Below are 72,089 nucleotides of genomic sequence, written 5' to 3' on the forward strand. Positions count from 1 at the left end.
ATCAGATGACAACAGTACAAGTTATCAGTTTGCTTTACTGGACCCATAATTCAACTTATGTTGGTTTATTTTTAATAATTTATTTAATTTTTCTAATCATAATTTATACTCATTCACACAGGGGTTATAAACACAAAAAGGGAGAACGTGGGGAAGGGGATGACACTGTAGCATAGGTGTTCAGGGGGAATACAGTTATCTTTAATAACAGGGTATCGGCTGGGTGAAGGTTCAAGGGACAGGTCACTATGACTCTGCCTATGAATCACTTGTCCTTATCTAAGTTGGTATTATCTGCCAAAGCTACCTATTTACAAGGTCTATGACTGCTCAGGCTGGTAATTTTCTACAAAAGCTGCCTGTTTACATTAGCTTATAGCCATCTGTTTTAATGTTTTTTTTTTCACAGAGACCCAAGACTTGGTGTTAGTATACATGTATGACAGGCCTATTGCTGATTTTAGGCCTATGGCTGATTTTAGGCCTACAGTGCGTAAGCAGGGCTGCCTTTACATCTCCTCCCTTCTCTAAGTATAGAAGGGCTGTGGCAATTCTAATCTTGTGAAGGCAGGGATAGAGGTCTGACCTCCAGTAATTGAAGGGGACCTTGTAATGGCTCCGGTCCACCTGTCATTGTCCAGTGAGGCATGAGGTCCATACCCGTCCCGATGTCTGATGTCTTTTTCTTGGAGAGGGGATACTTTTGACATCAACCCCTATGTAGTCAGGCTTGTCCCTAAGGGAACCCAGAGAGATATTTTTAACTTTTGTTTATTCCCTTGCAGTACTTAGCCTCGTAGCATAAGCAAGAATTCAGATTGCCAGTCAGAGGGGGTTCTGGGTGGCCCTTCTGTGCTTGGTCTAGGGGCAGAAGTCCCCTCTTCTAGGTTGGGTGGAGATGGGTTTTGGGAACACCCTGGATAAAGTAACAACCTCATCTTGAGTCTCGTGGTCCTCCATAGCTAACTTATGATAATGTATCTGAATAGGTTTTGATACCAAATTATTTATCTATTGTTTCACAGAATTAGTCAGCCTATTGAGGCCCAGGGACCAGAAGAAATAAGCAAAAATAACCCAAACAATGGTCCCAAGATGGGAGGAAGTAGGGTTGACAACCGTGGAGAGGCTTATAACTATAAAATGACTATTAGTTTATTTTTTCTGAAAAAGTATGTCTAATCTCTATGCAAAAAGAAAGACATTATCAAAAGCAATTTAATACAAGGCAGGAGAAAATCAAAACATATAAACCAAGTCTTGTTTAATTTATTAATTTATTAAAAAGCTGAAATAATGACAAATTATTAATAGAACAAAATGTGTAATTTTAAACAGAGATAACAGTCTTAAAATATATTAAAATTTTGCTAATATTTTTAAATGAAGCTTTATTTTTTAAGTTTTAGTTTGTTTTACTAAATGGTACTTACACAAGCATGTATTTGAAGTCCATTGAATAGCTTATTTAGATATCATATTTTGCTTTAATTTTAATATAACTTGTGTCCAAGAAATCTTTTAATAATGAAATAATGCACTGACCAACAATAAGACAAATGAACTAAACAATTATTTTCTCACAAGTGAATGTTTAATTATTCAAAATAAATTCACTTATACATCAATCATTTTAAGCTTTCTTCTAGAGAGAAACATTTATACCACTTCATTTGCTATTATTGCCAATATAATAGATTTTAAATTTCACCCTCTGATTACTTTATGATCAAATATTGTGATTTTCTGTTTGTTCTTGTGATTGAGTGTTTCACAATAGTTGTTAGAACAGAAGGACAGTCAAACTTTTAGCTATTTGTGAGATACAGCATTGCCATCGTAAACCATTCTATGTATTCATGATATTCATATTTCAATTAAGGTGTTGGAGGTTTTAATTGACTTCATTCTCTACATCAATCCTTAGGTATAAATTGGACTTCGTCCTAAATGTTCTATTTTACAATATCATAACCTTGAACTGAAATTTAATAGTGCTTTTAACATATCGGGGAATGTCTTCTAGTATTGATCTGAGAGTGAGCTCTGAGAATTTATAAAGTTCTGAACTGAAGCAATTTGCTACATAACACCAGTGTTTCCACCTGCTTTCATACAGAGCACAAGTTCTTCAACCTAATACAGGGTCATGACCTGATACAGAGTTGCATAACTGAATGTGGAATTGAGAAAATTTGGCAACAGTCACAGTGACTCCCCAGATAAAGTCAAGAACAAAAGTAATGAGTATAAGTTTCTGAGAGCATTCTCACTGTTGCCTGTATTCTAAATACAAAGCATGAGTCCGGCACTACACATGCTCACCTATTATGCAATACAGAAGAAGATGAGTATAGCCTGAAACATACCTGGCCAGATTCAAAATTATTGCTTTACTCAATGGATTCAGAGAGTCTTGTTCTTCTTATGTTCTTCATAGCCTTTGATTCTCATACTACTTTTGCTCTGTCTTCCGTGGGTTTCCTGAGATATAAGGAGTGGTATTTGACAGATACATTCCATTTAGAGCCGTCTGTTCCAAGTCCATTCTCTATCTCTTCCGCCTTACTCTCTCTCTCTCTCTCTCTCTCTCTCTCTATATATATCTATATATATATATATATATATATATATATATATATATCTTCTAGAAGAGGAAGCTTCTTTAATGATGATTGAATAAGTATAACAGACTATTAATAGGTTTCATTTCAATGTTATATTTTAAAGCAGTATTACTTAGGTTTGTGCGCATGTCTCTGAGGTAGCTAGTTTCTGGTTCTTGGTGACCCAAGCAGTGTCAGTTATGGTTTCATCTCATTGAGTAGGTCTTAAGTCAAATTAGGCATTTTTTGGTTACTTCAACATGATTTGTGCCACCGTTGATCCAGCACATTTTGAGGACTAGATGTAATGTTGATCAAAATGTTTAAGGCTTGGTTGCTGTTTATATTTCTCTTTTAGTAGTCTGCCGAGTACTTTCCTGTAACAAAGACACTACGTAATGTGAATGTAGGTTCGATGTAGTCACCAACTGAATCTTTTCCTGTTCAATGGTTGTGCGGATTTTATTTTCAGCAAATGGGACCTTGCTTTCAGTTTGTGGAGAGCAACTTGTCTTGGAAACAGACTGGGTTGTTGGACATTTCTATGGGATTAGTTGTCTTAAACCTCAATTGGTCATAAACTAGTCCAACTGCTGGAAGCTTGGTATGATGACAAGAGTCGGCCTTTTGAGACTTAACTTTCTTGTACCTTGGAGATTTTATTAGGATCATCTTTATATGATTTAGAAAGTTTCCACTGCACTAGGTTTTCATACTGCTCTCAGATGTCCTTTAATTCAGATGTCCCTCCATGCACTTCCTTCTCCTACCTCATCACCCCTTCCTCTCCTTTCCTGATGCTTCTATTCTCATTCCCCATACCAGTTCCAGTGAATCCATATAATGTATTCTAATTCTCTCTCCCAGGGAGACTCAGAGACCCTACTCTCTTATGTAGCTTCTGTCTTTAGGTTTACAGATTTTACAGATTTTTACATAGGTTATCATTTAATTTAATGGCTAATATTCACGTGTGAATAAATACATATCATATTTGTCTTACTTCTATTCTTATTATAAATACATAAGACATTACATTATAAATACTCCAGCCACCTAATTTGCTTGCACTTAGACTAATTATTGCTCATCCTTTGTATGAGTCAATGCCACTTTGGGTTCTAAATACGTTAAAGATATTTTCCTGTGTACATGGTTGCTGTCAACTTTCAGATATATGGGATTATACAACAAATGTCATGTATTTAATTTGCTAAGTCTAATTTTTTGCATGAATAATTAAGAAAATTCACAAACACCAATAATTAGTGGTGATATAATTGGAATAATATCCACAAATCTTATGATGAGAGAAAGTGGAAGCAAGTTTCTAGGACAACCCTTTGACTGTTAAAGGAATCAACACACAGAACTCTCTCTGATTATTTTCATGCAGATCTTTAAATTTTGAGCCACTAAGATAAACATTTTAAGCATATAATTAGTGGAACACTGAATATCTTTGATTAATTTTGTCTAGAAACTATAGATGCCATAATTATTTGATTTGTAGTGCCCTTAATTGGATGGGACACTAGCCTTTTAAAAATACTTTGCTTTACATGCATAAGACAGAAAAAAAGAGGTTAATGAGATTGATATTGAACTATTGAGTACCCAGTAGCCAATCTCTTTTATTTCTTAACTAAAACCTCAGTGTGAAGACACCAAGTGCCTCTTCTTACTAAGTGAAAACAATACTGGGTTAATATCTTAATGGCATATAACTCTGAAGCCTGGCATTTACATAGCCAAGATAATCTTATGGCTACAAAGAATGGAAGTGAGCCTTGATCCTTTTCAGCATATCTATCCTTTTAATGTTGCTTAGCTCATGGTTCTCTTGTTCCTTTTCCAATATTCTATTAACACTTCTTACATCATCTTTATCTGGTATTCCTTCCATTGTTAATTCTCTCCTTTTGAACAACCTGGTTACAGTTTTTTACTTTCATGGATTTCTTTTAAAAATGGAAGTCATCTCAGATATCCAAGTTAAACTTTCCATCCAAAGGCTTTTAACTTTAATCACACATGGTAAGACTCTTTTATGAGATAAGGTAACACATTCATATTTTCGTAATAATAAGACTGAGTGTATCAGAGGAACCATTATGTTTCCTCCTACACACAATCGCCATACTGATGTGATGATTTGGCTACATGGTACTCTGTAGTTTGTCTTTAAGAGAATTTTAGAAATAGATATATGTAATATACTTTGGATGTTCTTAAACTGAGAAAGACTCTGAACTTTCTTGAATACTTTCTGCTTATTCATTCACCGTCCAACTTTCTGAAATTTGAATGTCTCTGGACCACTAAACAGGAGTGACAAAGAGATAGCTTATTTCTGTGCAGTCTGGAGAGCTCAGAAGTTCTATGTAAACTCAAACATAACATGCACCATACAGATAACATTGTATTATGGGACATATTTTAGTAGCCTTCAGATAATTTCTAAGTAATTATTGTCACTGAAAAAAATTGATTTGGTCTTTATAACTGAGAAAGTTCTAAGTTGACTATACCATTGGCTTCTATTTGAAACATGAATGAGATTATCTATTCAGTAATCTTCCTTCCTGGTAGCAGACAATATTATCACCTTTTGAATTGATAAACAACAGAGACATCAACAAGTTATATAATTTGGGATGGCAATGCAGAGTTGATGTTCAGTTAAAAGCCGATCTATAACTAAGCCAATAACCACCCATCAAAATAAATGTCAGTATTATAAGAACACAGATTTCACTACTCTAATAACATGGTAATAATTTAATTAGTATTTTCATTGCATTTTGAAACAGAAAACTGTAAATGTAATATAAACATATTAGCATATTAAATTTATACAATTCATACAACATAAAGCTATAATTTAATGTAAAATATAATATTCCTACAAAATATGTTTGTAAAGGTAAAATACTTTTGAAGGGAATATTTAAAATAAAGTTCAGAAGTATCTCTTTTAGGTTAACATTATCATTAAGTATGCTCATACTATTCTTCATGATTTTTATAGGTTACATATAAAGCCTAAATTCTGAATGTATGCTTTATGGCACATTGCATCATATGTCAATAAAGAATCATATCTATGTACTCAATAATGAAACAACTACTTTCTAATACTTTATGGGAATCAAGACTATTGAATAGATGGATAAAAAATTAAGCTTATTTTGTATTTCTGAGAATATTCTCTTGCTGATTGAAGATACAATGTTAAGTTTTAAAAGTGTACACTCTGTGAACCAATTCTGATAAGTACAATACTATGTCAGTTTCATACCTCACATTATACTTTGTTACATTGCACAGACAATGAGTATTATCTGTTCTGGCATGCTTGGTTGAGTAATTCTTAGTTTTTCATGCTTTAGTGAGTATTTAATTCACATTTTTAGCTTAGTTTGTTCACTCATCCATACTCACTTCTTTAACAACTGAGATTTATAAGCATTAGAAAAATTACATATGCTAATTTCATAAAACAATGTAAGCAACTAACTGGAGTTTTAAAGTCCCAATCTCTTTATTTTTAACAAAAATACAAAGTTGAAGCAAATACATAAATTACTATATAACAATGATTTTTTGTACAATCAAATGATGGTGAACCATGGATGTGCTCAAATTTCTGGATGTTATTTCTTTTGGAAAATAGATTAAAAATAGACAGATAAAGGGAAAAATATAAAACAGAAGAAAAGGCACTGGTAGGATGGAGCAGAGACTAAATATAACTGATGGATAAGAACTGCTATGCTTTCCAGTCCTCCTCCAATTACAGAAACTAGCAGGAAGACATGGGAAAAAATTTTCCTCAAGATATGTACAGAGAGGATTTTATGCCAACACTTTCATTTTGAAGTACGTTATCTTGATCAAGAGGTTCACATTCTGTGGTATTTTAAGCTATATTTATCAAAGTAATGTGTTATACTCACAACTGGAAACTAATAAAGTTTCTCTAAATTTGAGGTCAACTTAGAATTTTCAGTTAGTCGGGGTTTTTTTTGACAAATTAATAACCTAAAAGTTATATTTACTCCATTTGTTCTGAAAAAAAAGTTTCATATAAAGAAGTTTGCTTTAAATTTACCTGAAGGTGGTAGCTTTAATCTATATGTTCAGTTTTGGCCCATTTGAACTTACCTAAAGGGAAGAATTTGGTGTCTACACAAAAGGATACAAGATTTCTTATAAAAGCAAGAGAAAACACATTTAATTAAAAACAAAGAGCATCATTGTAGATTGGCTGTAGAGATGTAGAAGGCTCCAGATTTAATTTAGGCCATAATGGGAAACAAAGAGAGGTACCTTAACTGCAACAGAAGGAAAAACTATTAATCAGACAAATGGGTGAAATGCCCATTCACATATCTGGTGTAATAATCCTACTATGTTCAGGATTCTTTTCTGTAGGCTTAGATTTTTAAAAGCATACATTAATAAGGGCTCTAAAATACCTCAACCTCCCTTCTACCCCACCTACCAAAGGTAGAGGAACAGAAAGGTTAATAGGAAACAAGGGATGTGGACTTGTTTAGAAGTAGTTCTTTGAGGTGATTCCAATCTTTATTGTCAGGATATCACCAGAAAAAAAAAGCAAAAATATGAATCAAAAAACACCAAACATGAATCAATAGCAGCTGCTTGATCTAGAAGAAACGGTGAGAATCCACTGGATCAGCAGGTGTCCACAGAAGTGGCAAAAATCAGCCAAAATACCAGGAGATTTTCTCTGGGACATTTTTCTCTTTAAAGTCATGCCATGTGAAGATCTGCAAAGCCCAGTAAAGTGTTGCAAGGCATACCAATGCAAGAGGGTCATTAGTGAAGACCTGCAAAGCATCACAAGGCAAACCCGTGTAAGAGTGTTGTCTGTGGGGTTATATTTATATCTTTCCAGACATCACAACCCCTTTCAAGCATCCTCTCCAGCAAAACCGCACATGTTCTTTCACAAGATAGCTTCCAGAAAAAAATAACATGACATATCTGTCTCCCAAAAACATCCTCTTACATTTCTGCTTTAGCAAAACATCCCCTCATAATACAGCTTCCAGAAAAAAACATCATATGACACATCTGAGTCTCTAAAGAAACCAATAATTTCATCTTCACTCTCTCTTTCCGTAGAAAATTTTTTCACCTTCAATTAGAAGTATTTTTTCTTAAAGGAAGACATAGACTCAATATCTGAAGGAAAATAATAGAGATTGGAGTTTCTTGTTGGTTAACATGAATAGACAATCTAAAATAAACAGTTATTTATACTTATAAAGAGTTAATTTAGCTATCAGTCTATTGGGTCTTGGGCCTCATTCTGTTCAGGAAGTTAAGCAAAATCATCTGAAGAAATTGGACCAAGGATTAAGAACGTTAGTTTTATTTATTCTCATCAAGACTCCAAAGAATTCATTCCAGAATGAAGCCGATTAACCAAAGGCCAGTATTTCCCATAGACACAGCTTCTGTTTTGCCTCTAACACTTCCTTCCTAAAAGTTATCAGATAACCAAGAAGGCATTGAATACGAGATTTTAATTTAAAAAAAAATACAGAAAACAGAGCTGATTGTTTGTGGTCAAAAGTAAGCAGATAACATAGAATGTAGATATCTCACCAGCACAAGTGTATTCTAAAACACATTAACAAGACATTCCTACTATTCAAAGCATTTGGGAAAAACAATTAAAACATAAGCAAAGGACTGCTGGAACAAAAATTGAGAAGAGCCTCAAGAAAAGGAGTCCCAGTGGCAGACTCAAGTTGGGATCCAGCTCAGGGCCAGTTCCCAAGGCCTGACACTATTACTGATGCTGTGGTGTGCTTACAGCCTATCATTACTGCCCTACAAGCAGCTGAAAGAGTCAGATGCAGATATTTACACCCAACCAATAAACAGAAGCTAGTGAGCCCTGTGATTAAGTTGAGGAGAAGTTGGAAGAGACTGAGGAGGAGAGTGACATTATGGCAAGACCTGTAGGCTTAACTAATAAGGACAAAGGGGATCCCTTGGACACTGAGCCACCAACCAGACAGCATATACCAGCTGGTATGGGGCCCTTGACACACATACAGCAGAAGACTGCCAGATCTGGACTAAGAAAGGGTGCTCTTAACCCTCAAGAGATTTGAGGGCCTCATGGTGTGGGGAGGTAGGGTAGGGTGGGGGTGAGATGTGGGTGGGGTCATCTTGCTGGAAACTGAAGGAGGAGGTGTGGGATGTGTAGCAGTCAGGGGTGGACCTGTATGGGGATGGAATCTGGACTATAAAAAAGGATTAAGGACAAATAAATAAATAAATAAATAAATAAATAAATAAATAAAAATAAAAAAACGACCAACAACAACAACAAAGCCAGCAGTAACCAGATTGATTGCCAGACAGGTTGTACCAGTTTGCAATCCCACAAGCAATGGAGGAGCGATCCTCTTCTTACACATCCTTGCCAGTATGTACTATCTCTTGAGTTTTTGTCTTAGCTATAGTGATTGGTATAAGGTGGAATCTCAGGGTCATTTTGATTAGTATTTCCCTGATGACTAAAAACTTTGAACATTTAAGTGCTTCTTGGCTATTGGAGATTCCTCTGTCATGAATTCTCTGTTTAGTTCCCCATTTTGTGATTGAGTTGTTTGGCTTTTATGGAGTTTAGCTTCTTGAGTTCTTTATATATATTTTGGATATTAACCCTCTAACGGATGTGGAGTTAGTGAAGATATTTTGCCAATCTATAGGTTAATGATTTGTCCTATTGACTATGTTCTTTGACTTACAGAAGCTTTCCAACTGAAGAAGTCCCATTTATCACTTCTTGACCTTAGAGCCTGAGCCATTAGAGTTATATTTAGAAAATTTCCCCTATGCCAATGAGTTCATGGTTCTATTTTACTTTCTCGTCTAATAGATTCAATGTATCTGGTTTTATGTTAAGGTCCTTGATCTACCTGGACTTGAACTACAGACCTTGAAGGTTTGAGTCTTTCAGGACTCATAGGGAGAGACCTTAGATAAAATGAACAACAGTGGGAAGAGGGAACTTGTGGAATCTACCTCCAGTAGAAAGACAAGAGCATCAAGTAGAGAGGTAGGGTTGCCATCACACAGCCAAAAACTCTGACCCAGAATTGTTCCTGTGTAAAAGAACTTCAGGTACAAAAAAGGAGAAGAGACTGTGGGAAAGAAGGTTAAGTGACTGGACCAAATTTGAATGCAGCTCAACGGGAGGCCCCAAGGCCTAACACTGTTGCTGATGCTATGATGTGTTTACAGACAGAAACATAGCATAGTGACCCTCTGAGAGGCCCACCAAGCAGCTGAAAAATCCAGATGCAAATACACCAGTCAATGGACAGAAGCTGGTGACCCCTCTTTTTGAATTAGGGAATAGCTGGAAGAAGTTGAGGAGGGCAATCCCAAAAGAAGAACAGAAGTCTAAACTAACCTGAACCCCCGAGATCACTCAGAAAATGAGCCACCAACCAGGAAGCATATGCTAGGTGATATGAGACCCCTGATTCATATACAACAGAGGACTGCCTGATCTGGCGTCAGTGAAAGAAATACCTAACCCTTGAGAGAATTAAGGTTCCAGGGAGGAGAGAGGTCTAGTGGAGTGGGGACATCCTCTTTGAGATAGGGGAGTTATAATTAGACAAGGAACTGTGGGAGGGTGGACCAGGTGGGGAATAATGACTGGACTGTAATATAAGATAAAAAATTAATAATAATAACAATAATAATAATAATAGAAAAAGAATGCCACAGGAACAAAATAAATAAATAAAGTAAAAAAAAAATAGAGCTGCCAAAACCAAAAAAAGAAAGAAGAAAAAGAAAGAAAGAAAGAAAGAAAGAAAAAAAGAAAGAAAGAAAGAAAGAAAGAAAGGAAGGAAGAAAGAAAGAGGAATAAAGATAAACAGCAGCAGCACTCTGGAGTCCTGATGATTTAGTAATCATATTTTCATGGCTGCTTTTTTCCCCCATTTTTAAAGAGCCATATGGAACTAGGGAAGTGCTTGATGAAGGAGCTGAAGGAGTTTGCATCCCAATAGGAAGAACAACAATATCAACCAACCAGAACCCCCAGAGCTCCCAAGGACTAAACAACAACCAAAGAGTACACATGGAATGAATGTGGCTTCAGCTGCATATGTAGCAGAGGATGATCTTGTCTGGCTTCAGTGGGAGGAGAGGCCCTTGGTTCTGTGAAGACTTGATGCCTCAGTGTAGAGTAATTCAAGGGGAAGGAGGCAGGATTGGTTGGTTGGTTGGTTGGGTAAACAACTTCATAGAGCAGGGGTAGGGAGTATGAGATAGGGAGTTTCTGGGGGAATGGGGAAACAGGAGACAGGATAATTTTTGAAATGTAATAAAGAAAATATCCAATAAAAATAGAAAAACTTGTGGATAGAGAGACTGTATTATGAAGTAAGTATCTACTTTTACCTAATTTCAGTAGTCTTTCAATCAGAATACATTTCTATTTTATTTATTTGTTTATTTTTTTTGAGGTAAGGTCTCTTTGTGTAGCATTGGCTGTCCTGGAATTTTCTCTGTAGACTAGAGCCTCAAACTTAGAGTGATCCACCTGCCTTTGCCTCCCAGTTCTGAGATCAAAGGCATGTGCCACTACTATCCTGCCATAAAATATTTTTAAATGATTAGAATCAGAATTAATTGGACTGCTGCAATTTCTGAAACTTTGGTGTTAAACTGTTGGTGCCATTCATTCATAGCTTTGTGTCACAGAGAAGTATTTTTAGTAAGAGCTTGCTACAGTTGCTTTGCCTTCAACTTTTGATATTCATGGATTGTGTGTTGCTTTGTGGATATTTATCTGTTTGTTGCTATGTGATTGTATGTCTGTTAGTAATCATACCTGGCTGTTGCCAGGTGACTGTGGAGGTGGAGTTTAACAGATTACTAACAATGTCTGTATATATTTGTGTGCTGCTATGTAGGACATGTAGGTTACCATGTGAACACACTTGTGTGTTTGCATATGAGTTGCATGTGCTAACCTGTTAGATGCGTGTAAATCAGTTGCCATACAGATGTATGCACTAGCTACTTTTCTAGTTGTGGTGATAACATCCCAGACAAAAGCAAGGAAGTAAGAGTTATGTCTGGAGACATAATGAGACAAGCTAATAATTAGCAAGTGATTATCCTGAAATGCTTGCCTCAGATTATTATATAAATATGCGACAAGTGTGCCCCATCCTACAAGGCTGTGGCGGATGTATTTTAGGAAAAATTCCTGCTATTAATATGCTTTTCCTATTTTATTATTATTATTATTATTATTATTAAACATATGTAACAATCACTAAGCAATAGCACACCCCTTTGGAGCAGATCTCTGCAGACCCACGAAGATGTACTGTCTTGTAGTGATGCTATATAGACAAATAGATGACTTCTTAAGTCTTAATGATGATGCTATAAGAATTCCTAAAATTATATCAATGATTATTAAGTCCTTTTATAGTGGGACTGGTATTAAGTCCTTTTCTGGTAGTCAAAACTGCTATGAAAACTCTGCCAGTCTCCCAAGTGTCATCAGTTAACAGCCCTTAGATAGTAACCAGACGTTCTCCTGCTCAGAGGACATTCCAACGTGGTTGTAAAACAATTAACCAAAGGTCACTAAAAGGGAGCTCAAGATGTATTATAGGTGCTAGGACAGAAGAGAAAATATTGCCTGGGTTTAGCTATACAAAACTTCACTAATTTCTTAGTTATAGTTTTAAACCTTTGGGGAACCTGTGGAGCTAGACAGGTGATGGATGTTTAGTCAGATAATTACTCCTAATGGATCTGCATGTAAACTTTCTCTGTTGTAAACTTCTATTTCAATTTATGATTTGAATTTTGGTGTGAACTTGTGATGAACTTTGTAACATGTGACCATGTACTCTGTAAGATGTATATGTACTGAGGACGAAGAGACAAGAGCTAGTTAGTTAGATATAGAATAGTTAGTTAGATATAGAATTAGAATAGAGGATAGAATAGAGATAGAATAGAGTTTTCCCTTTTCCCAGATAGAAGAGTTTTCCTCTCCTCCCCACCCCCCGTGCTTAGGACCTTTCTGCTTTTCCCCTTAGATAGCTTTCATAGGAAACATTTTACACTTAGTAATAAGGTATAATAACTTCTTTAAGTGTCTTTTCTTCCTGGGACCTCAAACAGACCTAAGTTAGAGCCTAGCAGCACCCACAGAGACAGAACAAATGCATTGCCTAATCCTCTGCTGTTAGGGTACAGGTGTTAATCACCTAAGCCTTCAGTCTTTTACTCTCAGAAGTTTTTAGGACTTTATAGAACTTATCACGGCATTTCAGTACAAGTCAGGGACCCAGATAACCCTGAGACCCTCAGACTTTAAAGCCATCACCAGAGTCTTACTCTGTGCCCCTGCCACTACCTCCCACCAAGCCGGGGCTGGCTCCCTGTAGAGTTATTTTGGTTTATAGTCTTAGTATAGTTCATTATAGTGTCAGGAGTTTGAGGTTTCTGTTTACTTTGTGTGCACAGTCAGGAAACAGAGAGAGATGATGAACTCTGTGGTGTTATGATTATAATTTCCTTTTTCTGAAACTGAGGAGAAGGAATAACTCACAGATTGATGTCAGCTACATCTAGAATAGATATTCCTACTTTAATTAACCTATTTGAGATAATCTCTCACAGACATGCCCAGAGACTTATTTTCACACAGACACACATGCATTCACAAAGCAACACAAAGATGTCCACAAACACAAAATAGCAACAAACAGGTACATATATACAAGCAGACAGACAGACAGACAGACACACACACACACACATACACACACACACCATTCAAACAGCAATTTATAGAAACAAAAAACATATAGCTGGGCATAGCTAGCATCACACTTTTTCAATCCTAATACTGAGAGACAGACAAATATGTGAGTTTACACACATATTCCACATGGACACACACAGGCTCATACACATACCTATATAGTGACATCCAGATGTACACACTCACCCACATGCAATATAGATGCACACACACACAGCAACACAGACACATACCTCAATACACACATACCTCAACAAAGATGCATGTACATACATGCTAACTACATAGCAACATGCACCCTACATAACAATAGAGACACAGTTTATTCACATAGTAATACAGACAAACACAATAACAAATATACTCCACACAAGAACACACAGATGTATCCACATGGCAATATACATATGAATATGGCAAAATAGATACACATACCCCACATATCAACAGAAAGATATACATACATGGCAATATACAAGAATACACATATACACACCAGAGCCGCACACAGGTGTACAATATAAAGGAGATTTAACTGTTCAAAATATATTTCTAACTCACAATCCATCTTTCTTTGTAACAAGAAATAATATTGGTTTCTTAAAGAATGATTTTGTAGTTAGATTTTTTTATTGTGCATTATTTTTATTCCTCTCTTTTATTTTTAAATGTTTGTGTGTAGGTAGGAGAAAATCTCTTCCCATATTTTAGGGATTGGTATCAAACACAGCAACTTTGCTCAGTAGTTCTGCCCTATTCTTCTTTACAAAGACCCTTTCTTTTCAGTGGTATTACCAGACTATTGGATTTGTGAGTGTTTTTCTCTAATGATAATTGGCATTAAAAAACAGCATAGAGAGTCAAGAAACTATTAAAAAATTGATAAACAGCAAAGAAATTTTAGCACCTAACATCTTATAAAATACTACAACTGCTAGAGATGAGAAATAGACTTGAAAAAATTTAACTTGAATCAATGAAATAAAGAAATGAAAATGAAAAAAAAAATTCTAAACATTTATTTTCTTTAGGTAACCTATATTTCTATATGTATCTCTGTGTGTGTGCGTGTCTGTCTGTCTGTCTCTGTGTGTCTGTGTGTGTATGTGTGTGTGTGCGTGCACACGCAATTGCACGCACATATACCAACACACACAGAAGTAGGTCTGAGGTCAATTTTCTGGCATTCATTCTCCCTGTAGACCGTGTTCAGGCATAGTCTTTCAGGTTTCCATACAGAGTCCTGCTCTTGATTCTCTGAGAATTTCTTCTTTAATCAGCTAATTTCCCTATAGAAATGCTATGATTACAAATGCTAAGTACTGCATCTAGCTTTTGATAATGGTTTTTTTGGGATTGATCCCAGTTCACCCAATTTGTATGCAAAGAATTTTACACAGTCATTATTTTTGCCCACAATTTTCTTGGCTTTGAGAAATTAAAGATTCAAGACTAAGTTCTCATATACAAATATTAGAGGTGCCAAAAGAAAGAAAAAGTGGAACAAAGGAGAAACTCATTAGTAAATAAGTTAACATATTCTTTAAAATGAATTTTATTTGGATTTCAAGAATGAAATAATTCAATGCAGTCCCAATACAATTAACAGCAGTTAGATTAAATGAATGGTTATTATCAAGAGCATTTACAAAGTGCCATGTATAAAATACTAATAGAGCAACTTAAGTCACCTAAAATAATAGTGTAGGGGGAGCTAATGTGGGAGGAGTTAGGAGAGGAAGAGGAAGAGGAGGAGTAAGGAGGAAAGAAGGAAAAGGAAGGGGAGGAGCTCAGAGAGGAGAGAGAAAGAGAGGAGGTGGAGGTGGATGTTCACCTGTCTGTAACAATCAAAGGTAGTTAGTATATCTAGGTTGGGTATTGGGTTACACTTCTGATTGTATGGGTATCTTGTTACTGATCTTTACTAAATATATAAGCCTTGATTAATCTTTAAGCTTTAGAGTCTCATCTTTCTACTGGGCCCGAGTGGATGGCTGGATGTTCTGGGCAATGCCCAGCCTTAAGGAGACAGCATGGAAGATTGGCAGAGCCATCTCTCATGCTAGCGTCTCATGGGTGGCAGGGCTGGTGTTTCTGGCTGGCTGGTTCTATCTGCTGTGTGGTGTGCACGTGGCCTCCTGCCGAGAAACATGGTGGCTGAGCTAGGCAGAGCCGCTGCAGCTTAGATAGTTGTCTTGAGCAGTGGCTGATTTTAAATAATTACTTCAACATAATAGGGCACACAAAATTCATGATGGTTTTAAGCACCTTATTTACAGCATTTTCTATAATTAGAAAGTAATTTTCTAACAAAAGTTTTTTTTAATCTAAGCAAAACATTGTCATTAAAGCAGAAAACAGGAACATGTGAGATTGCAAAATTTTTATCTTCATAAATCTTTTCTCAAGAATACATATTTGTCAATAATTAATCAAAAATTGGAAAGAGACATAGGTGAAAATACATGAAATAAGAAAATAATGGCAGTTAAACTTTTTTTTTTCTGGAAGCAAATTTAGAAAAAAGACTTTTGATAATAATGTATAACAAAAGTGGCTTACCTCTCCATAACAAGCATGGTAAACTGACATCAAGTTACTGAAACTGAGGAAAGTCTTCTTTATTTCAAAATACTAAAAGTATATTGAGTTTTTGATCTTAGCCATTCTGACTGATGTGAGGTAGAATCTCAGGGTTGTTTTGATTTGCATTTCCCTGACGACTAAGGATGCTGAACATTTCTTTAGGTGCTTCTCAGCCATTCGAGTTTTCTCAGTTGTGAATTCTTTGCTTAGCTCTGTACTCCATTTTTAATAGGGTTATTTGGTTGTCTGGAGTCTAATTTCTTGAGTTCTTTGTATATATTCAATATTAGCCCTCCATCAGACATGTGACTGGTATAGATCTTTTCCCAATCTTTTGGTTGTCATTTTGTCCTATTGACAGTGTTTTTTGCCTTACAGAAACATTGCAGTCTTATGAGGTCCCATTTGTCAATTCTTGATCTTAGAGCAAAAGCCATTGGTGTTCTGTTCTGGAACTTTTCCCCTGTGCCCAGATATTCGAGGATCTTCCCCACCTTTTCTTCTATTAGTTTCAGTGTATCTAGTTTTATGTGAAGGTCCTTTGTACACTTGGACTTGAGCTTTGTACAAGGAGAGATCAACAACTCTGGTAATAGCAGATCCTGGTGAGGATGAAAAGAAAGAGAAACATTCCTCCATTGTTGATGGTATTGTTTGCTGGTGAAACCACTCTGTAAATCAATCTTGTGGTTCCTCAGAAAATTGGACATAGCATTACCTGAGGACCCTGCTATACCACTCGTGGGCATATACCCAGAAGATGCTCCAACATACAACAAGGACATATGCTCTACTATGTTCATAGCAGACTTATTTATAATAGCCAGAAGCTGGAAAGAACCCTTCAATAGAGGTATGGATATAGAAGGAATAACAAAATATTCAAGAGAACAAATATGGAGATGAAGTGTGGGACAAAAACTGAAGGAGGGACCTTCTGGAGACTGTTCCACCTGAGTATCCATCCCATGTGCAGTCACCAAAAGTAAACACTGATGCAGATGTCAGGAAATGCATGCTGAGAGGAGCTTGATAAAGCTGTCTTCTTAGAGGTCTGTCATAGTCTGACATATTCAGAGGTAGATGCTCACAGCTAACCATTGAACTCATCATGGGGTTCCCAATGGAGGAGTGAGAGAGAAGACTGAAGGATCTGAAAGAGTTTGTGGCCCCATGGGGAGAGCAAGAATACCAACCAACTCGAGATCTCAGGGTCTAAATCACCAGTCTGGGACCACACAGGGAGGGACCCATGGCTCCAGCTGTATATGTATGGAAGAATAATTTTGTCAGCATAGGTGGGAGAGGAGATCCTTGGTCCCATGAAGGCTGGATGCCCAGTGTGGTGGAATTAAATGGTGAGGAGGTGGGAGTGGGTGAGGGTAGTTGAGGACGCATCCTCATAGAAGCAGGAGGACAGGGGTTAGGATAGGGAGTCCCTGGGAGGGGGAGATGGGGTAAGAGGATAACATCAGAAATGTAAATAAAATATCCAAAAAAAACCATAAAAAAGTATATTGAGGGGCTGGGGAGATAGATTTGTGGGTAAAGCTCCTTCCATGCATGTATGAGCCTTCAAGGTCAGATTCCATAGACCATGTAAATTTCTAGGGGAGGAAATAGGTGAAGAGGTTTATTGTAATTCTAACACAGTGAAAGCAGGAAAAATGTGCCCCTGAATCAAGCTGGCAAATAATTTTAGCTTTCAAATAGTAAAACAAGTAATCAGGGAAAGGATAAGACTATTCAATGTTCTGAGGATGGGCTGTAAAAATACTTAAGTAGTCCTCAATCAGGTAATGTGATATTTTTTAAATCATAAAAAGTAAATATTAATATGAAATAATAAATAATATGATACAGAGAAGCTTTTTAATCTATCAGCTGAACATACTACATGAGTATGTGAACATGTGAAGAAGTTGGAAAAATGGGATGGATATCGTGAACAAGCACAAAGGTTTCATGAATGAAAATGTTTGATACTTTCCTTATATTATAGGAAACAAAAACTTTCTAAAATTGATTTTAAGCAGGTAATATACTGAGATAAAGGCAACAATGAAAATTGACAACCTGAAAGAAGATTTTTTGATGAAGGTTCCCTGATATACTCATCTATGTTTGTAGCACTATGTCATTAGGGATCATCTTATTGCTATATTCCTTCAGGAGAGCAGTAGAAGTACAGTTTTTTGAGGTCCATGACCCATCTATTCTCATGCTTTGGTTCACTTTAGTAGTTTCAGGCAGAAGTTCAACTCAAGGAGTGAGGCTTGAATTAAAACAACAACGATAACAATGACAAAATCTGTGTTTGGTGACTTAAATAACATATATGCCATGATTATAACTGCATACGCTGTAGGTAGGTTACTATTGTAGGTAGTATGGTTTGTAGCTGGGTTAAGTTGATGGTTACCTTCCTTCTTTGGAAGCATGCAGAGTAGCTTCCAGCACTATGAATTCTAGTCACCAGGGGTGAAAATTCTAGTTGGTGATCCTGTTCAATATCAGTGTTCAATGGCATAAGTAGTAATGTTGTGGAAAGTAATCAATGGCAAGATTCATGATGTTTGGCAGTCAGCAGAAGACTGTAGCTAATGAATCAACAATACGCAACCTTTTATGGCCCTAGGGGTTTTACTTGTTCAAATAACATATCTAGCCAGGGCATTACTTGCTCTATTATATGGTGAAACCAAGTGGTTATTGATTTCATTGGTGAAAATTAACACAAAGATCTACAACTACATAATGACCTCAGTCCTGACTTGGATGTCGTCATCATATCCCTAACTTGAAGGCTCAGAGATCTATGTGGACAAGGAGGCAAAACAATTTTTAGATAACCAAAGAAACAATGCATTTGTTATACAAAAGGACTGTTACATGTATGAGCTCACAGAGATTGTAGCAATGGATGTAGTACCTGGGTCTTAACACTTAGATGGGCAAGTTGTCAAAGCTGAGTAGGCTGGTAAAGGGAAGATCTGGGAAAAATAGGAAAATGTTAGAGAATAATGATCAAAATATGTCATATGAAAATTTGTAAATTGAAAATAAAAATAAACAACCTAACCATCTATAAAGTTTTTAAGAAATGAATAACCCTAAGAAATCATATATGGGTCATAATGGTATATATATATGTGATATATCCATATATATATATGGATATATCACATATATATCATATCACACACACACACACACACACACACACACACACACACACACATATATATATGTGTGTGTGTGTGTGTGTGTGTGTGTAAATATTCCACATACCACATTCTTAAGAACTTGAATGATATTCATACTATCTCACTGAGAGCAAAACCCTGAAGCTTACTGGAAAGTCTATGAGAAACTGTTGTAACTGATGGCATGAGATTCAAAAATAATCATTTTCTCATAATCATTAAAATAAAAACATTAGCTAACCCTTTCAAATTACAATATTTCAGTGATGATATTTTATAACCAAAGCTCTTTGTTCATTTCCCTTTCCTCCTTGACCCCAACTTCATTACTTCCCTTGTGTATATTTTTCTCATATGTAGAACTTAACTTTTACTATTTCTTGATTATGAATATGAAATTGTAAAAGAATATCTGCAGAGCTACTAAATGCAAATATTGATGGATATAAATATCCAAATAAATCTCATATATTTCCTACCTTAGATTACATTTGAGTCTAAACATTAGGGGTTAAGTCCAGTAGTTCATTCAGAAACAAAATCAATTCTCATAGAATTGTAAGGTTGTATAACGATAGTTACTAATATATTTCTGTAATATAATTCTGTAATTTCTATATTGTAACTGTAATTGAGTGTTGAATTTTCCCTTGGAAGCTGTAAGCTTCTCGACATCTCTGAGGTTGAACTATTATTATCTCAGACAAAACTATACCAACGTAATTGTGAACTTGTAAATAAGGTATACTTCTGGTAATTCATATTGCTCAATAATTTATGTTTAAAATATATCTAAAGGACTGTGTAAAACTTCACAGAGAAAAAATGTTTAAAATTAGAAAAAAATAAATCAAAAACAGAAAAATATAACATAATAACTTACAAATCATTTATTCTTATTAAAATCAAATTTTAAGGATATGCATATATATAGAAATTTTTTGTTCTTGTCATTAGGTCATATACTGTGAGTATAACATTTGGTATTATTAACAGCAGTCATATTTCAACAATTTAACACCAAGCGTGTTTAGAGAAGAATGCTTGTTAAATCTGAAGTAATCTCCACATCAGCTTTCAAACAAGGGTGGAGATATACCTTAGTGGTTAAGTGGTTAGTGGTTAAGATTACTAGCTACTCTTTCTGTGGATCAAAATTCAGTACTCAACACACACACACACACACTAACATGGACACTCATAACTACCTGTAACTCTGACTTCACTGTATTGGACAGCTGGTTCTACAGATATTCAAACACAGGCACACAGGCACCTGTGCAGACCACATGTACACATAAATAAATATCAAAATTAATTTAAAAATAAGTTTTCAGTACTTACTGAAAAACTATTACTTTGTTCAGAATTGTAGTTTTTTTAAAATTTTGTGTCACTACATTTTCCATTGTTTTAGATTACTTAAATTTTACATCTACAGAATAAAAAAAAATAACATTCAGGACACAATAGTTAATAAAAACAATGACTTGACAAAACTTTCAGTGAAGGAATTGGGACACCAAATGAGTCACAAAACCTGGGATCCACAATTTATCTTGCATACAAGATGTGTCAAGGTAAATGATGGAGGAGAATTTGAGGGAAGAGTGAGTCCATGGCTGGCCCAGCTTGAGACACAGGCCATGAGAATGAGTCCACCCCTGACACTATTAATGATATTCTGGTATATTTGCAGACAGGAACCTAGCATAAGTGTCATAAAAGAGGCTTCAGTCAGAAACTGATGGAAACTAATACAGAAACCTACAGCCAAAAGTTAACTTGAGCTTGGGGAATACAGTGAGGAGGGAGAAGAAGGATTTAAGGATCCAGAAAGCTCAAGATTACCATAAGAAAACCTATAGAATAAACTAACCTTGCATATATATATTCTCCTAAAGGAGGAACATGGGCTGTCTCTGACTTTATTGTCACTTTCCTATAAGTGGACTGCATTGTTTAATCTCAGTAGATGTGCTTAGACTTATTGACATGCCAAGGCTAGTTGATACTCACAGAAGCACTGCACTTTTCTGGAGAGGAGGAGGAAAGATGAATACTGATTTGAGAAAGAGGGGCAGGGAGGAGAGAAAGGAAGGGAAGCGGTGATCAGATGTTAAGTAAATAAATAAATAAATTAGCAATAAACAAATTAAAAAGAAAAAAGATATAATTTAGCAATTATGTTGAAATTTTGCAACAAAAAAAGAGATACACACTGAGTTTTATTCCTAGGTCACTATCTCTTTAAATTAGAAAGTGCCTTCTAAATTTCTCACAGTATGAGAAAACAAAACAACAACAATAACAACAACAAAAAAACCCAAAACTCCTGCCACCCCCAAAAAAAGACAGTGACAGCTTTCTGTTCCTAGCTTTCTGTTCTTTCTGTTCCTTTGTGTTCTCCACAGTCAGCACAAAAAGATCAACTAAAGATAAAGTGGCCTTTGGTCCTGTGAAAGCTCAACTCACCAGTGTAGCAGAATGCCAGAGCAGGAGTGGGTGAGTGGGAGGGGGAGCATCCTCATAGAGGGAGGGGAGGGGAATGGGATAGGGTGTCTCTGGAGGAGAGAACTGGAAACATTTGAAATGTAAATAAAAAATATCCAATAAAAGAAAAAAGATATTAATATTAAACTGTGCTATTTATTTTAATTCAAATACTCTCAAATTATCAAATACTTATCTTTACCTTCATCTTCCCCCTCTTATTCTTCCTCTTCTACTTATTACTATCATCATCATCATCCTACTGGAATTTCACAAGAGGTCATATGACAGTCTTGTTATTATGTGATATTATCAAATCACAGTAATATAATATCAAAGTCTTTAGTTTTTAAGAAAAATTATTAGAAAAAAGTGTGTCATCATTCCCATGAGAACCCTTTACTGTAAGATTGTTTCTTAATAATAATAAAAATCCTGTATATTCTAATTTTTTATTGTTTGAAACAAGTTCCCCAAATTGCCCGTGTAATTTTATTTGAAGACTCATTTTACTTCATATGCTATGCTTCGTTAATACATAATATCTAGTTAAAATGAGATTTCTTCATTATTACATGCATGGTATTGAGAAAATTACATGAATAATTTGTGGTAAACTTTACTACTATAGAAATTCTACTCTCTTTATGATTCTTGAAATTACATACCTGAGATCTATGTGTAAGAATAACTCATAAAAATAATTCATTTAATGTCTAGAACATTCTGACATACATTTCTATTTTACTGTTTGTCTTCTGATAACAAAAAAAGAATATAATTGGGTGGTATGTTTAAGTAGGTATAGAATGCAAGATGTTGGAATAAAAAGGGAAATGGAAACTTAGGTTTGTGAACATTTTCACATACAAGCATGGATTTAATAGAAGCTACACTACACAGACATGATACCTGGAAACACATAGTTTGTCAAGTGAAGATGTTACTTCTAGATATGGGATATCTTCCCTCATGTTAATTTTCACAGCAAATGGATGGAACTAGAAAATATCATCCTGAGTGAGGCAACCCAGACCCCAAAGGACATGGAAATTATATACTCACTGATGGACATCAGTCAAAAAGTATAAATACCCATATATTGTCACTGAGGCTAAGGTAAAGAGAATGATATTCATTACATTGACAAACGAAGTCTCAAAAAAGCCAAACAGGGACTTTGTTTTCAGTTTAAATCTCAAAGAGATCAATTTGAACAAGTGTAGCAAGTTTAGAAAGGAAAAATACAAATTATTAAATATTAAAAGGTCACTGGAAGTAGAATGGAGCTTAATCCTATATTCTAAGAGATAATAGTTTAAAGAATTTCATGGCAGGAAACTTGCTTAATATATCAACTGCTTTAGGATGAGTTTATGAAGAAATCAACCTAAAACTCACCTGGAAGCTTTTGCTATCATAAAAAATATATCCTCCTTATGTTTTTAAAAACTTGTCTCTACAGTATAGCACTATATTATCCTCAAAATTATTTTTTAAATTTGTATTGATTAATTTTATTTTATATATTTACATCTAGAATGCTGCAATCCCCCTCAATTTCCTCTCACAGAGTTCATCCCCCATCCCCATGGAATTTGCCTCTGAGAAGGTTCCTCACCCTAGAGCATCAAATCTCTACAGGATTAGGTGTATCCTCTTCCACAAGGCAGCCTTCTGGTACATATGTGCCGAGAGCCGACCAATAGCTCATATATGCTCTTTGGTTGGTGACTTAGCCTCTGGGAGTTTCAATGGGCCCAGGTTAGTTGACTCTGTTCTCATAGAGTTGTCATCCCCTTCAGTTCTTTCAATCCTTCCCCCAACTCTTCCAAAGGGGTTCTGACTTCCATCTAGTGCTTGATGTTCGTTCTTGATTTGTAGCTATTAGAATTACAGATAAATAAAGGATGTGGAACATAGATCTTTGGACATGATGATTTTGAATGATCATTTTTATTTTCCTTTGATAATCATAAAGAAGTCTAAAAATGGTAATCAGTTTATTAATATTTTACATATGTTATAATATATGACTGACCAGGTTTTAAATATTTTATCATTTAAGAACTTTCTCTGAATTCTTGTTGATTTATTACATATGTATCTCTGAATTTTTATCTTTACTTATAAAATTATAAGCTAAATTGAAATCTAGGATGAATTTTAAAAACACAACTCTTTGGTCTCCAGCATAAAATTATATTGTGACCAATTATCCTACAAGCCTTACTTAAAGTAGGATGAGATAAATTTTAGCTTATAGCTGGAGAGGATATAGTACATAATGATGAGAACTTACAGCACCATAAGCCTTAGTCTGATGATTACATTATATCTAATTATGATACAGACATCAAGGATTGCTAATGTTTAGCTAGTTTTCACCTTTTTTATTTATGTCAATCTTATCAATAGAATTGTACCATTTACATTAGGATGTGTCTTTGCATTTTGCCTACTAATCTTGTTGTATGAGACTCTGCCTTACAGTATCTTTGGATCTGTGTAGTATATAAAGAAGTGAAACAAGAAGGAAGGCCCAAGAAAGGGTTCTTGAATCTCACATAGAAAGGGAAATAGAATAGTCAAAGGAGGCAGATGGAAAGAGGAAACCCAGTTGAGAGGAGGTGGGAAGGGGAATTGGGTATTAGGATCAGGTTTGGAGGGAGAGGGTAAAAGGTCCAGGAGAATAAATGGAAATTTGCAGCTGGCAGTGCTAGGGGTGTAAAGATCATCTCTAGAACATGCCAGAGACTGGGAATGGGGGAGGCTCCCAGGAGTCAATGCTAGTGACTTTTGCTGAGACACATAGCAGTGGGGATATGGATCTGAAGAAACCACCTCCTGTATCCAGGTAGGATCCCCAGTGGAATGATAAAGACACCAATCCTCCTACAAACATTTTGACCCTTTCAAAGTTCATTTTGTATACAAGAAATGAAGGGTCATAGATTGGGCAGAGACTGTGGGAATGGCCAATTAGTAACCAGTCCAACTTTAGACCCAGCTGTGGAGAGCTTTCGGGGCTGCTTGGCATGAATTTGATATTGGCCAACTACAAGAAAATGGGCTTTAGGTAGAAATCTGACACTGGACCATGACAAGGAAGTAAGTTCAGTTAGGAATCTAATTTTAGACTAAAACAGAGAAGTAAGTTCAGTCAGGAATCCAAGTCTTTGGCTAGAACAAAGAAGTAGGCCTCAGGCATGAATATGACTGTGGGCTAGGAATGGGAAGTAGGCTCAGATATTTTTGTTATCCTGATGAGCCCTTAGAAACAGCGATCATGAGAGTGACCACAGGACTTTGTATATTGCCTTGTTTGTTCCTTGATTATTTGTATCTATTGTATTGTTGGTTCCTCAACCTAAAACTGATCTAAATACTTGCATGTAATTATAAGGGTTTAAAAGAAATGTGGAAATAAATAAACCTGCCTCAGCCTTCAGCCTCAGAACTGGCTGGGGTCATGCTGCAATTTTGTCTAACTGTGCTGGAGAACCTGTTGGCTGACTGGGCAAGCTTGATCACCCAGCCCATAGGCAAGCTCCAATCCTTGACACTATTAATGATACTTGTTTTGCTTGCAGACAGAAGCCTAAAATATGTGTCCTTTGAGAGGCTACACCTAGCAGTAGAATTAAATACATGCAGAGACCTTCAGCCTAACCCAAGATGGAGGTCAATGACTCATTTGGAAGAGCTGGAAGAAGGACTGAAGACCTCAAAGCAATAGTAACTCAACAGAAAGACCAACAGACTCAACTGACCTGGACCCTTGGGAGCTTTCAGAGACTGAGCCACAAACCATTGAGCATGCATGGATTAGACTGAGTCCACCAGCAGATGTAGCAGATATATAGCTCAATATTCTTGTGGGTTGCCCAACAACTAAGGCAGCATCCCTTAAATAGTTGTTTTCTGTAGAATCCATTCCCAAACTGGGCTGCCTTGTCTGGCTTCTGAGAGAAGATGATCCTAACCCTTCAATGACTTGATGTGCCAGGATATAGAGATATCCAGGGAGCCCCCATCTTCTCAGAGGCAAGGGAAAGGAGAGATAAAGAGAAAGATTGTGTAAGGGGGCAAAAGGATAGAAAATTTGGTATTAGCTCACCCTCTTTAGCAGATTTCTGCAGAACAACAAAGATGAGCTTGCTTGTAATGATGCCATATAGACAAATTGGTGGTATCTTAATTCTTAATAGTGATCCTATAAAAATTCTTAAAATTATATTAGTAATTATTAAGCTCTTTTCTAATGGGACTGCCAATAAGTTCTTTCTGATGTGAAAATTGCAATGCAAACTCAGCTAGTCTTCAAGTGTCACCATTTAATTGCTTCTGAGATAGAAAGCAGGCATTTACAACTTAGAACATATATACCAAGAGGTTGGAAAACAATTAACCAAAGATGATAAAAGGAAACTAACTACCTAGCAGAAATGCCCAACAGATGGGAGATGAAATATGAAGAAATCACCTTCAGTAGATATATTTGTCCACCAGTAGAGGAACATTGTCACCAACTTACGTTCAAATTTTTGACTCAGAATTGTTAATGTCTTAAAGAAATGGAGAATCGAAAATGAAGCAGAAATTGAAGGATAGTACATCCAGTGACTGGTGCAACTTGGGATCCATCCCACAGGTGGGCACCAAACTGTGACATTATTATTGAAGGCATGTTGTGCTTGCAGACAGGAGCCTAGCATGAGTGTCCTCTGATAGGCTCAGCAACTGAGTGAGACAGATATGGATAATTACAGCTAACCTTTGAACTTAGGTCAAGGACTCTTATGTAAAATTTAGGAGAAGGTTTGAAGGAGCTAATGGAGATGGTATCTCTATAGGAAGACCATCAATATCAACTAACATAGACGTCTTGGAGATTCCAGAGACTACATCACTAACCAAAGAGCATGCATGAGCTGGTCTGAGGTTCCAGGCACATGTGTAGCAGAGGAATAGGTTTTCTAGACTCAGTGGGAGACAATGCAGCTAATCCTATAAGCACTTTATTATCCAAGGAAGGGGGATGAGGGAGTGGGATAAGGTGGAGGTGGGTTGGTACATCAGAGGAGTAGAAGATGGGGAAGTGGGGAGCACCCTCCAAGAGGAAAAGTGGAAGGTCGAAGGTGTGAACAACTCTTGGAGGTGAGACCAGGAATGGGGGTAATGCTTGGAATATAAGTAAATAAAACAACTTTTTAAAAGTAGAATTAATGATTTATTGTAGGTTCAAGGAAAGAAGATAAATTATTGGCTGGATTAATCTATATAAAACTTCAGTGATAACTTATTTATGGTCTTTAACTTCCCATGAACCTGTAGAGCTAGTGACAGATAATGAATGTTTAGCCAGATAATTAGTCTTAATGGATACACACATAAACATTCTCTGTTGTAAACTTCTTGTTGAATTTATGATGTAAATTTATGTTTGAACATTTAATGAGCCTTTGTTTTAAAAAACGATGCTTGAAAAAATCATGTGGTCTATTCTCTTAGAAAAGATACAAAAGACTAAGAACCATTACTAAGTTATTATATCAGAAATTATTAAAACATTATAGCAGAATGGGAGGAAGAAGGATAGCAAAATAGAAGGGTGTAGAAATTAAAATGGAACTTAGAAATTAAGACAGTAATACTCAAAATTCAGAGAGAAAGAGGGACAAAGAAGATGCTGGAAAGAGAACAGAAAGAATGGGCAGGCATCTCCTTACTACAGGAAGCAACAGGATTTTTTCTTAACATCATGGGAGGCTCAATCTTTCTAAAAAGAACAAAACTTTTTTTTTTTATTAAAGACGTGGATTTAATTCATTTAGCAATAAAAGTTTAGAAGCTTATTCTTTATGCAATAAAAATTACAGCTCATTTTTTTTTCCAGAATGAGTGTGTTCTTTCTGTACTGGCACTTGTTCTTATGTTCTGTATACATATGTTGTATGGATATTTGTGTGAGTGTAAGTATGTGATTATAAGTACATAGCTAAGCCCAAGTAATTTTCATGAAAATATATGGGAGTGTATGTGTGAATTTTTATAGGATGATGAGACTATCATTTACTATATTATGCACTGCTGACCAGACTAGGTTATGTAGCAACACCCTTAACCCATATAGCACAATCTAAAATAAAACAAACAACCAAAATAAAAAGACTACCAAAAGAAAAATTCAATATTTGCATAAATGTCATTTGGAAACCTGTAGGCATTTCACTGTAGACAGCTAGAATATATAGAATTCTCAGCTCCTTCTTTTTATTATTCTATCATATTGATGTAGTATCAGCATTTATGATGACTACTAATCAGGTATAGCTACATATTTTCTTCTACTTTGTTAGTCCAAAAAAATGCTTTTTTCAATATCCAGTTTCATTACTAAGCATTTCATCTTTAGGACATGGAACTCATTCAATACTTTTTTTCCTAAATTCCAGTGTGTAAAAGAAGAGTTTACACATCTCCAATCACTAAACACCTAGCTCTCATATTCTTACTTATTCATTTGTATCTAAGTTAAATTAATATTTTCATTATTTGTTTCAGTTGATATAGGCACATTAGAGATAGATTACTATACTCTTTTATAGGAAGATTGCGTTAAACACAATATGAATTTGATCTTAATTTATTTTATATTTAAGATGATGCTTCTATAACCACTTAGAGCAGCAGCACATGATGTGAAGACAAGATAATTCAGATATTATAAATTCTTCTGTATTTGATGGATGCTAAATATACTACAAAGTGTCTAACATGTGATACAAGGAATGAGTGATATTAGCATTCATTTAACTATAGCTTAAAAATAAATCTATTTTCATAACAGGAAATGATGACAACATAAATTAGATTATAGTGGTATTATTACACGGACCAAAAAAGGAGATATTCCATAGTCTTATGTGAAGGTATAGAAATTAGAAAAGAAAAGTGACTTATCCAGTAAGTTTCTGATGAGAGGTAAAGACTGGTGAATTGGAATAATTCCAACTATTATATATCCATCAAATGAGAATGATACTGCAGTCATAGCACCATGGATGAATTATATGTAAAGATAATGTTTACCTAAATAAAAACCAGTTACTCATGATTCGACTTTTTTAACTCTCTAGATTAAGAATATTTTATTCATCCTTTTTCATCATATTTAGAAAGAGTCATTGTGAATATCTCTATCTCTATCTCTATCTGCATATATGTACATGTGTATATATATATGCATATAAAATATATAAATGGATATATATGTGACACACACATATTCTTGTTTAACTCTAATTAAAAAGGTTTATTTTAATTTTGCTTTTAAATAACAAGAGGATTTAAAGTTTATTAAACTAAGGTGTATAACAGCTTCTAGGAAAACTGGATGCAGAATAAAGAAAATATTTCATACATAATTTCAATAAGTATGAATAGTATTGTGATTAAATTAAGTCAAATTTATAATTTAAAGCACTTCTTATGTTTACATCAAAATGTTTAAAATGATGGTAAGACATAAGTGGTTGAAAAAATGTCAATAAGTTTGAGAAAATTGCATTAGGAAGAAATCAAGTGACTCAGAAAAGGTATGAAGTATTTATTTACTGTGTGTACTTCTAACTGTTCGTAAAATTACACAGTTGACAGTGAATGAAAGTAGGATCTACCTGTATATATGCTACTTGGGAGCAGGTATGAAGTGAAAGTCACTGAGGAGACTAAACTCACCAAAAGAGAAAATACTTAACTAAAAAACTACTCTAAGATGCAAGCAAGAAAAAAACAAAAAACAAAAAACAAAAAATGAATTTAGAGAAGAGCAGGAAAGTGATTGGAACACTGGATAATTTCTTAGTGCACTACAGTATGATACAGTAAATGATCTTGAAACTAATAATAAAATATAATTTTGAAATTATACATACATTGTTGAAGATTTACTAAGATTAAAACTAAAAATATGAATTTGCTCTATAGCTTTGAAAGTTTGAGAGGGAAAATAAGACAAATTGTAGCAAAATTATATAGAATCAATGTGGTATAGAATAAACTGATAAGCTTATAATAACTGGAAAGGTTTCAAGCTGATATAATTTTTTTGTTTTGTTTTATAATAAAACAAGTATCTTAATTCAATTTTGATCAACATTTTTATGTTCTTGATGTTTTAAATGTTTTCATTTTTTCTGTTTTTGTTTAAAATGAAAGTTAGTAGGAAAAATATAATAAATATGCTTATTATAATAATCCTAAATGTGGAGCAACTGAATACTCTGCAAATTAAAGGGCAAAATTAAAAATTCCCTTAGAAATATAAGAAGAAATATGACTACCACATTCTTTATAAATGCATTTAATTTTACTTGTAAATTTTTTGGTTTTGTCAGCATGAATGTCCAGAGCACATACATTCCTGGTACCAGTCTGGTTTTTTTGAACTAGAGTCACAAATGTTTATGAACTGCTATCTTGATGCTGGGAATTTAACTCGGATTTTTGGTAAGAGTAGTAAGCATTTTCTACCATTATTCCTCTCCAGCCCTGATTAATACAATTTTAACTTCCTCTTTCTGTAATGAGAGTGTTACAAAAAAAAAAGGAGAAAATAGGGAAAAAACCAATAAGTTTATATGTTATCAAAATTAAGATATAATTTCATCAATTCTTCATTGTCTTTTTAATGTAACAGAAAGTTAACATATAAAAGAGTGAATATTAATCTACAATGAAAAAAAACTTGACTTCTATTCTGGGCAATATTATAGCTCAACATGTAATGCTCATCCTTAATTTAAATTCCTATCTCTGCATTTACAGTCAACTACAAATATATCTACTTGTATAATTTGGAAAAACATTGTAAATTTATTTGGCTAGAGTTTGTGTTTCTGCTGAGAAAATACTAGAGAAAAAAACTGGATTTATAAAAATGAATTAACATTAATTTCATGAGTATAATCAAAATAGATTGTGAAATCTGATGAGATCAGCATAGATAGGTCTATAATATTTCTGGAATCTTCATAGATTATAACATAACTACATGCAGGGAACTATGATACAAAAATCATCTCTTTTTACTGGGTTTAAGGAACAGCAAAACATTTAATATGGATTGCAGTGAAGGCTACAATGGTAGGGATATTAAGAGATTTGAATGACAGGGTAGTTTTTATAGATGAAAAATAGCATTTAAAGCAAGAGATTTATGTATATTCACCTCTACATTTAGACAGTGGATATCTGTTCAAATATATAACAAAAGTATGCTAGCAGCAAATTTTCTAGTGTTCTAGTTATGCCTTAATGTGCCTAGATAAAAGGAAAATGCTTAAAATTTATGTAAAGAAATTTCACTCAATATGTTTAATTTGGCCCCCAAAAGAAATGAAAACCCTAAACCATGTATTAAGTAATATTTAAGTAGACGTGAAAAATCAAAGTTCAAAGTTTAAAATTTCCTTTAAAAAGAAGAAATCTAACCTTTTGTAGTAGAGAAGGATTAGAGTTTTGTTTTGTTTCCCTATATCTACTACTTCTGTGTAAAAAATAAATTTTAATAGACAAGAAAAAAAAAGCAAGAGATTTGGGAAAAATTATTTATTTATTGAAATTATATAATTGTAAGGTCAGCACACTGATATACTGATGAATAATATTAGGTTAAAATTAAAAATGAATGATGCAACATTTTATGTAAATTAATATAAAGCAAATATAATCAAAAGTACAGAAGAGTTATGTGATATGAGGGAGTTATATTCAACAAAAACAGAAAAAAAAAAACAAACTGTATCATTGACTAAGATTAATTCAAATGACAATTCAATTCATTCTGATACTAATTTTCCTAAGCCAATTTCAGATTTCACATATTAAAAATAAATCCTCAAATATTGGTATTAAAGTGAGAGATTTACATCTCACTAAGTGGTGATTTTACTAGTCTACTGACAAACCAGGCTATTTTAACAATAGAAATAATTGGATTTTTGTGTGTGTGTGTGTGTGGCTACCAGCTACTGATAGGCCTTGATTACAAATGGGAGACGTATGTGCATCCTTCAGAATTCAAAATTCATATGTGAAATTCATCGACCTTACCATTAGCACTAAGCTTCCAGTTAGTGTTTTCTAAGTTATCCACAGCAATCAAGTAGGACAGAAAAGTAGATGAAATTCTGGTTGGAGACTCTCAGGAGCTCTTGAGCCCTGAAATAAGGAATATTAAACTTCCATGTACATAATATATTTCTGTTGTTTTGGTTACATTTTTATTGATGCAATGATTCTAAGGTCAATATAGTCTGTAGTAGGAGGGCTTTATTTAGTCTTAAGATTACAATTAGATGAGTTCATCAAGGCCAGAGAGCAGCAAGTATAGCACATGCATAGTAACTAGAATAGCAAGCTGAGAGCTCACACTTATGTCACTGGGAATAATATTTGAGACTTTAAATATTTAGGCGATTTCTGTCTTCATGTTTATGGTTATAAGTGTGAGCTCTCAGCTTGAGGACATATGTCACTGGGAATAATATTTGATACTTTAAATATTTAGGCGATTTCTTTATTCATGTTTATGGTTATATGTCCTCAAGCAAAGCCATACTTGTAAACCTATGCAAACAACATCATTCACTGGGGACTAAGTATTCAGGTACTTAAGACTGTGGGCCTATGTCAGATTCCTTCCAAGTAGCCCATTTCCTTGTCCTTGGCCAATGTCAGATCACTGTCAGGCAGCCTCAAATCTCTCCACATTTCCCTTTTTTTATTGCATAAACAAGACTGAGCCTGTCTTAGGTCATTATGACAAGAAAGCCTTCCTTACCTGTTGTAGAATACACATTATCATTAGCAATGCACTTCTGCCTTAGGTTGGCAAGGCTCTGTGCAGAATCTTAACCATCCTTGGCTTGTGAGCCTGTTAAATTAATAACTCTGTCTTGAAGTCCATTATCAGTTTCAAGTCTTCTGACATAGGACAAGGACAAGGAAATGGACTGCAGACAAAAACCTGACATTAGGCTGGAACAAAGAAGTAACTTCAGGCAGAAATCTAAATTTTAGGATAGAAAAAAGAAGAAATTTCAGGCAGGAATCTAAATCTTAGGCTAGAATAAAGAAGTAATTATAGGTAGAAATTTAAATCTTAAGCTAGAACAAAGAAGTAGGACTCAGGCATGAAATTGACTTTGGTCTAGGACAGGGAAGTAGGCTCAGATAGTTTGTTCATCCTGATAAGCCCTTAGAAATAGTGATCACATGAGTGATCATGGGACTTTGTTTATTGTCTTGTGTGTTATTTGACTATCTGGGTTTATTGTCTTGCTTTTTCCTTGACTATTTCCATCTATTGTATTGCTAGTTCCTCAACCTAGAACTGACCTTATTACTTGCATGTATTTAAACAGTACAAAGGCAAAAAAGGAGGAGGAGGGATGGGATAGGGGATTAATGGGGTGGGGAATGGGGAAGAGGGATAGCATCTGAAATGTAAATAAATAAATTTTTGAATTAGAAAAAAAGACTGTGGGCTACTTTTGTCTTTTAAACCACCACACATACCTTGGAACATCTCTGAGCATTGTTGCTCAAAATGTTTATTAATTTTCAGGTAGTCATGATTGATGTCATTCTTGGCCACGTGATTACATCAGTTTCCATTCTTCCTCTTGTCCCAATAGGTCTAATAATCACACAAGAGCACTTTTAATTTTGGTGATTAGTTTTGACTTGAAGCTACCTAAGAATCCTAGAAGAAATTACCTGGTATGGACAAGAATGATAGATCTATCACTCAGAATATTCAATCATTTTCTAACTTTTTCTTAGGAATTGGGAACAAGGATTCTTATCATTCAATGAATCATAGATTGTATTTATTTGATTTTGGAATGTTTGCAATAAAACAAAAGTCTTTGAGGGCACATATACTGCAATTAATCCAGTAAAGTGATTTTAGAATCAGAAGTCTAGGTTCTTCAAAGCAGGTTTATGTAGATAGAAAATTGAGAGCTAAATATTTAAAACTAACATTTGGTAAATATGAATTGATTTCTTAGCTCAAGACATACATTTTCTGTTTTAACCTTAACCTGAATCACTAAATTATAACTGAGGTTATTTTAAAGAAAGAATGTTATAATTATCATTTCACTAATTTTTGTATGTGTGTGTAGTATATATATTTTATGTTGATATTTTTTATTGGAGCATACATAGAAATTGTGTGGGTGCCCATGCTTATTTATGCACATTTGAACATCACTCACAATTTTAGCTGTTAACTGATTTTCAGGTGCCTACAACCTTGCTTTTTTAAATAGAGTTTCTCACTGGAGCCTGATACTTAGCTTATTATGCTAAACTTGCTGGAAACAACTTCAAATATGACCTGTATCCTCTTCCCCAGCCCTGGAATTAACAGATTACACCACTACACTGAGCATTTAACAAGTGGGTTTGGTTTATACCCTCCCTTGACACCTCCCTATTCCTCTTCATCTCCACTCCCATCCTGATCCATTTCTCTTTTATCTGTCACTCTCTGGAAGAATGGGAGGAATGATTGTTGGAATTAGAGGGGATTGAGGACATCAGGACAACATGACCCACCAAATCAACTAAGCACAGATCCCATTGGTTCACAGAGACTGAAAAGCAAACATGGGTCTAGCATGGCTCTACACGATGTCCTCTGCATATATGTTATGACTTAACTTGATATTTTTGTGCAACTTCTAACAGTGGGAACAAGTATATCTGTGACTCTTCTGATTGCCTTAGGGACTATTTTTATCCCATTATGTTGCCTTTTCTAGCCTCAATATGAGGGATTTTCCCTTATCTTATTGTATCTTGTTTTTTCTCAGTTTTACTGTCATGTCTTTGTGGCCTATCTTTCCTGAAAAAGAAAATAGATGGTAAGTGGATACTGGGGAAGACAGTATGTAAGAGAAAGATAGAGGGCAAAGAGGGAGGGAAAACTGTGGTAGGGATATATTGACTAAGAGAATAATTGTTGTTCAAAAACATGAAAAAGAAACGAATATAAAAGCACAGGCTTCTAAGAGATAAAAACAAAATTTATACAATAAATAGCAAACAATAAGAGAAAACAAAAATCATAATATCAAAATTTGACAATGCATATTACCAAAAGGAAAAGAGCCCAAGAGAAAGCCCTTCTCCCAAGAATTTGTAGAATCATTAATATAAAATAAAATGTATGAGCATGTAATTCTGTACAAGAAACTTTGTTTTTAGATACAAGTAACCTCACACAGGCAAGATGACAAATTGCTATCTTTTGTGAATTTTGAGATGCCATAAAAATTTAGAACTCTTGCTACTTTTTCAAAGGTTTCAGATACCTTATTTGGTTGCTGACAACTGTGACTGCTTACACCTCTAGCATTAAGGTAATCATCACTCTTTTTGGAAACATACACACACACAGAGAGAGAGAGAGAGAGAGAGAGAGAGAGAGAGAGGGAGGGAGGGAGAGAGGGGGAGGGAGAGGGGGAGGGGGTGAGGGAGGGAGAGGGAGGGAGAGAAAGAGACAGATTCAGAAATAGAGATAATTAAAAATTAAAAATAAAATAAAATTTTAGAAACAAAATGAGTGAGACTTATTTTATACCCTGTGTTATTGTCTTTCCTTCACAATTGTCAGTTTCCTGACCTTATGCAAGTTAATTTTGGCAAGAGGATCCATGGTATTCTCATTCTTTCAATTTACTACTTGATTCTGGATGAGAAGTCACAAGAGCAGAAAAGTTGTTTTGAATACTTATTTGATTTTTGAGTTCTTTTGCTATATTTTCTTGTCTAGGAGACATTTTCCTTGATCCTGACTGATGCTAAATTATTACAAGAAAACTGAGGTGCCACATAAACTGTAACAAACTATTGAAAGTTCTGTTTGAGGAATCAGTGCAATGTCGAGTCTAAAATCTGATTTAGATTTCTTGGCTAAAGACTTGTAAGAGTTAAAGGATAGAGTTGGTGTGAAAAACATATTAATATATGACACTGCTGCATATATATATATATAATGGTTTCAAATATAAAGATAATTCCTACTGATATGCAATGTATCAATGTATATTTCAGAATAAAGTATATACTAATTTTATTTAACAAAATCATTGGAAATAAAATGATCGTACATTGAATTAAGTGTGAATATTAATCTTATCTTCTTACTCTAGAATAACAAGTAGCTATGTTTCATGTGGAATATCTAGAAGAGTTAGTAGTTAACAACATAAAGTTGATGTAATGAAAGCAATAATAATCCAACCTCTTGTGATCTTAAATAGGTAATATTTATGAAATCAGCATAAAAACTCCTTATAAAGTTACTTAAAACTAAGTATAAAAACTATGTTTATAGTTAAATAAATGTTTTTATTGTATTCTTCTAGTAACTTCTATCCCTTATTTGATATTAAACCCAACAGCTCTTACTGAGTATTAACTTATAAATCATTGTGCAGGAAGCATAAGAATAGAGCTATATCTGGATTGCTAAACTTCTGGATTCTTCAGTGTTCTTGTAGTTGTTTTGTTCTGAATTTATCATTCTAGTATTACACAATGGAATATTACTCAGCTATTAAAAACAATTAATTTGAGAAATTCTTATGCAAGTGGATGGAACTAGAAAATATCCTGAGTGAGGTAACACAGTCACAAAAGAACACAAATGGTATGCATTCACTGATAATTGGATATTAGCCCAAGATGCAACTCACAGACCACATGAAGCTCATAAAGAAGGAAGACCAAAGTATGGGTGCTCCAGTCCTTCTTAGAAGGAGTAAGAAAATACTCAAGGGAGCAAATATGTAGACAAAGGGTGGGTGAGAAACTGAAGTAGGGGTCGTTTGGAGACTGTCCCACCTGGGTACCATCCCATGTACAGTCACCAAAGGTAGACTCTGACGTGGATGCTAGGCAGTGCATACTGACAGGAGCCTGATATAGTCCTTAGAGGTCTTCCAGAGCTTGACATATACAGTGGTGGTTGTTCACAGCTAACCATTAAACTGATCCCGGGGTTCCCAATGGAGGAGTGAGAGAGAAGACTGAAGGATCTGAAATGGTTTGTGGCCCCATGGGGAGAACAATACCACTCAACTAGAGTCCCCAGGGTCTAAACCATAAGCCTGGGAGCACATAGGGAGAGACCCATGGCTCCAGCTGTATATGTAGGGGAGTATTGCATTGTCAGGCATAGAGGGAGAGTAAATCCTTGATCTAGTGAAGGCTAGATGCCCCAGTGTGGGGGAATTCTTGGGTGGGGAGGTTGGATTGGGCAGGGAGGTAGGAGCACATCTTCATAGAAGCAGGAGGAGGGGGAATGGGGTAAGGGGTTCCTGGGTGGGAGGGAGATGGGGAAAGGGAATCACATCTGAAATGTAAATAAAATATCCAATAAAAAAAAGTATAGAAAGTTGAAAGCTACATTGTAGGTGCTAGGAACTGAACTTATATCATTTGTAAGAACAAGATTTTTTAACCATTGAGGCATCTCTCTGTAGCCCCCTGTTTAAATTTTCTACATTAAGCTGGTGTTACTTGCTAATAAAAACTGATTTATAAAAATTTCATAATAGTAATGATTATTCTTAATCTCAAGAATGGTTCAAAACTTATGCAATGTATTTACTATCATATTTTAATTTCTCTTCACTATGCATACACAATTATAGAGACAATTTTAATTATTGTAGAAAACATAAGTATTTTTAAGTATTATAACTCTGAACAAGTGTATATTTATGTATATTTTGTGCCTCTGATATTTTCAAAAATACTAATAGTTAAAAATAATATGTAGGTTTAAGATGGTATTGCTCAGTTTCAATGAAGGCTATAAAATTTAACTTCAACAAATAGAAGAATCTGTTCTTGATGTCTTGGTTACACAGTGCCAGAAGGTGCTACATATTCTGCTGTGAAAAAGAAGGAAAAACAATCAACGCTCAATCACAGTGCTGGGGGTTGTACACTAGAGTAACATCTGTGTAGAGGAATTTTAATCCAGCAACATGGTTGCTCTGATAACATTTAAACACACTCTAGTTTTTGTGACCTGGCTGCAATACAGTCATGCCACACACATTTAAACCTTCTGGATGGAATATAGACACACACCTAGTATACACATTTCATGTTAAGCTCCGACTTCTGGTTGTAGGACAGACAAAAGTGGTGAATCAGAGAAAGATGTGACATATTATGATATGCCCAACTCTCAGAAGAACAACACGAGAAAGAGAGACCGTTTAAGAAGCTGCAGAGAGAGGCACGTGAGTTGAGTTAAAGTCACTTCAGTTCAATCAGTTCAATTGGATAGAGGTGAATTCAGTGCAGTGAGTTGAGAGTCAGAGCAGTGAACACGGTATACAGTAGAGTTGAATTCATTAGTAAATTCACATAGTTGAGAGGAGGTCAGCAAATGCAGTTGTAGCCAGAGAATAAGAACAACCAGGAAGGTTAGAACCAATTGCTAGAGTTCATGAGGCCAAACAGAGCAATTCACTGACAAGCTGAGAGAAGGTAGGCTTAGATTTTCAAAAAGTACTTTAATTTTGGTTCTTTAATGCTTCACCCTGCCTTACAGCACACCATCCAAAGGTAGGGGAGCAAGATGGCTAATAGGACAAGGAGGAGGATGTCGACCTGTTCTGAAGTTGTTCTTTGGGGCATTTCTCTCCATGAAGTGAGGAAAAGTGAGATCAGAGAAGAAAGCAAGGCAAACCAATGCCAGAGGATCTTCTACTGTCTGTTGGGTTATAGTTATACTAATTCCAAGTATCATGTGTCCCCTCATGCATCTGCTCTAGTAAAAGATCACATTCTCTTTCACCAGACAGTTTGCAGAAAAACACCATGTGTCTGTTTTCAGCAAAACATCCTGTCATAAGACAATTTCCATAAAAAAACAAAAAACAAACAAACAAACAAAAAACCCAAATCACATGACACAATTGGGTCTCTAATAAAACCATAAATTTCCACTTCAGAAGTCAGATTGAATCAGAGAGCTTGGAGAGGAGTATAAACCAGAATGGCTGAATGGAACCAGCCAGCCAGAGTTCAGAAAAAAAAAACAAAAAACTAGAAAGGGTGAGCACATTCAGCAGACTTCCAGAAGACAATTATATCAGGTGAATAAAAGAACATTTATACATCTATGGAGACTCACTGATAACATCAAAAGGCAAGTAACAGAGAGAGAATGAGACCAGATATCTAGGGTACCTAAAACCCTTTAGAGAGTACAATATCCCTCTGGACTTAGAAACTTCTACTGAGACTCATCTCCCAAAAGTTGAGCCACTGCAAAGCAGTTTCACTGTGGAAACAAGTCTTGAAATATAATGGATAATGAAGAGATACAAAAAAATATAGTAAAGCACCAGCAGTACTTCAGAAATCATCCAGCTGAAAATAATTTCAAAGGTGCTGCTTTCCAAGCAATAAAAAGGAAGTACTGATACTAAGAAGAAACAAATAATTTTACCAAAAGAGGACACATTGAAGATTAAGTGAGGATTTGAGGATCTCTGGGGCCTACCTGACCAATAACTCCTAAAGATGTATCACAAGCTTTGAGCAGCTATTTTCTCGTACTAACCTGTGTCCTCTGGGAACATCATTGCCTCCCATGCAGGCAAATTCTGTTCAAACTCTTCTCTCTTTTAAAGATTTATTTCACAATTTGATAACTAGTAGGTTTGCATAAAGCTTTCTTATACATCCTTAGTTTGGTTTAACCAATTCTCTTTTCTTCCTTATCCTCTCACTCTCACCTCCTCGCTAATCTTCAACTTTCTGTATTCTACATCTTTCTTTTCACATGTGTTATACTATACTTTAACTTATTATTTCCAGGTTAGGCTGTGAGATTATGGTGGGCTTTCCTATGGCTCTACACAACTAATCTCTTGGCTTAACCCTTTCCTTTACCCCCTTGTTTTTCTTATACCCCTAAAACTCTTTTTTTTCTGCCTTTCATCAGTATTTCAACACATAATTTTTGTTTTGCTTATAATCTACTGTCATAGCCTACATTATCATGTCCCTATTAAAAGGGAACATTCTGCTTTTCTGACTTCTATTTGCACCCTGAATTAATAATGCAAGAATAAGATTTGAAGACAGGTTTCATATATGAGAAAGTATAAGGTGTTTGTCTTTCTGGCCATGAGTAATTTTCTTGATAAAAATTCCCTTAAAATTTGTTAATATTCAATAATGTACATGTGTCACATTTTTTATTCAGTAATCTATTGATGGACAATTAAGTTGATTTTGTTTTTAAGCTACTCTTAATATAGCACCAATGATTGCAAGATTTTTTCTATGGTAGGACACAGACTGTTGGTTCATATTCAGGGGTAGCAGAGCTGGTTCAACTAGCAATTCTCCTTCTAGTGTTTGGAAAAGCTATCAGAATTATTGCAAAAGTATCAGCACTAGTTTACTCTTCCAAAAACAGAGTATTATTGTTTGCATTTCTCCACATACACACCAAGATTTGTTGTCATTTTTATTCCTGATTGTGACCACTTGGCCTGGAGTGAGGTGGAACATTTAAGTGGTTTAATATCTATTTTTTTAGTACATTTTAAACTGTTTCAGGCACATTTGATTCTTTTCTTTTGAGAATTTTCTTTTTAGAACCATTACCTACCTACCTTCCTTTCTTTCTTTCTTTCTTTCTTTCTTTCTTTCTTTCTTTCTTTCTTTCTTTCTTTCTTTCTTCCTTCCTTCCTTCCTTCCTTCCTTCCTTCCTTTCTTTCTTTTTCTGTTTTTTTTTTTTTTTTAGTTCTGTGTATATCCTCTCATTAATCGTCTACTAGATAAATAGCTTGCACTGATTTTGTCCTATTCTGTGGCCTGCCTATTTGTTTGCTTCACAGTATTTGTTGCCATACAGGCATTTTTTCATAAGATTACATTTGTTGATTGTTAGTCTTATTCATTGTGTTACTGGAATACACAGTACAAAATTTCCTTGCATTTCTAGGCCAGTTGAAATATTTTCTTCCTGCTTCATCCTCTAGCAATTAAGGATATATAATTTCACATTAATATCCTTCATTTATTTGGAGGTGACTCATGCACATTGACAAAGAATGCTCTGTTTACTTATTCTGCATGCTGACATTGTTTTTCCAGTACCATTTGTTGAAAATACGGTCTTATTTCCAGTATATATTCTTAATATCTTTGATAAAAATCAGGTACCTATAATGTTATTAAGCTATTAATGGATACTTACTTATATTTGTATATGAGTCTCTCCTTTTTAAAATTGTTATTGTCCTTGGTTACACACAATAATTACATGGTAAGATACTATTGATGAATAAACTACACACTTTGGTTACAGAGAAATCAATTGTCAATATACTAGGAAAATTTCTTCCTGATGGATAACATTTATAGTACCACAGGATGCTATTTAGAGTAACAGCAGGGAAAAGAAATCAGAGCTTTTAACATTTCTGGAACGTGCACTCAATAATAGTGACCAGCCAGACAAGATGTACATTTAATTGCACAACTCTTACATGGTGATTAACTGTTTGATAACTGCATTTTAGGATTGTATCACAGGAACCAATTTAATACCAAGTACTGATATGCTAATCAAAAGCCATGAGAATGGGGTCATATCACAGATTCAGCATTTGTTATTTTGCTGAAAAGTCATGGTGTCAAAATGCCTACTAAGTATTTACATTTTTTTGCCATGGATCTAGGCTATTATCACCATTAGTCAATGGAACTTGTTTTGGCAATGCATCAGTAAATGCAGAGATGAAAACTTTTTTTTTTCTGAGAATAAGAACCTGAGCACAGAATCATAAATGAAACTTCTAAGTTAAACACCACTTTTGACCCCACCAAAGACCTAGTTTATCAAGAAAAAGGAGAAACTATAAGGAAATCAAGGAAAATGTAAGAGATTTAGGATGGGGAACAGTGCTATGACACTGTACCTTCTGTAAAAGACATGAATTTTATAATAGCAAACTAATTCAGCTGTGGTTATAAGGACAAAACCTGTGTAATATCAAGCCAGGCAAACCTTGGCATAGTTAGAGTAATGATATATAGCCCCTAACTCATTCTATAGAGCTCTTAGCAGTGGGTGGTTGTACAACAACAAAAAAATCATACTTTGCTTTTTAATTCTTTAGTCTTTTTTTTTTTACAGTCCATACTTCATTCACCTCATGGTTTGCCCCTGACTGTAGGTCTGTGGTGCCCGCGTGTGGTTATGGGTTCTGTTGGGCTGAGTTGTGGATCCCAATCGTCTGTCCCCCAGGTGGCTCAGGGGAGCAGAAGCGCGGGAATGACTGAGTTTACTCCACACGATGTCAGTCAGACACTGAGCTGTGACAAGTTGCAGAACTTCTCTCTGTGTGTGGGGAGATCACAGTCTGAGACCCTGCAGGGGCAGCCCTCTTGGGTCGAAGGTCTCTGGGCCAAGGTGGCTGGTGGGAGACCAGTGGTCTCAGCCCTTGAGCACCCAGGCACAGCTTGGAAAAACCACAGAAAGACTGGGGGTGGGGGGCATATAGGCTGGACCTAGGCAGCCGAGAGGGGCAAGAGGGAGAAGCTCTGGGGGTGCCCATGGGGTAGATATTATTGGTCATGGTGACTCTCTTGGCTGGGTCATGGCTGGCTCAGCTAGCTTGTTTGAGTTTGTGGGCCTCCGTGGATGGAAGGTAGAGAAGTCCTCTGTTGGGAGATTAGGTGCCTCATTGGTTGAAGGCCTCCTCGATGGCTCTACACGGCAGAACCCGAAGACAAGAAGAAGTCAATGGTTTCAAAATGTTTATTGTCATGATGGAAAGTGGATGAAGCTGTACCCCATGTCCTCAGGGCGGGCCTGAAGTTAAATATCTTTTGCAAGGAGGAGGGTCTGAGAAGGAATGATTAATGGCTATGCCCCTCTAGCCTTTAATTATCTCATGAATATGGAGATCTCTTGAGGCTCTGAGGCCTGTAGTCACGCCCTCTACCTGTGCTGCCTGTGCTACATGACCTAAGGCCACAAACCTTTCTTTGGGAGGGGCTGTGGATAAGTGAAAGGAACCAGGGCCCAGGAGCAAGGCCAAACACCTACTGTCCCTTTATGGTATCCAGGATTTGAGGCCTGCCCTCTGCCTGGTTGTTGATTCAGTGTCTGAAAGATCTCTGGGGCCCAGATCAGTTGAGACTGCTGGACTTCCTATGAGGCCACCATCCTCCTCAGCTTCTTCCGGCTGTTCCTTAATTCAACCACATGAGTCCCCAGCTTCTGTAGATTGGTTGGGCACTAGTATCTGTATCTGACTCTTTAAGTTGCTTGTTGGGCCTCTATGAGAGCAGCTATGCTAGGCTCTTTTCTGCAAGCACACCACATCTTCAGTAATAGTCTCAGGTCCCTTGGTCTCCCCTTGAGCTGGATCCCAATTTGGGTCTATTACTGGACCTCCTTTCTTTCAGTCTTATCTCCATTTTTGTCCCTGCAGTTCTTTTAGATAGGAACAATTCTGGGTCAGAGTTTTTGACTATGAAACAGCAACCCCATCCCTACACTTGATGTTCTCTCTTTTTAATGGAGGTGGACACTACAAATTCCCTCTCCCTACTGTTGGGCATTTCATCTAAGGTTCTTACCTTTGAGTCCTGAAAGTCTCTCAACTCTCAGGTCTCTGGTATATTCTAGTGGTTCCCCCCACAACTTACCTCCCAAGTTTGCCTGTTTCCATTCTTTCTGCTGGTCCTCAGGGCTTCTGTCTTGATCCTGCCCACATTCATGATCATGTTCCTCTCATATCCTCCCAGTCTTCTCTCCCACCCAGGTCCCCCATCCTTCTGTCCTCCATGACTGCTTTCTTCTCCTTCCCAAGAGAGATTGAGGCATTCTCACTTGGGCCCTTTGGCTTTTTAACATTCTTACATTCTGTGAGTTGTTATTCTGTACATTTTTTTTTTTTTGCTAACATGCACTTCTTTTTGAGTACATGCCATGCATGTCCATTTGAGTCCTAAGATACCTCACTCAGGATGATATTTTCTAGTTATATTCATTTGCCTGCAAAACTAATGATTTCCTAGTTCTTGATATCTGAGTAGTATTCCATTGTGTAAATGAACCACAGTTTGTGTATCCATTCTTTCATGATGGAACATCTGGGTTGGTTCCAGCTTCTGGATATCACTAAAAAGGCCACTATGTACATAGTAGGACACATACCCCTATAGCATAGGGTGGCATCTTTTGTGTGTATGCCAAGAGTGGTATAGCAGTGTCTTCAGGTAGATCTATTTCCAATTTTCTAAGGAATGTCTAGATTGATTACCAGAGTGGTTGTATCAGTTTGAAATCCCAACAACAATAGAGGCATGCTCCTCTTTCTCTACATCCTTGCCAGCATGTGATGTCACCTGAGTTTTTGATCTTAGCCATTCTGATTGGTGTGAGGTGGAATCTCAGGGTCATTTTGATTTGCACTTCCCTGATCACTAAGGACTTGGAACATTTTTTTTTAAGTGTGTATCAGGCATCCAAGATTCCTCTATTGTGAATTCTCTGTTTAGTTCTATACACCAGTCTTTAATTGGATTGTTTTGGGTTTTGTGATTAGTTTGAGTTATTTATATACTTTAAATATTAGCCCACTGTCAAATGTGTGGTTAGTAAAGGCTTTTTTTTCCCAATCTGTAGGTTGCAGGTTTGTCCTATTGACTACATATGTCCTTTGTCTTACATATTTTTTCCAGTTTAATGAGGTCCCATTTACCAATTCTTGATTTTAGAGCTTGATTCATTGGAGTTCTGTTTAAAAAATTTCCCCCTGTGCCAAAGGAGTTTAAGGTTCTTTCACAATTTCACTTCTATTATAATTGGTCTGTCTGGTTTTATGTTGAGGTCCTTGATCCACTTGGACTTGAGCTTTGTGCAAGGTAACAAATATGTATTTATTTTCATTTATCTATATACAGACTATCAAACCACTTATTGAACATGATGTCTTTTATCCATTGTATATTTTTGGCTTCTTTATCAAAAATTAAGTGCCTGTAAATGTGTGGTTTTATTTCTGGGTCTTCAGTTCTATTCCACTGATCAACCAGTCTGTCTCTGTGCCAATACTATGCTATTTTTTTTTATCACTATTGCTCTTTAGTATAGCTTGAGTTCGGGGATGTTGATTCCCCTAGAAATTCTTTTACATTTAAGAATTCTTTTCCCTCTTCTGTTTTTTGTTTGTTTGTTTGTTTGCTTGCTTTTGTTTTTCCAGATGAATTTAAGAATTTCTCTTTCCATGTCTTTGAAGAACTGTGTTGGTATTTTGATGCAGATTGCTTTGAATCTGTAGACTGCTTTTGAAAGGATGGCCATTTTTTACTCAATTAATTCTACCAATACATGAACATGGGGGGGTCTTTCCATTTTCTGAGGTCTTTTGCATTTTCTTTTCTCAGAGACTTAAATTTATGGTCATACAGGTCTTTCACTTCCTTGGTTAGAGACAAACCAAAATATTTTATATTATTTGTGACTATTATGAAGGATGTTTCTTCCCTAATTTCTTTGTCAGCCAGTTTATCCTTGAGTTGAGGAAGGATACTGAATTGTTTGAGCTAATTTTATATCCAACCACTTTGCTGAAAATGTTTATCAGCTATAGGAGTTCTCTAATTGAATTTTTTTGTCACTTAAGCATACTATACTATCATCTGGAAATAGTGATATTTTGACTTCTTCTTTCCAATTTATATCCCTTTGACCTCTTTTATTTTCTAATTGCTCTGGCTAGAACATCAAGTAGTATATTGAATAGACAAGGAGAGAGTAGGCATCCTTCTCTTGTCACTGATTTTAGTGGGGTTGCTTCAATTATCTCTCCATTTAATTTGATATTGGCTGTTGACTTGCTGTATATTGCTTTTATTAGTTTTAGGCATGTAACTCAAATTCCTGATCTCTTTAATACTTTTAACATGAAGGCGTGTTATATTTTCTCAAATGCTTTTTCAGCATCAAATAAGGTTATCAAGTGATTTTTTTTGAGTTTGTATATATAGCAGATTACATTAATGGATTTTCATATATTGTACCAACCTTGCATCCCTGGGATGAATCCTACTTGATCATGGTGGATGATGGCTTTGGTATGCTCTTGGATTCAGTTTGGGAAAATTTTATTGAGCAGTTTTGTATTAATATTCATAAGTGAAATTGGTCTGAAGTTCTCATTTTGTTGAGACCTTGTGTGGTTTAGGTGTCAGAGTAATTGTGGAATCATAGAATGAATTAGATAATGTTTCTTCTTTTTCTATTTTATTAAATAGTTTGAACAACATTGGTATTAGCTCTTCTTTGAAGGTCTGGTATATTTATGCACTACAGCCATTTGGCCCTGGGCTCTTTTTGCTTGTGAGGTTTTTAAGGACTTCTTCTATTTCCTTAGGGGATGTGGACCTCTTTACATAGTTAACCTGGTCTTGATTTAACTTTGGTCCATGATATTTGTTTATAAAATCATCCATTTCATGTAGAATTTCCAGTTTTGTTGAGGATAGGCTTTTGGCATAGGATCTTATGATTTTTTTTTTTAATTTCCTCAGTTTCTGTTGTTATGTCTCCCTTTTCATTTCTGATTTTGTTGATTCAGATACTGACTCTGAAAACTTTATTTAGTTTGGCTAGGGGTATATCTATTTTGTTGTTGTTGTTTTAAACTTTTGGTTTTGTTGATTCTTCATATATATTTAGTTGATTTCATCTTTTTTTTTCTTTTTGACTATTTCTTGCCATCTACTCCTCTTGGGTGTATATGCTTCTTTTCGTTCTAGAGCACTCAGGTGTGCTGATATTTGCTAGGGTAGGATCTCTTCAATTTTTTTTTTTTAACCAGGGCTTACCAGCAGGAACACTGCTTTCATTGTGTTCCATAAGTGTAGGTATTCTGTGTCTTCATTTACATTGAATTCTAGGAAGTCACACAAGCCGCGTCTGATACAAGAAGATTGAAATAATCCTATATATCCTATCAGATCACAATGGACTAGGTTGGTCTTCAATATCAACAAAAACTACAGAAAACCCATGTAGCCATAGAAACTGAACAGCTCTCTACTTAACAATAACTTTGTCAGGGAAGAAATTAAAAAAAAGAAACATTCTTAATTGAGAAAAGGCCCACTGCTAGTATCCCTAGGCTACAGTGGGTATGTATCAGCAAATCAATGGATTTATAGACAGCACTAACTGAATTCAGTGAACTATGTAAAAAATTAAATAAATAAAATTGGGAAGAGGTATGATGTAGATGTATGAGGAAAATTGAAGGGGGAATTATATGTATATATATACATATATATCCTTATATATATATGTATATACACACACACACACACACACACACACACACATACATACACACATATACAGCACTATGCTAACCAAACAGTAGAGGAAATACACACAGTCTCAAAAGCACTTAATACATACAGTACAGTTCAGAAAATAGATTTTAAAGCAGTAGATGTACTTGCCATCAAACATATTCATGGATCAGTAAGATTAACTTATTAAAAATGGCCATATTACCAAAAGCTATCTATAAACTCAATGCAATTCCCTTCAAAATTACAACAAATTTCTTTACAAATTTAAAAGAGTAATATTTATCTTCATATGGAAAAATTAAAAACCACAACAGCTAAAGCAATTCTGTATAAGAAATTCTAGAGGTATCAGCATCCTCAATTACTAGTTTTACTACAGAGAAATATTAGTAAATATACTTATTATTAGGATAGAAACAGACAGATTGATAAAACTGAAGACACAGTGGTAAATCTACATACAATTTACAGTTAATTTTTGACAAAGGATCCAAATTTATGAAATGATAAAAAAGTATATACAAGTTTTGTTGGTCTGACCTAATATTCACATGTAGAACAATGCAAAAAGATCATATCTATCACCCTGAACAAGGCTCAAGTCCAAATGAATCAAAGACCTCAACATGATTCCAGGTATAATGAACCTGATAAAAGAGAAAGTTGGAAAAAACTTTTAACACCAAGGGCACAGGAGACAACTTATTGAACAAAACACCAATAGCACAAGCACTCAGATCAATAATTAATAAGTGGGACTTCATGAAATTGAAAATCTTCTCTGAGATAAAAGACTTAGTAATAGAAAAAAGAGCAGCTTACAGAATGGGAAAAGATCTTCACCTACACCACATGTGAGAGAGAGCTAATTTCCAAAATATATAATGATTTCAAGAAACTAGACATCGACAGACCAAACAATTAAAAAATGAGGTGTTGACCGAAACTGAGAATTCTCAACATAGGAATCTCAAATGGCTAAGAAGCACTTAAGGAAATGATAATTATCTTTATCCTTCAGGGAAAGGCAAGTCAACATGACTCAAAATCAACTTACACCCATCAGAATGGATATAATCAAAATACAAGTGACAGCTCATGCTGGTGGGAATATGGAGCAAAGAGAGCACTCATCCATTGTTGATGGGAGTGCCAAGTTGTACAGCTACTTTGAAAATCAATATGTTGATTTCTCAGAAAACTGTATCAATTTTCCTCCATACCCAGCTTTACTACTTCTAGGCCTATACCCAAAGGACCCTCCACCATACAAAACAACACTTGCTCAAACATGTTCATAGCAGCATTACTCATAATACCTGGAAACTGAAAACACTTTTCCATGTTCTTCAACTAAAAATGGATAGGGAAAATAAGGTACATTTACACAATGGAATATTATTTAACTTTTAGAAACAATATCATTATGAAATTAGCAGACAAATGAATAGAACCAGAAAATATCACTCAAGTGAGATAAATCAGAAATAGAAAGACAAACTTGGTATGTACTCACTTAAAAGTAGATATTGGGTGTAAAATGAAGGTTAAACATGCTACAATCCACAAACCTACATGATCTAAGTATCTTGATCTAAGGCCTTAAGTGACGGGGCATATGAGTATCCCTAGAAAGATATTGAATAGACATTGTGGATAGATTGGCTGGAGGCATTGCTCTATGTGGAGATGGGTATAATAAGAAGAGGGATCAGGCTGGGGAAAGATGGAGAAAAAGAGTGATGGAATACTAGAAGTTACAAATGGAATTGGACTAAAATTTAGATTCTGGTCTGAAATTATTTCTTTGTTATAGCCTAATATTTAGGTTCATGCCTGAGATTACTTCTTTGTTCTAGCCTAAGATTTAGATTCCTACCTGAAATTACTTATTTGTTCTAGCCTAATGTCAGATTCTTGCCTGAAGCCTACTTCCTTGTCCTTGACCAATGTCATATTCCTGCCAAACAGCCCATTTCCTTATCCTTGGCATATATCAGATTCTTGTCAAGCAGTCCCAAAGGCTCTCTGCCTCTCTCCATTAACAAGACTGAGCCTGTCTTAGGTCATTCTGACAAGAATGCCTGCCTTTCTTATCCATCATGGAATATGCATTGTCAAAAGCAATGTACTTATATCTTAGGTTGATAAGGCTCTGTGCAAAATATTACTTGTCCTTGGCTTGCCAGCCTGTTAATTTAATAACTCTGTTTAGGGGTTGATTTTCAGGTTCAAGTCATGTACTTTGCTGCCAACATGTTGATGTTGTTGAATAAAAACTTTAACACAATGCACAGGAATAAAAGTATCCCCAGGATATAAAGGGCTAGCATGATCAAGCTATATATGCCATTTCTGAAGCTTGAAAAATAGAAATACTGACTTCAGGCCATGGGTAATTTTATCTGCAGTATTTACTGCATCAATACTCAGCAGAGCAGCATTTTTGGAAATTCATAAGCTCCCTATGTATTGTTAAAACATCCTGAGAGGTGTTAGAATTATGCAAAATACACTGCAGGTGTCATTAAACTTCCTAATTATAATGACTACCATTGTTAATTGTAGAACTAACAAGAATCCAATGGTATTTGGCATGACACTCAAGATGGCTTCTTACCATTAAATTCTGAATCTCCTTCCAGTAATTTGAATAAGATAAAGAGCATCAATCCATTCTTCCAAACACCTATCTAAATCCTCTGGTATATTCAACACATTAGTCACATTTTTTTTGTTGTTGTTGTTAAATGATTAACAAAAGTAGCTGTCTTAACTTCTTGTGTCACAGCAATTTCAGAAGCAGTGCTCCTAGCAGTTAATATAATTTAAGCTGTTATGCCAGCAATAATCAAGCCCACTACCCTCTCTCTTGATTCTGCTTAAAGCCTGCCTCATTTTTTTCCAGTACTTGCAAGCTATTTTTAGAATACCAAAGTATTGTGATACTCAGAGCACTAAAACAAAAGCTGCTTGATAGACCTCCCTAACTGACATGCTGGATTTCAAAACACAAGCACAATTAGAAGGTGTACAATCAATGCAACTTACATTAAATAGCATAGAAGAAACAAAAGTATTTTTAACTTGACAACTAAAAGAGCCTTAACACATGTGCTAACACCTGTTTGAAATCTAGATCCTGCCCCAATTTTATCCCTTGCTTATATAATAGCATAAAGAACTACAGATAATTTCCATATATGTCTCTGAAAATGTCCAGAACCAGACTTCCACATGAACACTGTTATTTTTAATATTGGATTGATTTCTAGACCAGTCCAAGATTGAGTCTAAATAACTGGTCACATTTAATAACAAAAGACATTATAACTTCTCTTTTTGATTCTCTGTTCCACAAGGTCTAAGAACTTGAGGCAAGGCAGCTTGCCCCATCAGGGGTATAGGTAAGCAATGGTGGGTCAGGAACTTATGTCCAATTCAGCTTCCCAGTCACCACTGTCATAGCACTCAGCAAGCTAACAGGTCAACATCATTCTTTGTCTTGGCATCAGCATGTCTCACTCATTGCTCTGGTGGCCACCATGCTCCTTCAGCATCTTGCAGAAAAAACACAAACATGCTCTCTTCCCGATATTTAATACCTGATCATGCATTATGTCAGCATGCCTAGTTGTAGAGCATCATAGACACTCAGCAGAAAATTCCCTGACATCCAAATAAAAAAAAAATCTTTAAAATTAAAGAATAAAAGAATACAATTTAAATAAATTTTTGATGTACAGGAATATATCTCTCTCTTTTTTATTTTATGAAGATATTCTTTAAAGTTCCATGTGCCCATTCCACAGTCTCTTGTCCTTGACAATTATAAGGAATCTTCATAATATGGCTAATGTTAAATTGCTGCGAAAGAGTCTCAAATGTTCAACTGCCATAGCCAGTTCCACTATTTGTTTGTTTGTTTTTCTTTTCTTTTATTATTGGGTAATTTATTTATTTACATTTCAGATATTATTCCCTTTCCCCCTTCCCCACCTCCAGAAACCCCTTAACCCATCTTCCCTCCTCCTACTTATATGAGGATATGTTCCCCACCCATCTACTCACCTCCCCTCCCATTTCCTCTCACTGGGGCATCCAGTCTTCAAGGGACAAAGGCCCTCCTCTCCCACTGGTGCCCTACAAGTCCATCCCCCTCTACAAATACAGCTAAAGACATGGGTCCCTTCATGTGTGTTCCCAGGGTAGCTGTTTAGACCGAGAAAGCTCTGGTTGGTTGGTATTGTCACTCTCCCCGTGGGGCACAAGCCACTTCAACTCCTTCAGTCTTCTAACTCCTTCACTGGGAACCTTGTGGCCTGTTTGATGGTCAGCTGTGACCATCTGCCTCTGTATATGTCAGGCTCTGGAAGTGCCTCTCAGGAGACAGGTATATCAGGCATCTATCAGAATGCACTTGTGGACATCCACAACAATATTTGCATATGGTGATTGCATCTTGGAGGTATCTCCAGATGGGGCAGTCTTTCCATGGTCTCTCCTCCATTTTCTGTCCCAGACATTGTCTCCTGTTTTCTCCTGTGAGTATTTTGCTACTCCTTCTAAGAAGGACCGAAGCACTCACACATTCTTTTTCTTTGGGTTCATTTGGTCTGTGAGTTATGTCTTGGGTATTGTGTGATTTGGGGGAAATATCCACTTATCAATAAGTGCATACCATGTCTGTTCTTTTGTGGTTGGGTTACCTCACTGAGGATGATACTTTCTAGTTTCATCCATTTGCCTAAGAATTTCATAAATTAATTGTTTTTAATAGCTGAGCAATACTCCAGTCTGTAAATGTACCACATTTTCTGAATGCATTCCTCTGTTGAAGAACATCTGGGTTCTTTCCAGCTTCTGGCTATTATAAATAAGGCTTCTATGAACATCATGAAGCATGTGTCCTTGTTATACATTGGAGCATCTTTTGGGTATATGTCCAGGAGGGATATCGCTGCATCCACAGGTAACATTATTCCAAATTTCTGAGGAACCGCCAGACTGATTTCCAGAGTGATTGTATAAGCTTACAATCCCACCAACAATGGAAGAGTGTCCCTCTTTCTCCACATCCTTGCTAGCATTTTCTATTTCTGAGTTTTTAATGTTAGCCATTCTGACTGGTGTGAGGTGGAATCTCAGGGTTGTTTTGATTCACATTTCTCTGATGACTAAAGTTGTACATTTCTTTAGTTGCTTCATGGCCATTCAATATTCCTCAGTTAAAAATTTTTTTGTTTAACTCTGTACCCCATTTTTAATTGAGTTATTTAATTGTCTTGAGTCTAATTTCTTGAGCTCTGTAAATTTTGGATATCAGCCCTCAATCAGATGTAGGATTAGTAAAGATCTTTTCCAAATCTGTGGGTGGCCATTTTATCCTAGTGACAGTGTCCCTTGCCTTACAGAAGCTTTGAAATTTTATGAGGTGTCATTTGTCAATTCTTGATCTTAGAGCATAAGCCATTGGTATCCTGTTCAGGAACATTTCCCCTGTGCTCATGTGTTCGAGGCTCTCCCCCACTTTCTCTTCTATTAGTTTCAGTGTATCAGGTCTTATATGGAGGTATTTGATCCACTTGGACTTGAGTTTTGTACAAGAAGAAAAGAATGGATCAATTTGCATTTTCCTACATGCTGACTTTCAGTTCAACCAGTACCAACTGTTGAAAATGCTGTCTTTTTTCCACTATATGGTTTTAGCTCATTAGTCAAAGATCAAGTGACTGTAAGTACATGGGTTCATTTTGGGCCTTCTATTCTATTCCATTGATCTTCTTGCCTATCTCTGTACCCATACCATGCAGTTTTTATCACTATTGCTCTGCAGTACAGCTTGAGGTCAGGAATGGTGATTCCCCCAGATGTTCTTTTTATTGTTGAGAATATTTTTTGATATCTTGAGTTTTTGCTATTTCAAATGAATTTGAGAATTGCTTTTTATATCTCTATGAAGAAATGAGTTGGAATTTTGATGGGGATTGCATTAAATCTATAAATTGCTCTTAGAAAGATGGCTCTTTTTACATGGGAGATCCTTCCATCTTCTGAGATCTTCTTCAATTTCTTTCTTCAGGGACTTGAAGTTCTTGTCATACAGATCTGTCACTTGCTTGGATAGATTCACACTAAGGTATTTTTATATTATTTGTGACTATTTTGAAGGTTGTCATTTCCCTAATTTCTTTCTCAGGCTGCTTATCCTTTAAGTAGAGGAAGGCTACTGATTTGTTTGAGTTAATTTTATATCTAGCCACTTTGCTGAAATTGTTTATCAGGGTTAGAAGTTCAAGTAGGCTTCAGACATGAAAATGACCTTGGGCTAGGACAAGGAAGTAGGCCCTGATACTTTGGTCATCCTGATAAGCCCTTAGAAACAGTGATCACGGGTTGTTCATGTAATGGGTTTTAATGCCTTGCTTTTTCTGTATTGCTCGTTCCTTGACTCTTTGCACCTATTGTGTTGCTAGACCCTCAACCTAGATCTGACTTTCATATATGCATGTAGTCAAAATGGTATAAAAGCAAAAAGGAGGAGGGGGGATGGGATAGGAGTTTCTAGGGAGGAGAAATGTGGAAAGGCAATGACATTTGTATCACAAATAAATAAAATATTCAATTTTAAAAAGACCTATTAAATTACCATTCAATAGAATTCAAGTTGCATGCTATTTTACAGCTTGCTGAACTGTTTATTTATTTACTTAATGGTCATTATATGGAAACTCTGGTGTCAAGTGCTGTTTGGTTATTCTTTATAAAATAAATTGAACATAAATGACTCTAAAAAACATGGAATTGGGGAGCATCTATAGGAGGATCTAAAATCCTAGCATGTGGAAACTCACGGGATTTTACAAGGGTGATCCAAGCTAAGACTTCTAGCATGGGGTATAAGAAGAATTTATTAGCTCTCTCCTTAAATCAGGCAAGAAATCTAGTGGTGGTATTGTGACACCCAACCAGCCACATAACCTTTGACCTATACTTTGTCCTGCCTACAAAATGTGCTGGTGTAAAGGTAGCTCAGAAATTGTTTGAGTTTCCTACCAATGGCTGGTTCATTGTAAGACTCAAATCATGAGTAAGTACCCATCTAGATACTGCCTGCACTGTCAGGACCCAAAGAATTCATATCCTAAATACCTAGGAGAGAAAAATCATTCCTAATGATATTCTCCTAGACTCATAAACTGGTGCCTAATCCAGTTTTCACAGGACAGGCTTCAACCAAAAACTGATGAAAACAGATGCAGAAACCCACAACCAAACATTAGACAGCTCAAACAGTCTTAGGAGAGGATAGATAATGGGAGGCAGATGGATTGAGGACATCATAAGTAAACTCACAAAATCAACCATCCTGGCACAATAGGAATTCACAAAGACTGACCTGAAACCAGAGAGTCTGCACGGGACTGACCTAGTACATCTGTATATATGTTACAGTTATGTTATTTGATCTACTTGTGAGAATTTAACAATAGAAGCAAGAGCTGACTCTGACTCCTTTGTCTATCTTTGGGACACTTTCCTCAATATGAATGGAGGAGCTTGATCTTACTGCAACTTGATATGCCATAATTTGTTGATATCCAAGGAAGACTTGCTGTTTTCTGAAGAGAAACAGAGGAGGAGTGGATGGGGAATGAATACAGGAGGTGATGAGAGGGATTGGAAGGAAAGGAGGTGGGAGAAAATCCAGTCAAGATATAAAAATAGTCAGAAAGAAAGGGGGGGGGAAGGAAGGAAAGAAGGAAGAAAGAAAGAAAGAAAGAAAGAAAGAAAGAAGAAAAAATGGAATTTTATTCAAAATTTAGTTTTTGTAAAGGATAAGTGACAGAAATCATGAAAGGAATATAGAAAAGAATATTTTAAAATTGATTTTATAGACACAACTACCTCTGAAAGCCTGCTTTGCCTGAGTTTTGATGCTTATGCAATGATTTTTGTTTGATGATACAATCTAGGGGTTCTGTCCTGTGATCTCTAGATACAAGACACTTTACAGTATATTTGGACACTGAAAGCAAAAATGGCATCCTATGTGATATATCTGGACCTGGCATATCCTTAAATAAAATCTACAATTGTCCTGCCACAGTTTTCCCAGGTCAACATTTTCTTTATCGTGAAAATACTTAATATAGAAACCAAGCAGCTATTTCAAATGTGCCCTTACTCACCCAAGATCCCAACTTCATCACTTACCTTTCATAAAGTAACAGATACATGAAGAATTCTGTTAACTTTTTTATTCTTCTTTTTGTTTTTTATTTATTTATATATTTACACTCAAGATTTTATTCTCTCCTCCTGGTCCACCCTCCAGTGGTTCCACATCCCATATATTATCCCCATCCACCTTTCTCCATGAAGAGACCCCCTTGCCTCCCCACCCAACCAGACTTCTAAACTCCCTGGAGTCTCCAATCTATTGAGTGTTAGGTGCATCTTCTCTGACTGAATCCAGACCTAGTAGTCCTATGCTGTATGTGTTAGGGGCCTCATATCAGCTGGTTTATGCTGCCTGGTTAGTGGTCCAGTGTTTGAGAGATTTCAGGGGTCAGGTTAATTGTGACTGCTAAACCTCCTACAGGATTTCTCACCTTTTCAGCTTCTTCCAGACTTTCCCTAATTCAACCACAGGGGTCAGCAGCTTTTGTCCATTGGTTGGGTGCAAATATCTGCATCTGACACTTTCAGCTGTTTGTTGGGTAATTCTGGAGTGTAGTCATAATAGTCAAACTCAAGGCTGAAATCAACCAAATAGAAACAAAGAGAACAATATAAAGAATCAACAAAATCAAAAGCTGTTTTTTGAGAAAATCAACAAAATAGATAAATCCCTAGCCAAACTAAATAAAGGATCCAGAGACAGTAACCAAGTCAACAAAGTCAGAAATGAAAAGAAAGATATAATATTTACACAATGGAGTACTACTCAGCTGTTAAAAAATGAATACATGAAATTATTAGGCAAAAGAATAGAACTTGAAAATATTATCCTGAGTGAAGTAATCCAGACATAAAAGAACACAAAAGATATGTTCTCCCTGATAAGTGGATGTTAGCCAAAAGATACAGAATACCTAAGATATAATTCACAGATCACACGAAGCTTAAGAAGGAAAACGAAAATGTGGATGCTTCAGTCCTTCTTAGAAGGGAGAACAAAATAATCAGAGGAGAAAATATTGAAAAAGTGTGGAGCAGAGATATAAATAAAGCCATGCAGACACTGCCTTACCTGGGTATCCATTCTATATAGAGTCAACAAACCCAGATATTATTGCAGATTCCAAGAAGTGCTTACAGACAGGGGATTGATATAGATGTCTTCTGAGGGCATCTGGCAGAGGCTGACAAAGACAGAGGCAGATGTGTGTAACCAACCTTTGGACTGAGCACAGGGGCCCCAATGGAGGAGATAGAGAAAGGACTGAAGGAGCTGAAGGGTTTGTAACCCATAGGGAGAAAAACAATATCAACCAACTAGACCCCCCTAACCCTAACCCTAACCCTAACCCTAACCCTAACCCTAACCCTAACCCTAACCCTAACCCTACCCTAACCCTAAAACTTTCATGGACTAAATCACCAATCAAAGAGTACACATGGAGGGTTTCATGGCTCTAGCCACATATATAGCAGGGAATGACCTTGTTAGACTTCAATGGAAGGAGAGGCCCTTGGTCTGGCAAGGCCCAATGCCCCAGTGTAGGGGCATGCCAGTGTGGTGAAGCAGGAGTGGATGAGTGTGTTGGGGCAACACCCTCATAGAAGCAGGTAGAGGGAGGATGGGATAGGGCATTTCTGGAGGGGGAACAGGGAAAGGGGATAACATTTGAAATGTAAATGGATAAAATATCCAATTAAAAAAGATTAAATTGGTAAAAAAATGCCTTATTGGGGCATTGTTTCAGTCCTTATATGGTGATATTATGTAAATGCATTTCATTTATGTTTTAGAAAGCTTCTATAGTAGTTGATTTCCATGCAGTTGTCATAAGACCATGTTTCTTGTCTCTCTCTCAATTTTTCCTCTTTTCCCATCCTCTTTATCCTTCTCCATTTAAGACACAGCTTTGCTTTAGTCTCATCAACATGGCTTTCTATACAAGACTTGAACATACATAAAACTAGTAGGCATTGAATGAGTTTTTAATCTTCAATACATAATCTGTTTTGAGAAACACCTTTACTCTTGAAAGAGCTCTATTCATCAAGTGGACATGTCATTACGTACCAAGTAAGAGAGTATGGTTACCTTGGATTTTTCTATAAGGATATTCTATTATCATATAGATCAACCTTCATTTAATTCCTGCCATTGATGTCAGTAGAGTAAGCCAGCAAATTACCTAATGTTACATGGGAAAATGTATGAGATTTACCTGAAATATGAGATTTACCTGAAAAATGTATATTCCAGAACTGGTATTCCAGAAATGGTATTGTATCTTCAGTCACTTTTCCCAAATCATCTTTGGTTTTGTTCATTTTTCTGTTCAGGTAAACATTGTATCGTGTGACTTTTCCTAGCAAGCCAAAAAACCAAACCAAACCAAAAAATAAAACAAGCAAAAGCAAACAAAAAACCCTGCTCTTCAGAGATGATATAATACATTCCAGAAAAGTCCAACTGTATGAAGTGATAAGTTCACTGGAATTTGTCTCATATTATTTATTAGGGGTCATTTATAAGAACATGGACACCTCAAAGGTAGGTATATCACCTAAATACCCACTCCCAAATGCATGTGATCTGCTTCCTCAGAGTGATATGTATCACTTACAGAAAGGCTCAAAAGTTGGACATTCACTCACCTATGTATCCATTACTGGACATGTACCCCCAGAACAGTGATATCTTGTGAATCTAGTATGTTTCAGGGACTTTCTATTTGTTATTTATATCATAAACTTATATGAGCAACCAGAATAGAAATATTTAATTCAAAGGATATATTTTACAACATGAATTTCTAAGGTTTTTGTTCTGATTAAATAAAGAAATGAATATTTTTCCTTCTTAAATTAATAAACAAAAGATAAGATGATATTTTACAATGGATACATAAATAAAGGACATGTTTTGATATGTACCTTATTAAAAGTGAGATGGCTTTTGCATGCCACATAATGAGGTCAACATTCAATATAAAAGCACATTTCCAATAGAGTAAACATCTTAATAGAAAGAGAGTGTTTACTTATAATAGGATATTTTAAAACACAGGGCCTTGACCTCAGTGGGAACTAACACATGATACAAAGCTAGATGACATAACTTGATTCATAGAACATCATGGTCAAAAAGAAGAGCTGACTTTTGTCAAGTTGTCCAATGATCTTTACATTTTTGTTGTGGCTTGTCATGGCAACACATACACACACATACACACACACACACACACACACACACACATACATACTCACTCACTCACTAAAAAGTGTTTTCTTTTTAATTCTTTTTATATTGGGTATTTTATTTACATTTCACATGTTTTCCTCATTTCCCCCCAACTCCCACCGAGGAACCCCCTATCCCATCCCCCCTCCTCCTGCTTCTATGAGGACGTGCCCCCCCCACTCTGACCTCCCCACCCTCGAATTCTCCCACATACTGCATACAGCCTTTATGGGACCAAGGATCTCCTATCCCACCTATACCTGACAGGATCATCCTCCCTTGCATATATAGCTGGAGCCATGGGTCCTCCCTAAGTGCTCCCAGGCTTGTGGTTTAGACCCTGTGGGCTCTGGTTGGTTGGTATCGTTGCTCTCGTCATGGGTCCACAAACCCTTTCAACTCCTTCAGTCTTCACTCTAACTCCTCCATTGGGAACCTCATGAACAGTTCAATGGTTAGCTGTGAGCACCAACAATGGAGGAGTGTTCCTCTTTCCCCACATCCTCACCAACATCTACTGTCACCTGAGTTCTTGATCTTAGCCATTCTGACTGGTGTGAGGTAGAATTTCAGGGTAGTTTTGATTTGCATTTCCCTGATGACTAAGGATGCTGAACATTTCTTTAGGTGCTTCTCGGCCATTTGAGTTTCCTCAGTTGAGAATCCTTTGTTTAGCTCTGTACCTCATTTTTAAATAGGGTTATTTGGTTGTCTGGAGTCTAATTTCTTGAGTTCTTTGTATATATTGGATATTAGTCCTCTATCAGATGTAGGATTGGTAAAGATCTTTTCCAAATCTGTTGTTTGCTGTTTTGTCCTATTGACAGTGTCCTTTGCCTTACAGAAACTTTTCAATTTTATGAAGTCCCATTTGTCAATTCTTGATCTTAGAGCATAAGCCATTGATGTTCTGTTCCGGAACTTTTCCCCTGTGCCTAGGTATTCAAGGGTCTTCCCTACCTTCTCTTCTATTAGATTCAGTGTAACTGGTTTTATGTGGAGGTCCTTTTTCCACTTGGACTTGAGTTTTGTACAAGGAGATAAGAATGGATAGATTTGCATTCTTCTACATGTTGTCCTCCAGTTGAACCAGCATCATTTGTTGAAAATGCTGTCCTTTTTCCACTGGACAGTTTTAGCTCCTTTGTCAAAGATCAAGTGACCGTAGGTGTGTGGGTTAATTTCTGAATCTTCAATTGTCTCTTAATTCAAAATAAAGAAACATGTAGTTTTATGCAATTATATGTGGAATATAGTTTGTGTTGTGTTTGAGTGTGTGGGTGGGCATAAGTGTATTTGTGTGTCTGTATATTGTGTATTCCTTTATGTATCTGCATGTGTAGCTGAGGAAGATAATTCATTACATAGTAACAAAACACTGTTTTGGGTTTTTTTTTTTTTTTTTTTTACAAATAAGAAAGGTTAGCAGTCTTGTTCTGTCCATCAGGCAGAATCGTTTTTCAATTTTTTTTCTCTCTGAATCTCACTCTACTTGGAAAATATTTCTGCTTATATTTGTTGTTCTTGTTGATACTTACCTTTTGTTTTTGTTGTTTGAGGTTCTGAGTATTTCCTGCAACCTGTCAGCAGATGCCAACTCAATTCTATAAACAGGACTCTGCCCATTTTGTTTGAATTCACCATGGTCTGCCATCTCTGTATACAATCATGCTGTGCTGATGATTTCTGAGTCCTGCCTTGGCACTTACTTTAGCCCAGTGACTTCACACAGTGCAGTTTGATCGGAGACAAGTGGCAGTTCTTACAAAATATACTGATTTGGAGTTCCAAATGTCTCATAGCTTTAAGCAAGTACTTGTTGGTTTTTCTATTTTGAGATGGATTAAATAAATTAAAATAGCTGCAGAGTAATTTTTACAATCCTAGTGAAGAAGTATATAAGAATGAAAATAAATCATTTTCTGATTTATTATAAAACAATTTTTATTTATTGTTCTTGGACATATTTGCCCTTTTGCTACTGCTACTACTTCAGAGCAAAGAAATATTAACTTGGGTTGACCTTCACAACAGCTAATAAAAGTGTACAGTTTACTTAAATTCCTTTTTATCTGACCTTTACTAGATTGGGTTAAGATGGATTATTTTGCTCTCACTTGAAGTATTTTTTTTACTCTTAGGATGCCCTTGTGTGTGTGTGTGTGTGTGTGTGTGTGTGTGTGTGTGTGTGTGTGTATGTATGTATATATATAGTCCCCTCAAGGATAACATTATCAGTAATGTGCTGAATACATATTTTAAGTGTATTTAATTCCATTGATTTGTAAAGTTTCACTATAGTTTACCAAGACTTTGTGAAGAATGATTTATGCTCTAAAATGCATAAGGTTTTACATTTCTTTACAATTACTTTGTGCCTCTGACCTCAAGTTGTGTGAAACACATAGTTAAAGTTCATCCTCTGTCCCTGCAAATGCCACCTTTTTTCAAGATATCTGATTACAAAGTATCTTCCTTACAGTGAGTGAAAAAGATAAACAAGGATATGTTGTGCATTTTCTCACACCTGAAAACTAATTTGGCTGTGTAACTGCCAGATACTTGAGTTGATATGTTTATGCCATTATGTAAAAGGCATTAAACAGCATGTGTTGAATCAGTCTTTTATATTTTAGAGAAGTAAATACGTATAATCTATTTTTCTGTGCTTGTGAGTGTTAAACATTTTTGCATAGGCTTTTAACTCTACTTATTTTACTAATCCATAAAAGGAACACAGATAATTTTCTTTAACCTACAATTTGAGTATTTTCATATAATTCATTTTGGTCCAGTAAACATTTGTTTGCTTTTAGAATGCTTGCATATAAATGATGGTGTTTATGTTATTTGAGTGTGATTAACTCGTGAAAAATTCATCTAGCATCCCAAGATCTGCAAAGCTTATTTAAAAATTATGTATGAAGTTTGGAAGGATAAAAATGGTTTGACAAGTAGGCAGCCCACAAAGAAACTGACACATCAAGGGAAGAAGATCAAATAGGAATATGGCTGGCATATTCACACTGTAGGCTGCAGTGCCTGGCTGCACTCCAAGGGGGTTGAAAGAACAGGCATACATGAAATACAGACAAAGAATAGAGACATGAATCTCAAGGTGGAAAAACGAAAGACCATTTGACATTCAAAAATGACTTTTTAAAAAAAATTGACATACAGTCAATAAGTTTACATCAGTTTATCTCACCTAACTCAGGGCAAATGCTTTTCTAAGCGTGAAGAAAGCAACACAAAGGGAAAGTATCAACAATGCATACATGACTTAAAAGTACTCTCTTATTTGAGAGTTTATAGACTTTCAGAGACACAATAATGTCAAGATATGATATATTCAGGCTTAAATTTAGCATGCCATTTTACAAATTTTAATGTTTTTTATTTTAGTTTACCTTATTGAAGTATATATTTTATTTATTTTTTTAGAAATATATATCATTTATATTATATCCCCTTATGCCTTCAACTGTGCCAAAACACCCCATCAGTTCCCTCTTCTAACTTCTCATTCCTTTTATATTTATGTACATAGTAAATGACCTACTGAGTCATTCCTCTGTCTTGCATTCAATGGGTGTACTGCCTTCTCCAGTACAGAGAGAACCTACTAGAGACCACACCCACATGGAAAAGTAACTTTTCATCCCCCTCAAATCATCATTTATCTGTAACTCCACAACTTGATGTCAGGCCATGGAAGTCTCTCCACTATGCATGCAGGACTTTTTAATTAACTTGATTTCATGCAGGTATCATGAGAGAAGCATAACTCTGTTTCTTTTTTTAGTCTAAGAGCCATTCATGTCCAGAAGGCACTGTCTTCCAGAAGTTTCCACAACCACTTGTCTCTTATAATCTTTTTAGCCTCCTCCACTTTTTTAAATCTTTAATGTTCTCTGAATCTTGGATGAAGGGGTAAGGTATAGATGTCCCCTTTAGGGATGAATAATTCACAGTCATGTCTTCTCTGAGCATTGAGCAATTTATGAGTATTCAATTTTTATGTCATTTTGAAAATAAAATTGAATATTTGTAAATTGCATATCTCTTTACTTTAAATACTGTAATTATTTATGTATAGGTACTTCTACTACATGTATGTCCATGTACAAGACACATGCTTGATGTCCCCAGATTCAAAATAAGGGATGTCAAATCATTTGGAACTACAATTACACAAAATTGTGGACTGCCATGCGGTTGCTGGAAATTGAGTAAGGTCTTCTGAAAGAACATCCAGTGCTCTTAACTGATGAGACATCTCTCCAGATATTTTAAGGTTCTTTTAAATATATATATATTTGTTATTTTTGACAAAATCCAAAACATTTTATTTTGTCAATAAAGACTCAGTAGCAAGATACTGCAGTGAAAGCCTTCCAGCTCATGAGGCAGAGAAAGCAGGCAACTGACCTTCCTCCACAGTCAATGTTCAAAAAGAATGTTCTTCCCCATGCCTTCTCAAAAAACTCATCCTGAATCTTGCTCCTTTCTACTTCCTATATGTATCTCTATCCCTCTCTCTGACTTCTTATTCTCTCTGTTTTTTCCTATGTTCCCTCCCTGTCATCTGGTTGCTTTCTCTGCCTCTCTGAGTTAGCCTGCTTTCACACCAGCATCTGACTCTCAAGTTGTAATTGGCAAAATTGGATTTTTAGATTTTGTTAAAAACATTTGCCACTCCAACATGTGGCACAACCACATGGAAAGAGAAATTACACCAGCTGCAGACAAACTAAGAAGCCATCAGATTTGGCAAGTCATCTGGGAAGCCATCAAGGAGAGAGTTAATGATAGAAAATACTATAATAAAAGGCATTAGAACCCTGTGTATTGCCACTTTAGAATGCTTGAAAATAGAAACAGAAAATGAAAAGATAAATGATTTAATTATGATTGACATAATACTGACTATAATTACTATCATCTAGTACTTCATATTTTAGCTTAATATCATAGTAGTTTTGGGGCCAGAAATGAAAATTGTACTGATAACATACAAACCTTAGAAAGACTTATAAATGAAAATAAGAAAAACACTCAGACAAAGACAGAGGAATTTAGATAAGCTTTAGAAAGACTTATAAATAAAAAATTACAAAAGAAACTCAGACAGAGAAGATTGAAGGCAAGAACCTATTATACCATCAGATGATGAAATGGAAGAGAGACAGATGAAATTGTTATAAAACTAAACTTAGCTTATCTAGTTACTCTACAAGACCTACCATCAGATTACAGGCGCACCCAAAGTTGTGAAGAAATTCAGGAACCCTATAGACATATTAGCTTTAATGTGATTTAAGGAAATGACCATTTGCTATAGTACACATTACCATGCGTGTAATAGATATTGAATTTATTGACAACTCACAACCAAAGTATCCCCCCAAGACTGGAAAGATTTGTCCACAGCAATAGTGGAAGCTGTTTTACAGTTACAATATGAATATGGTAAAAAGAGGGAGCTAGAACCATAGGAAAATGAAATAGAACTAGAGGAAATATTTCCCAGGATCAACTGATCCTAGTGAAGTTCAATATGCTGTGTTACAAAGGCAGCTTGAATTTCATGATCACGTTTTGGTGTCAGGTCATTTAGCAGCTTTAAATGCTTGGTACAAGTTTAAAGAATCAAAAACGAGGTTCAAGTAATTTACTAAGATTACACAAGGTGAAATGAACCCTTCACTTATTTTTTGCAAAGATTGACATCAGTTATAAACACAATAGTATCAGATTCAGAAGTTGAAAAGTACTAACAGAAACTTTGCTGTTGAAAATGTTAATTCAGAATGCCAATGGATTAGAAATATGGCTTATATTAGATCTCATGTTTATGATGTTATTCTGATAGGAGAAAATGTAAATAAAATATCCAATAAAACATTTTAAAAAATCAAAATACCAAATAAAAATGTTTTAACTGTGGTAAGCAAGTAACCTGGAAGTGGGATATCATTTAAAATGTAAACTAATGGAATTATTAACAGAAGAAAAGAAAGAAAAGAAAAAAGAAAAGGAATTGTAGGCAAGGTATTCTCAGAAACAATGGTTTTTCTTTTCTTTTTTCATTAATTGATTAATTTATTTACTTTACATCCTGGTTGCAACACCCTACATCTTCTCTTCCTGTTACTCCCTCCCATTCTTTGAGGAGAAGGGACAGTCCCCTTTGTATACCAGCAAGTCCTGGAATATCAGGTCACAGAACGACTAAGTGCATCCTTTTCCTTTGATACTTGGCCAGGATGTCCAGGTAATAGAAGAGGATCCAATGGCAGACAGCAGAGTCAGATACATCCCCTGCTACAATTTTTAGGGAACTCACATGAAGACCAAAGAGTGTATCTGCTATAAATATGTAGTGGACCTAAGAAACAATGTTTTTCTAGAGATGATACAAAAGGAAGGCCCAACTTCTGGAGTATGTAGAAGATACAGCAAAGGCCAGCATTGGAATAATGAATGTTGATGAACAAGGAACAAGTAGGGTGACCTTTTCCTAGAGAAGATATACCTAACCCTCATGAGACTGGAGGCATCAGGGAGTTTAGAAGTCTGGTGGGGAGGGGGTTGGACAGTAGGGAAAGCCTCTCATAGAGACAGGAGGGTGGGGAGGAGGTATAGGATGTGGAACAGTCGGGTGGACTGGAGGGGAATAAAATATGAAGTGTAAATTAAATAAATAATTCTTCTCTGACTAACCTCAGACCCAGCAGTTCTCTACTTGTATGTGTTGGGGGCCTTATTCATATTTTAACAAGCATTTGTCTTTTTTTCCAGTTAATTTCTTATAATTTTAAATCTTATAATCTTTAAATCTTAGAATCTTATACATTTATTAATTTCTTATAACTTGTAATGCTATTTTCTTATGTGTTTTGAATTACATTTTACCCTGAATTTCTAATCATGATCAATAAGAAAAGTAATATGTTATAAATCTTAGCTTTCACATTAATGTGTAAACAAATATATAGTATAATTCATTTCCCCTAATGTAAATCTGGACTTCTAATCTTTAAAGGACCTTGTAAGTACTTAATTATAGAGTTATCATTGGATTTGATGGAATCCATTACTTTACTCCATTGTTGGAATGTTTTGACCCTGTGGGGATAATTTCTATCACTTATGCAAATCTGATTAATGTCATAGTAAGAACTTTCATTTTTATAAAATTATATTTTTCTATATTCTTTGATTTCTTCACTATCCAGGTTTTGGATCTTTAAGTACAATAGAACTTTCCATTGAATTCCATCCTCTCTGTCTCTATGTCTCTGTCTGTCTCTGTCTCTCTGTCTCTGTCTCTCTCTGTCTTTCTCTGTCTCTCTGTCTCTCTGTCTCTGTCTTTCTCTGTCTCTCTGTCTCTCTGTCTCCCTCTGTTCCTCAATTTCTCTTGCAGTTGAAATCTTGAAGTACAGAGACAGAGGTAATAACGCTGAACTAAAGTACTGCTGAGGCGAGCTCTTTGGGGCTGCTCACAGGAATCTGACATTGGCCAAGGACAAGGAAATGGGCTTCAGGCAGGCATCTGACACTGGGTCATGACAAGTAAGTAATTTCAGACAGGAATTAAATCTTAGGCTAGGACAAAAAAGTAGGCTTCAGGCATGAAAATGACTTGGGACTAAGACAGGGAAGTAGGCTCAGATATTTTGGCCATTCTGATAAGCCCTTAGAAACAGTGATCAGGGGAGTGATCATAGGACTTTGTTTATTGCCTTGCTTGTTCCTTGACTATTTACATCTATTGTTTTCCTAGTTCCTTAACCTAGAACTGACCTTAAAACTTGCAAGTAATTAAAATGGTATAAAAGCAAATTGGGAAAAAATAGAACTGTCTCAGCCTCAGAACTTGCTGGGGTCATGCTACAGTGTATTCTAATTTTCTTTTTCCTCTTAATCTTCACTCCCGCCCTGCAGAACCTGTAGAATGACTGAGCTGGCTTGGTCAGTACAAATACAACTCAACAAAACTATGACATGATATTTGCTTAGGCTTCAATGAAAAACAAGCATCATGGCACTGAGTGAGGAAATTATGCTGTTTAGCTTAATTCTGACTATTTTTACTTGGTTTTTGGTTTTTGTTTGTTTGTTTTGTTTTCATTCTGGTTATTGATGTTATATTAGAAAAATACCTTTACTTATTGAGCCCCATTGTTAGGTTTGTAATTTAAACTTAACAGAAATTTTAGAAAAGATAGTAGCTTGGAACTGTTATTCAAATAATGTAACACAGAATTTTAAAAACTGAATATGAATTTAAATAACTATGTAATGTCAAACAGTTAAATTGTTATTTGCATATTTTCAAGCATTCAGATCATGTCTGCTATCTATCCTGTACTTCTTGCACCAATTCTACCTCCTCAGAGCATTTGCATTTTATGTTCTTTATAGAGAAGTTATAGATGGCCTGAAGGGTCCAATGTTTCAAGAAAAGGTTACATTCTTGCACTATAATGAAGACATTGTAGCAGAAATTCGGAATTCACTGTGCTATACTTTTTATACTTCATTTAAAAAGTTATTTATTGACAACAGAATATATTAAGTATGTATGTTATTACCTCTGCACAGTTGGACAATTGTTGACAAATCTGTGAAAATCTGAGCTCTTGTGAAGATATATATATATATATATATATATATATATATGAGATAATGATTAATTGGTAAAATAATTTGCCTTTTATGAACTTATAATAATTATCAGAATAAGATTTGAGGTTGAATCATGATTCAAGCCATCTTCCCTTTCTTCATAAAAGAGTTTATTAACTTGGACATCATATGTTCAGAAATAAAAAGAAACTGTGGCTTTTTATATGGATACAGTATTGTAGAATATCAACTACTCTTTGTTTATTGTTTGCTCATTTTTATGATAAAGAATTTTGCACTAACTTTTAACTCGAGTTGTTATTTGTATTTGTAACTCTGGATGTTTTCCTTAGCAGATGAGTAGATGCTGTTCAATTCTGGGTTTCTATGCTAATACTTTCATTTTAATAGATTCTCAATATTGGGCTAACCAATAGACTATGTTTCACTTTCCTCATTCATGTTCAAAGATTTACTTCAAAACATCTCCTTTTGTATATCTTGCTTTGATTTTCCTAGTGGTGTTTTCATTTTTAACAAGATTTACCAATGGTGAGATTCAACAATATTGGTAATTATCCTTGCTCTTCAGTAATGTTTTCATTAAATGCAAACATATTTTCCTACCTAAATTGTTTAAACCCATGATAATATATTTGCTTTGTGTTCTTTTTTGATCTCCCATTGTTTCTCTTCATGAATGATATTTACAGTCTCTTCTATAATGTTTTGACCTTTTTGTTTTTCTACCCAACATAATTCCAAATGTAATTAAATCTAAAATATGCTCACTTCATTCCTTATATATTTGTGAGAAGCCTTTGATTCAATGTTCAAAGTTACTTTACTCTTTTGAATAAGGTTACAGCTATGAAGTATTTATTCTATTTTGGTTGAATATATAGAGAATATCCTGCAAAATAGGAGACAAATTTTCAAACTTTGTATTTTATAATTTTCAATAGAAAGTTCAATAAAAAAGAAGTCTAAAGTGATAATAAAATGTATTCCTTTACTAATTCAGTTTGTCATTACACTTTTTGAACTGTTTCATTATGTAACATTTTAGTATTTATTTGCCGTTAGGATTCAGATTTCTTTGTTTCCATAAATATCATTTTATACATCTTACGCTCATCTAGTTTCAATTTTCAATCTATTCCCAAAATATTTTAGCCTAACAAATTTAATATCATTTAATATATCTGTTGTAAAATCAGATGTGATCACTTTTACCTTTACTAAATGATTTATGGTTTCTACAATATTATACTCAAATAATGTTTTGAAAATGATATGCATGGGAGTTTGCCTGCATGTATGATTGTACAGCATGTTTGTTCCTGATCATGGTAGCTGCTGAAAAAGATATATCTGTTGGACAATTTATGAAACATTCATCTATAAGAGGTTTGCTAATTGAAGTCTCCCCAAAGGCTCAATTTCTCTCCAAATTTGAGTAATATTTTGTAATAATTCTTCATTTACATGAAGACATACTGTATTTCTATGCTAGGGAATTGAGCATAGAAATAGGTTCTGTTTGGAGTCACTTTGTTTCTTTGATTAGAAATAACTGAAAATTTGACTCTTAGCTTGGAGTACTTCATTATTTCATCCCAATATAGCGCCATTACAACTGATCAAGATTAGAGATATATGCTTTTTCGTCCTTTACTTCAATTTGCTAACACTATAATCATGATCTATTTATATATCTGGAAATTACAAACTCTTTGTTTTGATTTTAACTTCTAAAGGCAGTTTCTTCTTTTATGACTTACATTAGTTTTCATGACTCCTGTGTGGCGTGTTCCAGATACCCCTATATATCCACACTTCATATTTTCTTCATTCACTAAAGCTTTCTATAAGTATCAGCCATAAGCATTCATCAGTAGATTATTTCCCAATGGAGATCCTTCTTTCCTCCCTCACTTGTAAAGGGCAAGCTGTGGGCCACTATTTCAAACTTCTACATGCTTAATTTTTATAGCAGTAGAGCATTAAGTTGAACACTAGTAATGTTACCAACAAAAGTTGTGGTTTAAGTCTCTAACATACAGTTGAACTGATTCCATTGTGTTAGGGACAGAATTTTTCATAGGATTCTGCTCAATATTTTGTTGTTGTTAATTTCTCTAGTTCTGGTTGTTTATTGGTCTTAGTAAAGTGCTTTGGCCTATCCAGAATTCTTCAGCAAAGCCCTTTCCTCTTAGCTGCATTCAGTGACTGTTGTTTCTACCATTTGGATTATATTTGTATGATAACTGTAAGTTTTGTTTTGAAAGCAACTGAACCACAATTATTATACTGTCTAAATCAACAAGATGCAAGGAGACATTTTTAAAACTACTTGTAACCACATTTAAGTAATAAATATGTATTTGTATGTTTGCCTATGTATAGACCTGTATGGTGTATATTTGCTGAAAAAAATGTTAATATATACAATTCATCATCTAGAATTTATAAGCTAGTGTTATAAGTAAGAAGACCTTATTGGGATAACTTGTCGAATAGTGAGTATATGAAGTTTATTCTCAACATAAAAAGTTTGTATTACACTTACATTTTAGGTCTAACTGCCTTACTACTAAAGTCTATTTATTATACAATCAACTGTATTGATTTTGGTGTTATATGTTGCATGTCCCTATAATATTTTGTCTTAGATGATGGCTGCACAATCTTCCTTAATTTCTTCTGGCTGTTCTGTTTTTCTTTTTTTTTTTTCATGCCCTATGTTTTTCAATGTCTCTCCGTATTCCTCCCCTTCCCTCACTCTTCTATTTCTCTATGAGGTAGCACATCATTATATAAACCAACTGACCTTGAACTCATATATGTATATTCTGCTTCTGCCTGTTCATGTGCCCCTGCATCAGGAGTGCTGGAACTAAAGGCATTTGAGCTACCACATCGAGCTAGTATTATGACATTTTATGAGGATCTTCAAGTAAGTAAAGCCAATACTAAAAATTAAAGCTTTACATTTTAATAAACAATTACTAAATTTAGTCAGTATGTCAATAATTTGAACTTTGGAAATAATTGAAGAGTAATTTCCAGAGTACCCATCAGATATAGAATAAAGAGGTCTTTTTGCAAGAACATGCATATAATATCCCAATCCTAAGTGTTATGTTTAACATCTTCTCCCTAAACATGCATTTTTTGAAAACCACTAATCTAGCTATAAGAATTTCAGACAGAAAAAAAATGTCTCCTGGCAACTGTTTTTGACATTGCTAATGGGGTAGGTTGTGTCTCTTTATTCAATTTCAGTTTTGCCGTCTAAACTTGTTTCTCATGTGACAATCTCTCCATGGGATGTTGGATATTCAACCAACTATCAGCTGCTGTAAATAGTATTGCAAAAATAAAGTAGGATAACACATTCATTTTATTAATTTATATGAAATAAAACATTCAAAGTCAGTAAGCAGTAAATAAAAATTGAACAAGAGTATTTAGATGTAATAATATAATCATTTTTGAATAATCATGGCTATCTTTTTTTTCACACCATTTAAATCTCTAATACTGGGAAACTGCTTCTCTGCTGTGAATGTAAATCACCTTCAGCGGAGTCAGATATTTATCTTTTGCAAGGTCACCCTTGTTTCACTCATTTGGCCACAGCAACCTCTTGATTTCTGAGAGTCCTGGTTTGATTATTTGAACAGCTGCCAAAAGATCATAAAATGATTTACTTCATCAACTCTCCAGAGTCTAAATCCTTTATCTGACCTATTTTTCCTTGTTTAAGAGGATCAAGAAATTATAAAACTTGTAAAAAAATACTAAGAAATCTCAAGCCTGTTTAACACACAATCATGGCTTCCAAAGTAGGTCAAATTTGAAAGTACTGAATAATAAAGTAAATTAGTGGATTCTGTTGTGGTCCTTCCCCTAAATAAGAATTGATTCTCTTGCACTGTCTTTTTATGATGCCCTAAATGTTCATTAGTTATCCTTATAGGGCAACTGTATGTTACCTAGATTCTCAGAAGTACTTAATGTGTGTGGGCAGTACATAATTTTGTTAGTAGGATGAAAGTCAATGTAGGTTCCATTGAAATAAATCTATAGTGTTCTCTCTATAGTTCTCTACCTCCTGTGCCAGAATATTTCTGCCTTTATCCTACCAATGTCCAGATAGAGCTCACAGATCCAATGACTGAGATCTATTTATTTTTGTACTAAATTTGAAATGCGTAGCTTTTGGAGTATTATGTAATATTGTTACATAAATAAAGGATTATTTATGTTTTGTATCATTCTGATTTTTTCAGCTCAACCTTAAGTAATTTTGGAACATTAAAAGAAGCAAAAAACCTTTCTTCCATTCCTGCGTCCTATAAGCAGGCATGACCTTGTTTCCTTGAATGCTTCTTTTTTTTATGCTGTTCTTTATTCTTTTCCAGATGGTTAAGTTGAATTTTCAAAAGTTTGATATAGTTTTCTCCATTTTCACATATAGAATTATACTTGTCTGTTATAGTTTGAATAGAATATTAAGAAATGAGTGTTTAAACCGATTTCATGTTTCTCCAGATTTAAGATATACTATTCTTACCCCAAGTTCATGTGTATTTAAATATGTTTTAATGCATGAATGTATATGCATACATGTTTCTCTGTGTATGTGTATGTATGTGTTTTCACATGACCATATTTTTTATCAGCACGTGTACTTGCATGTAAGAGTGCTTTCATGTGAATCTGTTTGTTTTTATATGTATGTGTGTGTGTGATTTGTAATTGTTGAGTGTGTATGTTTGTGTGTGTGTGTGTATGAGTGTGTGTTAGCATATCTT

This window comes from Grammomys surdaster, unplaced genomic scaffold (genome assembly GCF_004785775.1).
Source record: "Grammomys surdaster isolate TR1022 unplaced genomic scaffold, NIH_TR_1.0 126158, whole genome shotgun sequence".
In the NCBI taxonomy this organism is placed as follows: domain Eukaryota; kingdom Metazoa; phylum Chordata; class Mammalia; order Rodentia; family Muridae; genus Grammomys; species Grammomys surdaster.